This window comes from Anoplopoma fimbria, chromosome 2, assembly GCF_027596085.1.
Source record: "Anoplopoma fimbria isolate UVic2021 breed Golden Eagle Sablefish chromosome 2, Afim_UVic_2022, whole genome shotgun sequence".
In the NCBI taxonomy this organism is placed as follows: domain Eukaryota; kingdom Metazoa; phylum Chordata; class Actinopteri; order Perciformes; family Anoplopomatidae; genus Anoplopoma; species Anoplopoma fimbria.
Window position 1 is genome coordinate 19,661,604 of NC_072450.1, and position 72,089 is coordinate 19,733,692.

The 72,089-nt window shown below is 38.6% G+C and overlaps 3 protein-coding genes across 4 annotated transcripts; 2 read left to right on the forward strand and 1 right to left on the reverse strand.

Annotated features, from left to right (window-relative positions):
* The first annotated feature begins 3,624 nt into the window (after positions 1-3,624).
* On the forward strand, positions 3,625-47,294 carry pde3b (phosphodiesterase 3B). Of its 2 annotated transcripts, none has more exons than XM_054614237.1 (16): positions 3,625-4,534; positions 34,437-34,487; positions 35,160-35,408; positions 35,934-36,106; positions 37,052-37,152; positions 37,248-37,479; positions 37,582-37,673; positions 38,278-38,435; positions 38,694-38,828; positions 39,228-39,339; positions 39,543-39,656; positions 40,761-40,960; positions 42,592-42,795; positions 43,023-43,184; positions 43,795-44,053; positions 44,151-47,294. In XM_054614237.1, the coding sequence occupies exons 1-16, from the start codon at positions 3,647-3,649 to the stop codon at positions 44,375-44,377; spliced, it is 3,357 nt and encodes a 1,118-aa protein (XP_054470212.1). In that variant the 5' UTR covers positions 3,625-3,646; the 3' UTR covers positions 44,378-47,294. The 2 variants fall into 2 exon arrangements, with proteins under 2 accessions (XP_054470212.1, XP_054470220.1); XM_054614245.1 differs by having other exon boundaries at positions 35,952-36,106.
* A 1,030-nt stretch (positions 47,295-48,324) lies between these two features.
* On the reverse strand, positions 48,325-52,333 carry LOC129103562 (vitamin D 25-hydroxylase). Its single transcript, XM_054614088.1, has 5 exons — positions 51,961-52,333; positions 51,220-51,361; positions 50,470-51,102; positions 49,987-50,316; positions 48,325-49,365 (listed from the first exon to the last, which is right to left on the reverse strand). Exons 1-5 carry the CDS (start codon positions 52,195-52,197, stop codon positions 49,187-49,189), a joined length of 1,521 nt encoding a protein of 506 aa, XP_054470063.1. The 5' UTR covers positions 52,198-52,333; the 3' UTR covers positions 48,325-49,186.
* Positions 52,334-59,268: 6,935 nt separating this feature from the next.
* Positions 59,269-62,750, forward strand: calca (calcitonin/calcitonin-related polypeptide, alpha). The gene is made up of 5 exons (XM_054618926.1): positions 59,269-59,322; positions 59,755-59,846; positions 60,121-60,252; positions 61,574-61,755; positions 62,248-62,750. The coding sequence occupies exons 2-4, from the start codon at positions 59,761-59,763 to the stop codon at positions 61,734-61,736; spliced, it is 381 nt and encodes a 126-aa protein (XP_054474901.1). The 5' UTR covers positions 59,269-59,322; positions 59,755-59,760; the 3' UTR covers positions 61,737-61,755; positions 62,248-62,750.
* The last annotated feature ends 9,339 nt before the right edge of the window (positions 62,751-72,089 follow it).

Consider the following 72,089-nt stretch of genomic DNA (forward strand, 5'->3'; position numbering starts at 1 on the left):
AGTTATCTATCGTTTTTATTATTGCTATCAACAAATTCCAGTAAAAGACCAAAACCAGCTATTAATTTCTCTCATTAATAAGTAATGTACTGGCAAAAAAACCTTTACTGGTCCTGTTCATCACAATGAAATAAAATGTTTTGTATTGTATGTGAAATCGTTTTTTGAGGACCATGGAGTTTTATGGCACAGAGGAATAACATACATCAGGCTGGTGCTACACAAACAAAACTCATTAGTAGGTTAAATTAATTGTTGGTTTTGGTTTATGGGAATGTTGAAAGTAAATTTAACAGTATTGTATGGCTGCAAAACACCAAAATAGACTACAATAATTCTTAAACTGATTAACATGCAAGTGTTTACATAGGCACACATATTTAAATGGCAGTTTTCATGATAAGGAGGGTTTATGGTTCAAGTCAAGAGCAAAGTACTTGTTTACATTACACTACAGGACCTTGTCAGACAAAGAGCAGTGGCAACACACATACTCTGTATGCTTACTACAAAAACTATTGTTTACAGATTCTCATTTAACTTGGTTAAATCCTGTTCTGTGGTTTCTCTTATGCTAGGAAGATCATATTCTACCAGATCATTCAGATTACAGGAAGGAATACAATGAATAATCAAAGGAAGAAATATATAAAAGGACACTGGTGACCAATTCCATAGAATATTAACACATTATAAAGTTACCATGGTTGTGTGCAGAATACAAGCATTGAATTGAGACTAACCTGAGCTCTCCAAACGGCATCGTCAAACTGCTTACGGAGCAAAAGGAGAGGCAAAAGACACACATAGGCCATAAGTGTATTCAGTGTTAGAAGGAAGCATTGTTCAACCCACTGACAACAAACTCATCCAAAAGTAAACACTGACTGGGAGTAACGCTCAAGGATAATGTCATCAGATCGTCACTTTCAAAAAACGTCTGATGACACCTCTTTATAAACAGTCTATGTGTCACACATTTAGTGACATGGGCTCCTAGAATCTTTATTTGATAAATTACATCAAAGCTAACTTTCTGTGAATGCAAGTAGGCCATCTGGAAAACCTAAAATGTGCAATCCACATGGTGCAGTCACGGTGTCTTTTATGAACGGAGACAAATTGGCCCAAGCTACGCAAGGTGAAAACTTTTTATTTGCTTGAGATTGATAAATTATCAGTATAAATTGTTGTGTGTGTGGATGTCTGTGTTTGTGTTTTTTCTTCTTCTGTGGGATGGATGCAGTACTTGTCAGTTCCTCATGGTGGTTGAGGGTTCTTTCTCTTTTCTTTCGTTGTAGTTTGTTATTTTCTTGTACTTTATTCTTCTGTCCACTATTTGTTACTGCATGCATTTGCCCCTTTAATAAAATGTGCTATTGATAAACTGCCTTTTTCTTTCCATATACCTTTTTTCACAGCAAATATTTTTGACACAGATGTAACTAATTACATTAAAGACTGCCCTGTTCTGTTTAATGGCCCGAAGCAATGGTATGCAGTCAGCGTTGATATCATGTCCTGTTGTGACATTATAAACCTTCTGCTGTGAAAAATGGCTACAAGCAGCTTGTGGCAGCTATAAGATCAGTCAGTCTGTAACCACCACACAGTTTGTCTTCTGCTGTTGTGCCTTGTGTAAGGACAATGAATATTGACTTTATTTTGAACAATATGTTGAACGATATATTCATTTAACGTGATCTATCTGAGCAGTACTCAACACTTAACCCCGTTTACATTGTTATTCCGATCAGTGCAATCGACATTCGTCCTACTGAGCGAACCAGGCGGAGCAAACGATCCCAGAGCGACTCGATGCAGCGTGGCGACACTGAGCAAAAACACCAATTATCTTTATCATGTTAAACTACTCCTTTACTCATACTATTTAAGCAGACAATGTCCAAGCCAATTCTAATAATATAAACGAAAGCTTAAGTCCCGAAAAACATTTAAAATGGTAACAAACTAACATTCGGCTAAATACACTCACTTATTTGATCAAGTGATATTCACATTTTGTAGGGATTAAATCGGGTCTAAAAACCTTTTTTAAAATCAATCATAAAGTATTTTACATAAGGAACATCTGAAAAAGTTAAACTAGGATACGACGATGAAACTATTGAAATGTGTTTAAGGTGTTTTCTTTATTCTTTAAATGGGAACATTTGCAACCCCTGAGTATGTTGATTATGTTATATTGATGATGTTATATTGATTATGTTATATTAAAGATGTTATATTGATTATGTTATATTGATTATGTTATATTAAAGATGTATTGATTATGTTATATTGATTATGTTATATTAAAGATGTTATATTGATTGTTATATTAAATATGTTATATTGATTATGTTATATTAAAGATGTTATATTGATTTATATTGATTGTGTTGTATTAAAGATGTTATATTGATTGTTATATTAAATATGTTATATTGATTATGTTATATTGATTATGTTATATTAAAGATGTTATATTGATTATGTTATATTGATTGTTATATTAAATATGTTATATTGATTATGTTATATTAAATATGCTATATTGATTTATATTGATTATGTTATATTAAATATGTTATATTGAGTTATATTGATTATGTTATATTAAATATGTTATATTGATTATGTTATATTAAATATGTTATATTGATTATGTTATATTGATTATGTTATATTAAATATGTTATATTGATTATATTAAATATGTTATATTGATTATGTTATATTGATTATGTTATATTAAAGATGTTATATTGATTATGTTATATTAAATATGTTATATTGATTATGTTATATTGATTATGTTATATTAAATATGTTATATTGATTATATTAAATATGTTATATTGATTGTTATATTGATTATGTTATATTATGTTATATTAAAGATGTTATATTGATTTATATTGATTATGTTATATTAAAGATGTTATATTAAAGATGTTATATTGATTTATATTGATTATGTTATATTAAATATGTTATATTGATTATGTTGTATTAAATATGTTATATTGATTATGTCATATTAAATATGTTATATTGATTTATATTGATTATGTTATATTGATTTATATTGATTATGTTATATTGATTTATATTGATTATGTTATATTGATTATGTTATATTGATTATGTTATATTGATTATGTTATATTAAATATGTTATATTGATTATGTTATATTGATTTATATTGATTATGTTATATTGATTATGTTATATTGATTATGTTATATTGATTATGTTATATTAAATATGTTATATTGATTTATATTGATTATGTTATATTGATTATGTTATATTGATTTATATTGATTATGTTATATTGATTTATATTGATTATGTTATATTACAGATGCAGCCCAGGATGGGTTGAACGCCCCACATTGCAGCGCCCCGGTCGGACTGAGTTGTGGCCTCTAGGTGGCGACAGAGAGCCCCCATTTCTGTAAAAACAACATCTCACCTTCTTTCTTTAGTCCAAGTGCTGGAGCACGTTTGAGTGACCATGGAGTGCATTTGCTGTCATGTAGTTCAGCGTTAATACGGCGTGAATATCGGAAGAGGGGGACTTTTTTTTTTTTTTTTTTTTTGTTGCAAAGCGTGGATCCGAGGAGCCACAGTCGAGCCATGGCTGCACGGGAGGAAGGAGAGGTTTTGCACAGTAAAATAAGGCACCACGACGGAGCTGGAAGTGTAAACAGCTCAGAGGGCTTCAGGAACGGCTATGTGAAGAGCTGCGTCACCCCTCTCAAACAGGACCATCACAGGGGCTTTCTGGTTAACGTGTGCAGGTTTTGCAACGAAGACATTCTTAATTCAAAAGTGTTAAAGGTCTCTGCCCTCTACGTCGGCGCGTTTGTAGCCTTCGCGGTGTCTTTCCTCCTTTCTAGGAGCTTGCAAAGTGACTCGCTTTGGGATTTGCGGACTTTTCTGTCGGGCTTCTCCCAGTCCATCAGTCCCTTATTCAGCATAGGATGTGCTTTCTTCTTTCTCACCTTTTACCTGCGGAGGAAAAAGAAGGAGAGCGGTAAATGTTGGCTGGTGTCGCTGCCGGCGTCGTGTTACCTCGGGGATTTTTTGGTTTTGCGCTTCTTGCAATGGGGAGAGGACCAGCACCAGATGCAAATGGTGGGCAGGTTGTTATTCGTGTTGGGATGCGTGGGTCTGCTCACCCTCATCCCCACGCTGAAGCTCAAACACAGCGTCCTCATTCTGGTGTTCGCCAGCGTTGTGTGGCTGGTTTCTTTCACAAGTTTGAGCGGTCTGCCCGCGCTGCTCCGGCCGCTCTTCGCCTGCTTTGCGGGGGTTTCGGGCTCCCTGTTGGGGCTCTGCTTCGACCGCTACTACCCGACGAGGGAAGCGCCGAGTGGGGTTTCCTCCGCGGAGGAAAAGGTCCCGGTGATCAGACCGAGGAGACGGTCCAGCTGTGTTTCACTGGGGGAGACGTCGACCAGCTATTATGGTAGTTGTAAAATGCCCCGCAGACCTTCGCTGCCCTGTATATCCAGAGAACAGGTATGTATCTCTCTCTCTCCCCCCCCTCCCCTGCAGGACCACGGCTGTTGTTATTGTTCAAACCCCCCCCCCCCCCAAAAAGAAAAACAGGCCCACTGATTGTCCACAACATGTGCATCAGAGGAAGAAAAACACACAATCTCATGTCAGAAAAATAAATCAACTACTGACCTGCAGAAAACAAAATCAACCAAATAATTAGATATGCATAAGTGACTTTGTGTTAAAAGAGAATGTGTTGTACTATTCCAGGTAGCAGGCAAATTAACATTGTGTTTTGCAGTGTTATTAAGTGCTCTAAATGCTGATCAGCCAATTATTAAAAAGTGTCTTTTACAGCCTATGAATACGTGTAATTGATATAAGTATCCATAGGCTTGTCAAGTATGGATACTTGTGTTAATTATATATGTTATAATTAACACTCAGTAGCCTATTGTGTGCAATCTTCTTGTCTACATCACTTCATAGCATCCATTATTTTAAGCCCATCTTTATTTTTGTGGGGAATAATCTTTATTTCAAAAGTTTATATACCAGATAATCAATGAAATGTGAGTGTCCACCCTCCATCATGCTGAAAGAATAAACAACACAGGCAGCAGCATAGCAAGTGATGTGGCCTACAGTCCCATCTGACTGTAGCAGTCAACAAAACAAAATGATGGCTGAACACGCAGGGATTGTTCAGGGTCTACGGTCCACGTTCAGCGTGTGTTTCTTCTTCTTCTGTTTGTTTGCTCGTGTACACAAGCTGTATAAAGTCTGTTTACATCCAGTGCTAACAGGTCCACAGCAAAGTGGTGCTCCTTTCTACTTTGCATTAGTTCTGTAAACCAATACACCTATATCAAGTGATGTCCATTCTAAATGAAGACTATCATGTTGCATCCAATATGTTGTGGACGCAAAAGCCGATGCAAGTCGCTGACTTAATTTGTATGGAAATAAATGCCAACGTTATTGTCAGCATTTTTTAAAAACAGAGTATTTAAAAACAAAACATGCGCTTGTTTAGTGGATGCCAAGCCATGAGCTCACACACATTGTTCTTGTGTCCTTCACGCATTTTTAGAAATGATAAGAGAACTAAAAATGTATATCCATCAGTTTGTCTCAGTTGTTCTATTTCCAGCAGTTGTTTTTCCTCCTTATTGTGTTTAAGTCTATTAGCAGATTAGTCGTCACATTGTGTCAGGCCTTTAACAGTGCATGAACACTGAAACAGAAAAAACAGGTCGGATCATTCAAGACAAACACAATTTCACCTTTTGCTTTTATCTTTTGAAACATTGGCCTTTGTTTACATCTTTACACCTTCTTTTACTGAAAATTAGCAAGATGTAAACAGTGCTATATATGGAGGCTGTAATATCTTTTTTAAAGTAATTTTAAGTAAGGAACTAAGGAAACGTGTATTAGTTAAAATCCTAATAAAAGTATTCCAATTACACATTTATATTTGACTCAATGACGATCGTTGTACTCATTTCTTGAGTAAGACTGAATTGTCTAGCCTTTATGTACAACAGTTAGTTTTTTCTAGTTTCTTTAGATATGAACAGCATGTGGTGCACTTTAAATGATAACCTTATCATTTTCAGTCAAAACATTTAAAGTTGAAACAGGACATTGTTTTTGTTTTTCAACAAACAAACCATGTATTTATTTAGTCGGAAATGCTTTTTTAATTGCTACTTTAATTGTTTGGTTCAGTTACCTTCTTGTGCTCCTCAAAATAACATAAACGTACCCTGTAGACGGAAATGTGGAAAATGTGTGAAGGCAAAAACAAGAACTTGTACAAAAGTAGTGGTTAAGAGGTTATTTATTGTGATACTATATAATCAATTGAATATCTTACACGCATCACATTAAATATTGAGGATTGCAAGCATATGTCATGGCCTGCGTCGTCATCATGTTGTCCTTAATAACGGATTTGTCAGCCTCTCTGCCAGTAAACCCTTAAGTCAAAGTTGTGAATGTTTTGGTGAGTGTGTCCGTCCATCTGTAGGTTTTAGCCTTATGATGCAGCGTACTGGCAACCTGTCTGAGGTGTTGTGCCCACTGCATGCTGGGATAGATCTTGCTTAATGGGATAGTATGACGGCCTACAACATTAGCGGTGTCGCCCATTATGTAGGTAAGAGCAATTGTTGACGCTCTTGGATTTAAAAAAAAGGGAAATGTTTATAATTGTAGCTACTGATGGCACCAAGCTTTTCCTTTCCTGGGTTTGATAATCTGGTAATCAGTGAAGCAGTAAGTGAAGAAGTACCGTAAACTGAGCATAAGAAATGATCTTTTGTTATATAAATTCTCTATTGATGAGACCGCTTCTGCGTCAGAGGCCGGCACAATTAATAAAAAATATAATTGGTTTTCTTCTGTCTTTCAGTTGCATCTTCAGTTTATGTACAGCATCTTCATCATCATCTTGGAAAAATGGTTGTATAGAGTTTTCGGCATCATGTAGATGAAAGTGAAGATGTTTTGGTCCAGAGACACAAACGTGAGAACTAACTCTTGAAACTTAGTAAACTAGATATTAAGAAAATGTATCTTTTTAAAAAAGTCTAAACAATCATTGTCACAATTTTCAGATCATCGACAGCCTTTTGATGATTTATCATCTTACACCATGGCTATTGTTTACTGTCAGGTGCTTCTTAAAATCGCAAAGCAGGACACCCCAAACAAACATACTGTGAACAGTTTAACCAGCATATAGACAATCATGTGGATTATATGTATGGTGAAAAAGTCCTTACCAGGAGTAAAACCCACAACCAAAGAACTTTCAGAAATACATAATGGTATAAACACGAATTTACTTCATCATGGCCCCATCATGAATATTCGGGACAGAGTCGTGCCATCAGACCCCTGTGGTTGTGTCAGTCCATCTTGTCATCTCTCATGCACACAAGGGATTTAAAGAGCTGCAGCAGAATATTATGAAGCCGTAATACCTGAGTGACACTTGCTTCTAAAAATACATGTCAGAATAGTTTATGGCCCCTGTCCCATTTTTTTATTTTTTTATAATCCCTAAATCCGATTTGAACTCTGGGAGTTCAAATTGAGGGCACAGGTGGGAATATTTTTTTAAACATTCAGGGTTTCTGATGTTTTGTCCCGACATTTCCTTTACCCATCAGAATTGTTCGTAGAAAGCTTGAAAGTTATTATGTGGTATTACAACACCAAAGGTGAATTCACAGTTGTTAATTGTGTATGGCTCCAAAGCGCAATGTTTAGACAAAGCCAAAAAGTTACACACAGCATATGGATCAACATCTCTTTTAGGTTTCGACAAAGGCTGCTGCTTTTGTTCTTTTTAAAGGTACACTGTGGAGTTTTTGGCCACTAGTAGAGCTGTGGAGCACGCTTTGATGAGCAGGTTTTCGTATTGTTTCTTCATGCATGCCAAAAATATTGATTTGTTATGAAAATAAGGCTTATCAGCTCCTACGTTAACTGATAATAGGACATCCATGTTGCTTGGCCTGCGTGTCATCATAGAAATGATGTTTATATCTCTAGACATGTCTATGAAATGAAAATTGAAAATGAAATTTTGCAAATGGTTGGGAAATGCATCCAAGTGTCTCTAAACAGGACGGATCAACTTCAATGTTCACTTTAGAAGTTTGTAGGTTGATACAAAGGCTAATATGAATGAATGAGTGGGGAACAAATTGTGACAGTTCTTTGTAAAACTAAACTTTTCCTTAAAACTAATACACAGAAAAACATACAGAGTTTAATAGGTAATGGACATGCACATGTACTGACAAGCACATATTTGATCTACCAATTTTTTTTTTTCTCCAGCCTATCAAAGCTTCCATAGCCAGTTTGTTTTTATTTTACCACAAGCTTTTCAAGAGTTACTTTTGAAAAGGCTGACCTGCAAATGATTGTTACACTAACAGACTGTAGCTTTATTGATCACCTAAATTCGGCTGTCTGTTGGCACACCAGATACTATCCTGTTTACAGTTTCAATGTATTGATATCTATCACTCTCTTGTCATTCTTTAAATATTTTTTAACACCAAGATGATGTAAGTATGTCATTATTAGCTCTGCAGATACCAATCAGGCAATATTTCTTACTATTTGAAAGTTTTAGTTGTCCCTATTAGTATTTTTAAATTCCTGTAATTGTTTTTAAATAATGCAAGCTATAGAATTATTTTGAACTGTAGCTTGGTCCAACAGTGGGTCATACAGTTATATTTTCTTTGATGCCGGCCCCGTGGCTTTAAAGCTTCTTTTGACAGCATCAACTTTGATAATTAACTTTGTCGTTTGCACATTCTAAGTATAATCGCACTATTACACATGAACTACAAGACAAGAAGTTCACACAAAAATAAGAATAAGTGTTTAGGATTTACAGATGTATTCATTTTAATGTCATGTTGCAGCCACATTATGAGTCAAAAGATTGCTCTATTTTCTTAAAGGTCAACCTCCCAGTTTTTCTTTGCCCGTACGCAGTGGTGTGTTAGAGTTCGGTGACAGTCTCTGTAGCTGAGCACATCCTTTGATTGGAGGTGCGGTTCTTAAATGTGTCAGACTGAGTAGAAAGGAAAACCCTTCATAGTTCCTGCCATCTTAGAGTTTTCAATATTATACCATTATAGAGTTGAGTGTTTAGATTGCTCATTTAGAAATTATGAAACAGGACATAGGTTTCTGTCTCTAAAAGGTGTAAACATGATTTATACATGAAAACAGAAACTTGTCACATTTGGTCTTTTCGGAGCTTCAATTAATGTTCATTTTTGCTCTGATAATTTCAAGTCTCGATTATGTTTTTTGGCACAGTAACTCTAAACCTCTTGCACAACCAAAGCTTTATGGATTGGCTGCAAGGGCCAGAGGTCAGGCACACTGAGTCCTAGATTTATTGCATTAACAGTGTCCCTCTATTGTGTTAAATTCTTCTTCAATAGGCGACCCAAATAAGTCAGTCAATTGTGTAAATTGCGTCATGCACTTTGAGACTCTCCAGTAGTCGCACGGGTTACAAATTAAGACCCACAATTTGAGAAAAACCTAAGAAATTATCTGCTGCATATTTGGGTTTGGGTCCTAAAAATAATTTCATTTCAAATCCAAAATCTAAAGCAAGGATTATTTTGTCCAACCTGAATGATGCAAAGAAAAACAAACTGAAAAATGATATCAGCATGTGTCTCTGAGACCCAGTTAGTATTTTGAGATGAAGTAGATGAAGTGGAGATAATATTTTTTTTTAAGTAGGATTATTGTATGTGGGCTTTCATGGCAGAAATCTAAAAGCTCTTTTTCATGAGTGAGACCTTAGAGGCAGTCCTGGCAGCGCAATGTACAATTCATGGAGAAGGCCCTCTTTTTTTTTTTGTGTGGTCACTTACCACTCCACGGGGGCAGGCAGGGGTAAATAATACACTTAACTAACCCCCCATCCAGACGAGAACAGAGACGCAGGCTGCAGAGAGAAAAGGTTGGAAGGGAGAGCAGTGAAAACGCAGAGCAGCTCTCAGCTGTCACGTTCGCTTGCTGTAAAGCCATGTGGAATGATATAACATTGACGTCACAACCCAGTGACGTACCGCAGGGTGATTGCAAAGAAGAAAAAAAAAATGCCAAGTCTTATTAATCGCCCTGTAGAATATAGTGTCTGCCTCCAGCAGTGATGAGAAAGGGAGAAATTGACGGTGTGCAATAGAAAGAGTCTTTAGGAGGAAAAAGTTGCCACCGAATAAAACCCACTCTGCTTATTCATCCAGAAATCAGACAAAGCTAAAGGCTTTTTATGTATGTCAGAATATTGCTTTTTCCTATTTTATAATTTGACATTTTTGGCTGAATGTATACAACAATTTAAGGCTGTCACTATCGGCACATTAGTGTGAGCGTATTTAACTAGTTATGCAATGTTCACATCTATTGAATAAATCCTTTATCAGTATAAAAGAAGCACAGACCGGGACATTTTGGTACAATTTAATTGTAGATTTCTAGTTTAAAATCTAATAGATTTGTGATTTAGAAAAATAATAATGAGGTTATTTTTTTTTGTCACTGGTCTAATGAGATAAAATTCTGGCCAAATGTTATTGTAGCCAATGTTCTGTTCGTACTGTTTGCATCCTCGGCCTCTCTATAAGTGTTGTCTGTGGAGATGAAAGCCTCGGTGCTCCTTTCCTTTTGGTTTACTGTTATCAAAACTAAGGTGTCTGCACAATTTGTGTTAAATTCAAGATGAGTTGCATGTCCTGAAGCAAGCGTTTTGTTTTGTTTGCTGTACACTGTAAATCCTCCACATGCTGGTTATAGCATATATAAATAGGTCCATCTTGCTTTAAACATTTAAAGGTATAAAGGATAATCCAATGTAACCTTGTTGGGCCTGCTGGGCCACCTACATGCTGGTTATGCTTTATAAACAGCACAAACTAATTTTGCATTATTTTGCATATTATCTTTGCACTTTAAAAAAAAATAAAAAAGTAAGATCAAACTTAACCTCAATTTTAGTTTGTTCTTTTTATACATTTTATATAACTTCAGTTGAAATAGCTTTTAAGGAGCATGCTGATGGGCAAAAGTGCATTGTCTTAAAATATAGGCCATTGAATGTTATCTGCAGTTAAAGGTTATGAGTGTTTTTATTTTATTTTAGGGAAACTTAATCGTAGATATTATCAATGTTGTAAACAATCTTTCTCAGTCCATGTGAAAGTAAAAACAGCATTAAATTATGAAGCCCTGTGTGGCTTCCATAGTTTAATTTATAATAGAGGATATTTATAAATATGGGAACATATTTAGTGAAAGTGTTGTTGATGTGTTATGGGCTGATTTATATAATATAAAGCTCTCTGATGAAATGAGAAGCTGAGCTGTTGTTGAGCTTAAGGAGAGTGACGTGTGAAGTTAACCTCCGTGTTCAGGAGCTTGTGTTACAGTCGCAATATCAAGGCCGAGATGTCCTAATTCATTGCTTAGCAACTCCTCTCTGATGCCACTTTGATAGTAGGTTAACATTTTATGAATGCAAAATCATTTTTCTATTTATGAATGTTGCCTATATGTAATGGAGTATTTTTTGTTTGAAAAAATATATAATTTCATTAAATTTGGTTTGTTCTTATTGGATCCTGGTGGGCTGCTGTGACAGCTTCTGTGAATTATATTGGCCTACTTTCGTAAACGTCACAACTAGTTTGCATAGCTGCGTTTAATTTTCTCACCGGCAGCAGCAGGACCGGTACAAAGGGTTAAGCTGAGCGAGGTGCTGTGTGTTTGGCTGACTGCAGAGTGAAACAGGATGCAGCGGCTGCATTGTCAGCCTGCTGGTGTGAGTGCAAACAGATGAGGAAATGCTGGAGCGGGTACTCCAAATCTAGCGTTACCCTGGAAACGGTTTGCGTCATGATCACCAGCAATTAGCTTGCCGCTCTTTAGTTTTCATGATAGGTCTACCAGAGCTTAGCCTTAATGACTCCGGTGTCTGAAGAGTCACCGTGAAAAAAAAAAAGGGCTCGCAAAATATTCACAGACGGTTTTTATTTTCTTTCTGTATCATTATTATTTTAGGACATAGTTAGGGTTATGGCTTGTTTGATGCTGTGTTGTGAAATGCGTATAAAGAGCTGTGCAGCTCTCCCCCTCTTTCTTATCTTTCTCTAATGAGCCTTGATGTGATGTCCTGACCTCGTCTATCTGCTTGTATTATTATGCACAAAGCTCATTCGTGGTGGAGTTTTTGTGTTGTTTGGGCTCAGAATGTTGGACTAAAGAGGGGGATGCCAAGACATCAACTAAGTTTTGGCTAATTTGACAATATTTTCCCCCTGCAACTATTGTATCAGCCTCCCATAAGCTGCTTGTTTCCACTTCATGAAAAAATGTGAAAATTTAAAATGTATATATTATATAACTAATGAGAAAAATGTTCCTCACACTGCTGGCTTTTGCACAATCAAGCTGTGTTCGCATCAAATATTTTTTTTATTACACCACAAGGTTCCCAACAATGCAAATATTTCAGGTGACTGAGCTTTTAAGTTCAGGATGAGGTTGTTGAACCTTCCATGTGTTGACTGTTGGTTCAGTTCGTGACAGGGTGAGAGTGGAGGGGGAGGGAGCTCGGCCAGGTTTTGGTTGAGGGGTTGGTGTGGTTAAGTTAGACTTCTATGTCATAGATGGTGTGAACGCATATGTAAATTGTTGCTGTGGGAATTTAAGCATGAGGGCAGGGATGTAGTTTATTTACGTTTAAATGAAGTGAGTGCATACCAAAGGTTTTACTGACTGTTAATAGTCCCCAGATGACTTTATTGATACAACATCATCTTTTCCTTCAATTTTCTTAAAGCTTTATATGAAAATTTGAAGGCATGGTTAGACTATAGTGATTCAAGCTTTTTGTGGCACTGAGAATACTACAATTATAATTTTTGCTTTGCATTCTCATTTAAACATTACACAGCAATCCCACCAAAATGTGTACACTCACTTTGTCCCTCTACTTTCCTCACCCTCGTTTTTATTCTCTCTATCTCCGTCTCTCTTTTTCTTTCGGTCTTTCTCTGTGCGCCTCTTTTGAAAACGGTGTCAGCACTGCTGCTTTTACACCAAAAGGCTGTTGCTAAGTGACGGTTGACGTCAGCCACAGCTACAGAGGAGGGCTTGTGTGTGTTTAGCAGCTGAGGGCAGATCCCACTGAAAAGGGCAAAACTGAGAAGCACTATTAGTCACTGCAATGAAAAACCCGAACTTCAACCAACAGGACCGCCATTTCCAATAACTGCAAAATTTATTCGGAGTGACTTATGGTAAAAGTAAATCTTTCAAAGTGGAATGATGAGGTTTAAAGCAACAAAAAAAAAAAAAAATTTGAGAAACTGCTCTCGACCAATCCCCACCCCTTTTTCTTCACTTTTTCTTTAGTCTGTCGCTGTCTCCTTTTCTTTCTCCCTTTAACCCCCGTCCGCCCCTCCCCCAACATACAAGCACACACACACACACACACACACACACACACACACACACACACACACACACACACACACACACACACACACACACACAGGCTCAAATGCCAGACACCCCTCCTCCCCTTCCCCTCACATAATGTAAGTAAGATTTTGTAGATAGATTTTGTGTCTGACGAAAGTCTCTGCCTCAGTGTGATATCTCCCCCATCCGGCCAAGGTTGCTCTTGACTCGATCTGCTCGCCATTGTTCCCGGGGACCTGACCCCCCCCCTCTTCCCTTCTCTCTCTCCTGTGACAGCACATGAAATTTGACCCGTTCAAGTGGACCAAACAAAAAGCTTATCTGCATTTCAGGTTAAAATAATAGTGCGCTTTTTCCGTTCACAACTCATAAAGCATTGTTTTTAGTTATCGCTCAGCAAGAATTTAGCACATTTCTGTTGCAGTTTGATACTTGTTTTTTCTGCATCTAAGCTACAATATAGAACCAAAATAACAAGTTTATGCTCGCTTGACACGCACGAGACAGTATCTTTTTATTGTGAGAAAGGTTAGAGAATAATGAAGCGTAATCTACCACATATACAGTAGAAGACGGTCATGTCCGTTTTTTTTTTTTTATATATGGCTGATGCAGGCTGCTGCTGGCAGAGATATGTGTTTGCAGCAGTCATATGGAGCTCACTGATGGCAGAAGGAGTGAGTGGAGGGCACAGGGTTTTAATCGCACCCCCCCCTCTGCAGCTGATGCACACTGTGCCTCTCTGATACTGTCAGAGTTTGGGCCCGCCCCAAAACCGTTTGCTCCCTGGGAAGGCCCTGTCATGAGGTGCTCATAAGAAGTTTTGAAGAGTGATATTAAGTGATCAAGGTCTGATGGGCGAGGGGTTTGATTGGCCGAAGAGATTTTATTGGCCGAAGAGATTTCCCTTCAAGCAGAAGACCAGTTTCCTCCACTCTAGTGTAACTGTTAAAATGTTTCTTTGTCAAGACATTTAATCCCCTGCAGCTTCAGTGGCACACCTGGCACTCTGTAATGATGCAAGCCAAATATTTATTTCTATATTCAATGAAGAGATACCGTATTCATGTATTTATACCCTATAAAAGGTTAAAACTGTTGTCTCTTGCTTATACTGATACATCTGCAATGCATTGGATTGATTGCTGCAGTGCGACCTTATTTGGGCCCTAAATGATCCTTACCTGTATCAAAGGATTGACTGGATCGACACATGACCTCATGCCACATATAAACAGCTGGCAGCTGAGTATGGCACCAGAGATACGGGGCATTAGGCACCAGGTGCTCTGCTGCAGTCACAAGTAGTTGGCTGGGGGGGTCGGCATGGATTAAAGATGCAGTAAGTGCGTCATAAGGTGAACTCTACCCGCCATATGATCACATAGAAAGTTTTGTGTTACTTTTAATAAGTGATTGAAAAACAGGTTGGTTGGTTGGTAGTACAATTAGCAAAAGCAGGCTTAAGCAAATTGAGGAGAACAAACAATGCAAAATGCAGTTGACATTTTCTAGGCTAGCTAGTTGGTTAACAATTGTTTTATTTGATCCTTTCTTTATGTCTTTTTCTTTTCACAAAACAAGTCTGAAAGTGCTACATTTTCATCATAATAATGATTTCTGATATTTATTTCACCCATATTTTGGAACAGATACTTAGTTTTATTACACAAGTATTTGAGCTGAAAAAAGACTGCAACATAGACCTAGAAATACTTATACAATTTAACACAAATGTCTAGATAAAACACATCCAGGGGACAGAGACCAGTTAATCTCAGTATGCTCATAATCATTTACATTTTATCTGTTAATAAGTGCTTGATCACATGCACCAATATTGGCAAGATTGGCAATGCTGAAAATAAAAACAAAACATTGCAGCCCTACCTAAGGCAAAAAGTATCATAGAGGTTCTCTGTTAAGCTATGTATACAGCGAATGTAATTTATCATGTTTTGGACACATTAATAGGCTGTCCATGGAGATAATGCTGTGAAGTTAACTGTGTGCATGTCATGGAACAACAGAGGAGCCAGAGAAACAAGCTTAAGGTCACATTCAGGCAACGCAACTCTACAAAACAAACAGTGCTGAAATGTTTACTGGGTGTCAAGTCTGTATATTGTATCATGACACTTGAGCTAACTGATTTTTGCACCCAGTATTCAGTGAGTCAGACGCTTCATGACAATAAACTTTACTGATGTAGATTCTTTCATTTCAGGAATTATGCAGATTGTTATTTAACAAGGTGGATTAATAATTATAGGCACATGACTTGCAAGAATAACAGAAAACAGCGTCAATGAAGAAAAAGGTAAACCCTGCACACTTACTCCATGCAAATAAGGTTTGAAGCTTAGTTCTGTGTGGCTGTGTAGCAACAAGGCTGTAAAGCGTACAAAAGTTTGGCGCGTATCTCCTCCTACAGCGTTGCCAACACATGCGTCAAAATACATCAAATCGTGCGGCCTGATCGGGAATCGTGTGCTATGACTTTTCTCAGAGATTCGCCTAGCGGTTTCCATGGAAACCACAAAAAACGGAGAGACATTTCCCCATAGAGATGAATGCATTTTGGGAGTGAAAAGAGTTCAAAAACACCAATAACATCAATATGTTGTCCATTGGAATCATTGTTTTACGATTAGGGGAAGGAGTTTGACAGCTAGTTTTGTGCTAAATCAATGTCTACTCTCTTAATTAGTCTGCTTCTCCACCCAGGTGCTCCAATCACCATGGCAACCAGTGACACACATGCACAGAAGCATGTGGGCATGCATGCAGTGTGTTTGTGTGCGTGTGAACTATGAACTATGAATCTCAAATACAGAGATGCGTTCGGCAGAGTCTTTTCTCTCTGTTGATATTATTTATGCGATTGGACTTACTTTTTTTTTTTCAAATGAACCTCAAAGGTACCTCAAACGAACCCCAAACGAACCCTAAATGAACCTCATACAGCTGTCTCAGAACTGTTAATACATGCAACGTCTTCGGGCAGTAGCAGCCGCACAGTAAAATTTCTTACGAAATTTTCTAGTTTATACTTGTCGTTGTGAAGAAATTGATGATATCACAGCGATGCGTCAAAGAACCGCTAGTAGTCGCTTGGTTGTGCACCTCTGAATTTTCTAACTTGATGGGCACGGTGCACACAATCACCGGAGCGTCACAAATAGTTCACTGATAAAAGCACTATTTACCTGTTTAAGGATAATACAAAGAAGGCCAATTCGTTTCTAGATGCTTTAGAAACAAAAATCTCCATTTGAGTGTATGTTTTGCCAGCCAAATCAAATTGTTACAGGCTTTTCAACTTTCATTTCTTTATAATACATTTAATACTTGACTTATTTCTTTAGACGGCTTGTACAAAGTCAATAAAATAGTCCATGAATATGAGATATGAGTTTCCGGTTTATTACAATTCCTCCTCTGAATTTTGGAGGTTGGGTTATGGCTTTTTGGTGGTTACACTTTTTGTCTTCTTGCTACTTCACCGTACCTTTTGTTTGTACGTCCTCTGGCGTTTCAGAGAATCATGCAACGAACATCGCATTGAGAATAAACACCTCTGTGCATCCTCGAGGCTTGCGTGCCATCTACGGAGGCTACGGCAGTGTCAAGCACTAGTATAAACAAAGCTTAATAGGTGTCAATCCCACTTGGATCTTTGTCAGGTCAGAATGCCTGAAAAATGGAAACCACACCCATATTTTTAAATCATGCACACCAATAAGCTAACAAGCTCTGTCTTGACAGGTGTGGTTCATCCAAAGTGCACCGGATGATTTATTATCCAAAAATGCAATAGACAATTAACAATACAATAAAGTACATCTAGAAAAGTACATAAAGAAAAAAGAAAAATTGATAAATGCAAACTACTTTAATCCAATCAAATTTACATCCTTTTATTCTTCAACTTGACAATCACTGTTTTCAAACTACAGAAGTTTGGCCCCTTTTAAACTTTAGATACTTTATTTACAAACAGGAGTGCTCTTTTTCAGAATTGACAGTGTTTTGATACCTAGAAATGTAAAGTCCAACAAAGGAGTGTATACAACACAAATCTTGTTAAACCGGGTACATGTAGGCCTCACCTTTGCTCTCGTTAACTCTGTTTAGTAAACCTACCTCAGGTTTGTTTGTCTGACTCTGACTCATCTGACAGTCGGCCAGTGTTCCAGTATTTATGCCATGTGGCATCTGTCTCAGGTGATGCAGGCAGAGCTTGCGGAGCTCTGAGTTTTTACTTACAGATGTAAAATGCTGATCTCTGGTGGTTCCAGCATCATGTTCTGACCCGCACACTCTGTCAGCACTGGCTGCTGAGTCTGCTCGTTCTGGAGATGGGACATTCAGGGGAGAGAAACTCAAGACCCCAGTCTACTTGAAAGGAGCCGGCTTAAGCTGTGAACTGCAGGATTCATTTGTGAGGAATTTTAGATTTAACACTTAAAAAAACTGCCCTTACACATTAGTCAACTTTATTACATTTTCTATTCTGCCTTCATTTGTTACATTCGTCTTTAACAGCCATTTAGGATACATTTTGGGTGGATTTATGTTTGTTGAATGCATCAGTAACGAAAGATTAGTATACATAAATAAATTAGTATATCCTGTGCTCAGTTGTTGAATTGCAGTCATGTGACTGTTGCATCCTGTGATGAAGGTCACCCCCAAAAAGCCTCTCTGGAATGCCTTTGTGCTAATTAGCAGAAATATCTATTGAATTCAAATATTGTTTATGCAATCTTTCTTAAAAGCAGGAAGAAAGGTATGTTTCTTTCTCTGACTATTTTCAAGAATCTGATTTTAGAAAGAATGTTGAATGGATTTACAGCATCAATTTAAAAAATTCCCTTCTTTGGCCAGTACTTCTTGAACTCGACTGCTCGTCCTCACTTTGCACTCTTTCACTCTTTCCCAACAGCAGCTTCTCCATGATCGTCTCTTAGAGCATACTGGCCTCATAACAGTCTCTCTTCATTATGTGTGCACTAAACACCAGGGACTCTACAGTGTGAAACACCCCACCCCTGAACCAAGCCAGGGTGGATAATTCTAATGAAACCTCAACTTATTGCTTTTGCTGTTGCAAGTTGCAACAAAATGCATTTTGGGCCTCTTACAGTGTATGATTTATGATTTAGTCCCTGATGTGTTAAAGTGTTGCAAACACTATCAGCATGGCGTTGCTGTATGCCCACACATTGTCTTAAAAAGCGTTCAATTGTCTGGCCATACCAAGGGAAGTGGATTGTTGCAAACTTGTGGTTGATTGCCTCACACTGAAGAAGGCCAGTCTTTTACATTTTAGCTGTCAAAAATATTCAGAAAAATCCAGAAATGTGTTAAACGTTTATATTAAAGGATTAAACAGAGAAAATCCAACAAACTTTTCTTTCCAATACCCATACTACCATATGATTTAGTATATCAGAAAAAGATTTAGCATGTCCCAGAACATAGTATGTTAATTAAAGTATGCCAAAAATACAAGGATGTCAGTATGCAAACCAGCATACTTTTCTGGCTATTCTGACCCACAATCCTCTGCGCAGCTGATATATGAGCAAGTGGGTCAAAGGTCTAGGTGCAATGTTATGAGGAAGTAGTATGTTCCAATTGAATGCCTACTGCGTGCAACAGTAGGTACTTTTTAAGGGCAGCTGTAATATGTACTGAAAGTAAAAAGAAAAAGTATGCATTTTGAAAAGCAGACTCAGTGTTTTCCTCAACACAGACCCTAAAGCTGCATTCTTTGATTTCTGGCCATTAGAGGGCAAAATAAATGAAAAAATAGCTTACATACACACATCTTTGACCTACTAATTTTGTCTTTATATATAGCCTAGGTGTTAGCAAACAGTTGCATACTTACACATTTAGCAGACCCAAAATTTACTTATCACTTTTATCTCTGGTTTGGTCTCCTCCAACAAAAATTGGTGCATATTTAGGTCACTACATGTTTCACTTTCTTCACCAGCGAGTCACTAACTTTGTCTGCTGTTAGGCACGTAGCTTTTTGACTGAAAACAGCTTCCTGCTGTTGCTAGAGATGGGAGTTGATGAGAGTGGGGAACTACGGACTTTAACATACAGTAAATACTCGGCTCTTAAACCAAAATATTGACCTTAAAGACGCTAAAAGGCTTCATAGAGCTAAAGAGCATAGTAATAATTCTCTCTGGACTTCTGTGTGTGTGTATGAGCATAATGATTTACAGACACTTCTTTTATGATCTTATATCACTCAGCAAAGTTTCTATAGACACACCTTGTAAAAATAATATCCAGCTACAGTCGCCTGACAAAAAACCTTTGTAGCTGTGAGGCATTTTGAAAAGGACATGAAGGAGCCCCCGTATGATGCTGACCTTTACCTCTATGATCCAACCCAGACCTTCACACCACCATCAGGAGGGCAGGAAAGGACAGGCTGCAACATGCCCTTCGTTTCTATGGAGCAAACAAACTATGAATTTCCCTAGAAGAGTGCATTGAATTTGGTTAAATTACCCTCATACTGTATAACCATAGGTAATTTGAGTGCAATCTCAAATAACTTTAACAAAATGGAGACAGATGTTGAGGCGCTCAAGAGCGGCCGAGTTCGATATTGATTTTGACCTTTAACTTGACAAGTGTACAACTGTAAGCTTCTTAAGCTTTTTTTCCCCACTCAGCTTTAAAGGCAGCTTTGTGAATTTGATATGTAAAAAGTAGAATTAAGAAGCTGAATTGAGCCAACGTTGGCCACTTGGTTGTAAATGATTTACTTAACACATAATTTCTGTTGTGGCGTCTCTTCTCACTGCTCTTTGTGTCCGTCTCCCTCTCTCTACTTTCCTGTTAACTCCTCCTCCCACTGCTCAGGCTCTGATGGATGGCGTTTGTGTTCACATGCTTGTTATTGGCCAGAGCTCCAGGGCTCAGGCGTTAGGTTGTGTTTATGAGAGGAGCCTGCACTGATTCCATGATAAAACCAGATGTTCCCTTACAAGGCGTCGAGCCTCCCTCATCTAGCTCTCATGTCCATATCAGGTATAACCTTCCTGTTGTACTCAGGTCTCCCAGCCTCCAAACCTTAGCGTGGTCTTGGGCTCCACAGTGGTCAAAAAAGGTTGCCTGTGAAGGACATACGTGACATGTTTGCACTTTGATAAAGAGAAACAGTCTGAGCTAGAATATACTGAGAATATGGATTATTTGTTTAACAACAATTACAGCAAATTACTAATAAAAAAATTCAAACTATTACATTGATATTAAAAAATGAAAGTGTAGCTTTTTCTCACATTTGAGAACTTGTGGCCTCAGAGTGTGCTGCTTTTTGCTTGATAAATGACTTAACCACTCAATCAATTTTCAAAATTGTTGTCCATTAATTTTCTGTTAATCCAGTAATCGCTTCAGCGCAGAATTCTACAAAATGAACAGCCTGTCCAAAATGTTCTTAGCTGTCTTTTTAAATGAAAGCTCGGTATAAAAAAAACATTTGGTGCAGCTGCCATAACCAGTTAACATACATAATGTTAAATGCCGTTCAATTACTGCAGATCTGATCCATGTTAACATACTTAAGGCCTATCAGATGCTAAAACACCAGACAGGAGGTTATTATATTAAGAGAGAAAAATGTACAACTAAGTTATCACAGTGGCATCATTTAATCTCAGAATTGAATATAGTGACGTACACGCTTAAACTCCGCTGTTCACATTGCAAAGTAATCTACCTGGAATGTGCACTTGTACATATTTGATTTGCCAGTGTAACGTGTAGCTTTATGACATATTGCATTGTTGTAAAAGCTGAGTAATGTTCAACATTTTTACCGGACTACGTTTTGTTTCTCTCCCAGAGCTCAGAGCGATCTCATTGAAATAAGTGAGGAGGCTGTAGTTTTTGAAACAGCGTTGTTGTCGGTTTAAACACAGCATTAAAGTTCAAGAACTCTGGGATTAAAAACACAGGAGATCCCCCTGTGCCTGCCAGGACTCAAACTTATTGAGTAGGACTGTAAACAAAAGTAGGTAAAATGCATGGAACAAAAGCCATGCAACCAAAAATGTATACAACACCTCCATGTGTGCAGGATGTCTTGGGCAGTAAAAGCCGTCTGGTCCAGTGCTGCCACGGCACAGATTCAATCAAAGAGATTGGCACTGAGATCACCTCTGTCCTCTCGTATATCTTTGATAATATCAATTCCAAACAGCTTGTCATAAACTAAATGATGTGCTGATATCTTTAGCAGGAAATATGGGTGTAAGTAACGGGAAACAAAACAGAGAGACTAATCCGGTGTGGTTAAATATTGTACCTTAATAAACAGTTGCTTAAATGTTTTTTGATGACATATGAGGCCCTCGTTAGGCTCCGATTGTACTCTCTGTGCGTCATAAGGTCAACGGTCCTTTTAATAATTACTTGTGTTAACACTGGGTGAACCTGGGATTTTTATGAACCTGCAGATCAGCAAATCAATGTCAGCAGAAAGGACTTTGTGAAGTACTGTTCAGAGTATTTACACTTGGGCTCTCTGCCACCACTCTCCAAAGGTCATACATGCCTATATTCTTGCCAATCTCTTGTGATAGCGATGAATTGCTGCGTTCCAGGTCAACAGAAAATCTAAGCTCTGATAAAATGTAACCTGCATAAATAGCCTGCAGTGCACACTGCCTGCAACTATTTATAGGGGCATGATTTACTGAATGGTTTCCAGTTAATGTGGGGCCAAAGCCATGCATGGATTAAATCCCTTTATGTGGAATATTTTTTGTTGTCTAATAATTGTCATCCTAAGAGCTTCTCATTTGACTTGATTTGAGGCCAGTCTGTTTGCCGTCACCGACTTGAATAAACTGGTGTAATTTATTGCTTGAATCACTTTTAACAAGCTGAACTCTGTTTATGAATACATATTTTAAATACTTGTTTGCAGTGTGCACAATGCCTTGTCTGAAAAACAGTTGAGACCTATACCTGCAATATATCTGACCCGCTGAGTAGCTGTGAATGTAAGGGACACAGTTTCAAAGTCAAGGCCAAGACAAAACTTTAGTAAATGCGGCCTATCAGTTTATTATTTATTATCAAGATTAGATTTTTTTTAAACATCTGTCATCTCTGATTTACTAGATAACACACAGTGGCATTAGATTATAAAAGAAAAGATGCATGTTGTCAGTCAGATTCAAATACAATTTCATCTTTTTTTCTTTTTATGGTTTTCTAGGTTTTTAAACACTGCAAGTGATGTGCAGGCTGTATTCTGCAAACATTGGTAACTGCCGTCTGAGTTTGGGTGTTGAGTACAATCAAAAAGTTACCGTCCGTTTGTGCATCAAACATACCATTGTGGGGAAAAACTTCATCATTGACGTACTAGGGGTTGACCTTACTCAGATTGTGGCATTGGTATTGACTCACTTTGTCTGTGTGAGTCAATGATGACAGTTAAACTGAGTTCTGTGTCTCTTCTTAAACTACAAATTTGTTGTCACATCCCGACACTAAATTAACCTCTTTATATTCAGTTCTCCTTAATCTCAATTGTAAAATAGCGGCTAGTCACTTTGCTTTTTTGTTGATTTGTTGGCTGGGTCGTATCATCAACAATCAGTTTCACAATAACTAACATTTCATTTCATAACAATAAACTAAAAAGGGGAAAAACACACTATTATTTATATTATATTGCTGTATAATTCCATTAATGGCATTTTGTACAATCCTCATCTATTTTTCTTTAAAACAAATATAGGGAGTAAAATATGATGTATGGAAATAAACAGAATGACGTATAATGATCATTTTCTGAAGATTTCACATTTTTACACTCAATAACAACATTGAATCTTTAGAAATAATAACATTTGGATAATTTACCAAATGCAATATACATATTTTCTCGCATTGTACATTTTTCATTATAATTCAAAACAAATCTTTATGTTACAAAAACGGCACATCTTAAATTCCATTTTCAGTAAAAGGCAAAGCTAAAGTTAAATTATTTAACTAAAATAATAAATCTATTGTTACATTTTAAAATAGATTACATCTTACTTTAATATATTTTCACTTGTTTGCATTTGACATTTTCTATGCCATATTTTTGGCTTCTCCTCAACATGAAGCATGGCACCAAGCAGCTGCTGCCCCATTTCCTTGGCAAAGGCTCCATCATGACCTCTTTGGTTTTCCGCCCACTGCTGTACGTGTATGCGGCTCTGCGCTCTCTGCTGTAATTGTTTTGAGGACTTGTGGCTGATTCCATTTGTGTTTTCATTTTTAACGTCATAGTTTATAGGTTGTGTCAAGCATTGCAAATCTTAATTCTGGGATCAACAAAGCTGGCAGTGCACTGTGACTTGTATGTGATTGGGTCCGAGAACCTCTTTTTTTATCAATCTTATATCCAAATAAACATTATAAGCTTTGACAAAATGGTTTGACGTTGCTGAACAGCACCCACTGTTCTGTTTTTTCCAAATATATATCACTGTTTTTCCAGAACAGTGATATATATTTGCACAAGTAGGGAAGAGTCATTCTTCTCCTGACTGAGCATCTGTAAACTCATTGGTAATAAGAGCGCTTTGCTGACAAACACCCAGGTCCGTCCTGAAAGAGTCCTTTAAGTCATCATCTGCACTGATAACCATCTTGCAGCACATGACGTCTTAAACTTTGACGTCTTAAACTTTCCTTTATAACAGCTACCACAGGAGGTGCTGACAATCCTATTGCTCAATCTTGTTGCTTGTTCCACATGATGATTTTTAAAAGCATTTTTTGCAATACAATGCACAGCAAGTGAACACAATAGGTTAAGTAGCATGAATGGATGAGAATAAATGGCTCATTTCTTGTGCGTCACACTGACTAAATATGCGGGGAAATGCAGATATTCTCTAGCTATGATGCCAGAGCAACACTTTCCTGAGTATTCACAGTAGATGCACTCTCTGACTTGGTTGGGTGTAAAATACAAATCGACGAAAAACCATGTAACGTGATATTTGCTGTTCTGATGTAAAATGAAAACAGCTGGAATGGCCAACTAATATATCTCTTACTGATCCAGTCATCTATCTCTGTTCTTGTCCTTCTTGCATCTCTTTCTGGTGGATCCGAAAGTGATCCAAGGTCAAATGAGAGACGCAGTAAATCTGACAATGTGGAAGGTCTGCTGGGACCCTTAAATATCTCCTGAGGCTTTCTCTTGAAACGAGGACACACCTGCAGCCTCAGAGCGGCCTGAGGGATGTCTAGTCCTGCCTTCCCTTCCTGAGCCTCAAAGTGTTTTTCTCCATAGCCTCAACTCATCCTACACCCGTGCTTTTGTTTCTGCAACTCCAGCACAGTGGTTGGAGCCTTTTAGGCCACTGTGACTTTTTTCATCCTTATTGGCCCTCCACCATGATGGACACCAATCATGGGGACCATACTGTATGTCTGATAAAACCACATCAGCTCCATGTCCCTTCGCCTTCAGTCCAGTCACGTTGTCTTGACGAGATGACAATATTGGAAAAGAGCGCCATCTAACTTGGTTCAGCAAAAAGCATTTTACCTGCTACTTCCCAAATGGCTCATGGTGCACGGATGCAATTCTTCCACTCACTTTCTCTGTCAGCCTCGTTCTGGTCCATCTGCTTTTTTTATGGGGACACAGCTGGCTGACATTCACAACAGCCAGGAAGCAGACTGCAACTGCTATCTGCCCCCCTTCACAGGAATTAGTTTGTGTTTGTCTATAGGCCGTGGATAAAACCTCACTCCAGTTCTCTCAAAATATCTCATTATACTGCTTTGCCTCGCCTGTCATTTTTTAGAGGCAAATTGGATCACATCACATTGACAATATAGTCCAAAATTGAGGAAGTTAGTTACTTATTGTAACCCTAGCTTTTATGGGTAAAGGCGTAGCCCTCTGAGAGCTGTCGCTATTGATTATGTTTTAATAATCTTGACTTTCCCAACTACTGAGAAACTACTATCTGCATTTACACAGCACAGAAAACCCTTTACATCAAAAATTTAAACAGTTCATTCAATTATTTTTTGAATGCACTAGCCCAAACTGGTTTCTTCCACTGTCAGGCTGCACAACCAGCTCTGCTCCCAGCAGACCACATGACACATGTGCAATTCAATACACTGTGCAATTATAGCTTTAATAGTTTTTTCTGTCTGTAAATATAATATTTCAGTTATTGTTGATTTTCTACTGTTTTGTATTGCTTATTTATAATACTTGTTTTTTATTTCATTTTTATTTTTATCTTGTCTTTCTTTTACTATGTCTCTTGTGTGCACTTTACCCTATGCTGCTGGAAGCCTGCAAATTTCCCCGCTGCGGGACTAATAAAGGATTATCTTATCTTATCTTACCTTATCTTCAGGCCTGTGGTTGCATCTGTAACTCAACATGGCAAGTGGAATTAATTAACAACAAACATAATAATAATAATAATAATAATAATAATAATAACTTTATTTATATAGCACCTTTTAAAAACAAGGTTTACAAAGTGCTTTGACAGACCAGCCAGCAAGACAGTGCATAAGAAACAAAATGAAATAACAAGTGACAATCAAATAAACAAAATAAATAAAATAAATAAAATAAATAAAATAAATAAAATAAATAAAATAAATAAAAAAATAAATAAAATCAAGTGATAATGGTAAAATATAGTAAACAAATATAAGATAAAATACATAGACCAAATGAAAATGAACCAATAAAACGACGACATCACATAAAAGCCAATCTATAAAAATGTGTTTTAAGAAGTGATTTAAAACAGATTACTGATTCTGCAAGCCTTATCTCCTCCGGTAGGTCATTCCAAAGCCGAGGGGCCCTTATGGCAAAAGCTTGGTTTTCAGTTTTGACTTTGGAACAACCAGAAGGGCCCCACCTGAGGATCTAAGGCTGCGAGCTGGCTCATACGGGGTCAACATGTCTCCTATGTATGTCGGGGCCAGACCCAGACATGCTTTAAAAGTGATCAGCAAAATCTTAAAAACAATTCTAAAACGAACAGGGAGCCAGTGAAGAGAAGCCAGGATTGGGGTGATGTGATGTCGTCTGTTACAACCAGTAAGAAGCCTAGCTGCGGAGTTCTGAACCAGTTGGAGGCGAGAGAGTGACTTGTGGTTAATGCCAGAGAGGAGGGAGTTACGGTAGTCCAGTCTTGAAAACACAAATGCATGTATGATTTTTTTCCAGGTCTGGGGGAGTGAGGATAGGTTTTATTTTGGAAATGGTTCTGATTTGGAGGAAACAGGACTGGACTACTTTTGTGATGTGGGGTCTGAAAGTGAAGTCGGAATCAAATAGAATTCCTAAGTTCCTTGCCGTGGATTTTGTATTTAAAGACAGAGGACCAAGTGCATTTACAATTGGAGTGATGGGGTTTGGGGGACTAAATAAAATGATCTCAGATTTCGAATTATTTAGTTGAAGAAAGTTTTGAGCCATCCAACAGTTGATATCCTTAAGACAGTCCATAATAGCAGCTAGGCTTCTTAGGTCGTCGGGTTTCAGTGGAAGGTATATCTGTGTGTCGTCTGCGTAGCAATGAAAAGAGACATTATGACGTTTGATGATTTGACCTATGTATATGGAAAATAAAATTGGACCTAAAATAGAACCTTGCGGAACACCACAGGTAATGTTAGAAGTAGAAGATGAGTAATTACCTATGGTGACTGAGTGGGTTCTGTCAGTGAGGTAAGAATAAAACCAACTAAGTGCAGAGTCCTTGATGCCAACCCAGTTCTTAAGACGGTTGATTAAAAAGGCATGGTCTACCGTGTCAAAGGCTGCACTTAGGTCCAAAAGGATTAAAATCGAGCTCTCCCCCCTGTCAGCTGCTAAAAGGAGGTCATTGGACACCTTGAGGAGGGCCGTTTCTGTACTGTGTAAAGCTCTAAAACCTGACTGAAACATGGCTGTCAGTAATGACACTACCTTGAGCAAAATAGCATTACTCTCATATTTCCTCACACTTCTTTTTGTTTTGTTCAACTCTCTATTCTGATGGGAGCCTCTAAAATGTTAGCTTAACAAAAAAATACCTGGATCCCAAACATTTTGTTAGGTTACACCAGAGTTCCCTCTGTGCTGCGGCTGTGTTCCATTTATTCAGTGTTGCTACTTTTTTATCCTCCTGTAGAACATGGTAACATGGTAACCTAATGCCATGCAGACACTGATCTTTACCTGGCTAATAACCTGAACTACATCATGCTTTAGATCAGCTTCTATTATAGAATCACACAGCATCTCCCTCAGACTCACTGTACATTTGTAGGTGATCATTTCGTAGTGACTTGCCCAAAAAACTCGTTGGCTATTAGTGTTTGTTAACACATAGAGCAGAGGATCTAGACAAGCCAGGCAGATGAGTCCCTGAAATACCCTAAATGCAGGGTGACGTGACGTTTATTCCAAAGCCTATTTCATGCTCTTCATTAGCCTGGGTGTCCCCACATTGAGCTAGCACACTCTGGCTTCTATAAATACCCATAAAGCTTTGCACTGTGAACATTTTAAAGAATGCTACTGTGGGGTGAAATGGACATATTATGTGCTTTGCAATGTACTTTCTGTTGCTCCAAGGCCAAGGATTGAGAGACGAAATTGAAAAATTTAGAAGGCGGCTTCTTACTCTAATTAAAGCCAATTAAGTGTTTTTTTTTTATTTTTGGAAGTGCATTTAGATAATAATGGAAACTATTGAAATAGCGATGTCTATTTTTTTTAAGCTCTTCTTTGCTGTTCACTTCTGTCTGTTGTGACATTAAATTTCACAGAAGTCATTTTACAACCAGAGTAACGAAAAACGTCAAATTGGACAGTTCACGGCAAAAAATACAAAAACATCTTACGTGTAGTGATATTTATCAGTTTAGACTGTTTTGGTGTGAGTTGCCTAATTTTGAATTTATCAAATATAATGGGACTATATGCCACTCGGCATGTGGTGCTCAAAGCGCCATGAAAACTGAACAGCAATGTTTCTTTCTCACAACAAGGTATGTGGATTATCTTGAGTAAAAAAGTCATGATTTCTGAAGGATGCCATTTGGTCCCAATATATTCGAGAAAAGGCAGACATCTCTACGGCCGATATCTCCAAAGCTAGGCGACTCGCAACATAACTTTGATGAAAATTTAGATTGAAAAATAGCACTACAGGTAAGAGGAAAATATTTATGATCTGGTGAACTATCCCTTTGTTCATACCTCAGAGGATTAGAATTGGGAAACTTTTTCTAGGAACACATTTCATTGTTAGTGTTTAAATTCACTGGATGTGTGCCAAGCTTACAAAGAAAAAGAACTTGTCATACCTAAGTACTTAACAAATTCTGTAAATGACCCCAATGGACGCTGGCTTTTGCAGGGCAGACGCTGAACAACACCAGTCCAGTGAAGTGGTAGATGAGTGTGAAAGAGAGGGATGACATTTTGCACGAGCTCCTTTCCCTAGTCAAAGAATTTTCCATGGTCCTGCCAGGTTGCCCTGACAACACTGGTGACAGCCACAGGCGGACTAGCCATCTGGAGTACCAAGAGTTTTCCCGTTGGCCATGTTGACCTGTGGGCTGGTGGCGAGCCAAGCAGCACAGATGCAGAAAGATTTTTACGAGTCTTTGGTCCTGTAGATGGTTTGGCTGGTTAGACTGGGAGGAAGTACTTTATTTCTTCAAACCTTTCACTGGCAACTGCTTAGTTACTTCATACTTATGTCATCTACCAACTAACTCTGATCCAGGACATTCTTTTAAGCATCCAGCAAAGAGGGACAGATAGTGTTCTGCATTAATTGTGACTTTGAAAAGCAACTGACCAAAACAAAAAAAGTGGAACAAAAGGGTAAAAATACGATTTTCTTAGACAGTGATTGATTTTTTTTTTAACACATACGGCAATTAATGATATATCAATTTGAAAATATTTCAACATGACCTAATGCAATGCTGCTATTGTGCTATCAGCTTTAAAGTATTTCTCTGATATATTTAATATGAAAAATAAGTTACCAAAGATCTGTCCATATGGCTGCAAGATTTGAACAAATAAAAACATTACCAATTATTAAAAATGCATATATTACAAACCCTTCAGTTGTTACATTTCTTATGTTTCATACATTCAAGATTAATGTTTTATTGCTTTTTAAATCCTACAAAAATTAAATTAATTAAATTAAATGTTATCTTGAAAAATCTAATTAATTGTAGCTGTGTAGAAATAAATGCTAGCAGTGTCAACATGGCTTCTTAATTGACTTCAAAAAGTTGAGCCGCATAGAAAAATCTTTAGGGGTGTTTGTAATGAGAGTTTGTCCTATTTGCTCGTGCCAAAAAAGTGGCATTCGGCCTTATTTTATGAAGGTTAACAATTCCTTGTTGTTTAGATTGAGCTCTACTGCTGGATGTCAACGATTAGCATGTTGGACAACGCTTGTGTTTGTAAGCCAACAAACACTCCATTAAATAGTGTTCATGCTTCCTGCCCTTGTTCAAATGTTCATATTTTGCATAGTGTTTCTGTCAAAGCCTTATTTCCACTTTAAATATATCTTAACCACTTCCATATCATTAAAGTTTGAACCATTTATTTTAACTTCCTCATCTTTGGTATGGGGTTAATTTAAGTTCATTGTTGCACTTGTTCTCTTTCTTCTTGACCATTTTGTGATTATCATTATCTGTGAGGAAGATTAAGGGGATTATGAAGAAAATAGTCCTTATATATCATTGTTACTAAACATGATTATATATTTATAGTGCTAATTTTATCACCATCAATAAATTCAGAAATGTGCAACCCAGGAAGGAAGTTTATAGAAAATATTTGTTGAACCCTGTTTAACTGAGGCTGTTAAATTTTATGTTATGTTAATATTCAACACGCCAGCAACTTTGCAGATAAGAGAATGTTGCATCTCTAGTATATTTTATGCTAAACCTATAATGTATTTTCTAATCTGGGTCAGTTTTATTGGTGTAGGGAACATCTTTGCAGCGAGTCGTTCTGGTTCAAAAGTTCACAGACTGTTTCTTTAATCCCTGTCTGCTCTTTCCTTCAGTCGCCTTAACTTCTGGCCCACCGTCAGTTTACCTGCCAGAGCTTTGGCACTGTGCTGTACAGGCCCAGCCTCATCATGGCAGTTCAAGCTATGTCTGACCAACAGACACACACACACACACACACACACACACACACACACACACACACACACACACACACACACACACACACACACACACACACACACACACACACACACACACTCTCTCTCTCTGCAGTCCTCTCATCTGGTTAACTCTCTTTCTTGAACAGGCTTAAGAGAATCAAACCAGGCGTTGCTCTCTTTCTCTCTCTCTCTCTCTCTCTCTCTCTCTCTCTCTCTATCGTCTTTTCTTCTTGTGCGTGTCTCGTCAGCTAGAGCCCAGTCCTCATTAGCGACGTGTGCACATGCAGAGGGCTGCTGACAATGTGTGTGTCGCCGCAGACTGACGTCAGCAGTGCCCTGCTTTGCTCCATACAAATGCCTGCCTGCCTCATTGATACCTTTTCCTGCCCCCCCCCCCCAACCCCCCCTCCCTCCCCCCCTTATTAGCGTGTTTTTATCAGTTCTAGCACCTCTCACACCACAGAGCCCAGCTAATATGACACGCAGGTGTAAAAACTGGCCGTCGAATAGCTTGCACAGGTTTATAGAGTCCTGTTCGGTAATATTTACGACTTGTGTTAAATAACTGTGTGTGTGTGTGTGTAGTGTTATTTTGCTGTGTATATTTTCTCTGTGCGTTTCAGTGCATGTTTGATTGTGCATGATCTGTTTTCTCTTTGTGCGTCTTAGGGATGATATGTTGGATCCGATATCGATGACAATTGGGCTAATATATTCATTTCAGTTCTATGTTTATACTATGAATTTTATAGTGGAATCTCTGTTTAAGCTTTGACCAATTTGTGTCTGCATTAAAAATGAACTCTAATTCCTGTTAGTTAGAAGATTTTTATCAAGTTGCTGGTGCACGATTTATTATTTTAATAATAAATTACAATTATAAGTACATTTCTATCAGTGTATTTATTTGTTACATTTTCATCACACACCTGATACCCAAAGCCCAGGTATCGGTGTTGCTCCCTGTTTTCTTTGTATATTCATGCAGGTGTGCATTAATATCCTTTTTTTACTTGCAACATAAAACATCTTCATGCTCGCAAAACTTTCACCTGGTTTCTAACCCTGAAGCTAGTGCTGGAAGAAGTCCTTTAGTAAAAGTGGCAAAAAAAAAAGAAATGCAGCATAACTTGACCTATGTTGGAGCAAAATGTACTATTGTTATTGATAATAATCATCATAATAACTGATTATTACTCAAAAACATTAACATTTTAATGCATTGTAATGGTAGTTTTATCCACGTTATATACTGTTGAGTAGTTCCGCATTATATTTTATATGGTCTTACGATTTGTTTGTATAGACAAGTACAAATTATAATATATCCCTTTTAAATTGAGATAGTTGAAAAGTGGTAGTAAAAGTAGTACAAAATGGAAATACTCCGAGTGCTTGTACCTCATTGCCCTGGATGTCTACAATGTTTGTTTCACATTTGCAGCCAAATATTATAAAGCTTTTTCGTGTCAGCACGTGTGCAGATGTCTGAAGTGCCAGCTGTTGTGTGTCTCCGTCTCCGCGTCTGCCCACATGCCATGTTTTCATAACATCACCAAAGAAAATATCTCCCGTTCATTGAAAGATTTTAATCTCATCACTTGCAGAAGGTCCTCACTGTAAATAAGTTGTTGCCTGGTACACGTTGTGATGGTGGTGGTGGTGGAGCCGCCATTCAGCCAGCTTTTCCTGTTTTTGTGCTGCGTGTGAGGAGGAGAAGACACTCATGTTTATGTGCATTGTGCACAAAATATGCAAAGGCGCACTGATAAGGTGCGATGTTGACAGATTGTACACAAACTACACTATATTGTGTGACACACTAAAGACTTGAGTGTGTCACAGTGTATTGCGTGCAAGATCGAGAGGGACAGTAGAAAATGGAACAAAACATCTTTATGTTGAGTTAAATGAAGGCCAAGGGTACATTGAATTTAATTGTCTTTCTTTTTTTATCTCCGTCTATAGCTCTCTGTCTTTAACTCTCCGCCCTCTTCCTTAATGGCATCCTCTCCTCGAGCATTTACCCATCTCCCTCTCCATTTCAGCCCTTCTGCGTCTCTCCGTAAACAAGCAGAAGGCCAACAACTCTGTCCTCCGGCCGTCTCCCGCCATCCCGTTGCCATGGTGTATGGAGCATTGTTTGCTGGCCTCTATGTCAGGTTGCCATGGCAGTGCTTATTTGCCATATTAAATGTTTGGCAGCATTGTACAGATGCTGATGACAAACACCCAACATCCCACTTTGATCAATGAAACAGTTTACTGATTGGAGGAGATGGGATGGAGCCACTGATCTGTTTATCAAACGTAGTTATAACTTACATGCGTTGTGCGTGACACATGCAGAACAGTAAAACATGTCTGGATAAATATTATTTATACTCTGGCTTTGAAGACGAGCATATGTTGTTATTGTAAGCACACAATGCAGAATCGCAGTAAAAGAGTGCAGCTGACATTTTACCTCTAAAAATTAAATCCTTTCAACAAAATTAATTTGTTTTACTCAATATCTTATTGAAGTTCTTGGCATTGCTGAATGAATGTGACTGAATGATAAATCCAGTGTAAAACATTATAATGTTAATGATTTGCTCTGATTATTCCTGAAAATATGATGATGTTTAAAATAATTCTATGTGCGGGTGTGTGTTTACATGTATGGTTGGTTGAGGTTGTTTGGGTTTTTGTGAAGCTAAATAGTCTGCGTCTCTCCCCCTTGTGGTGTGGGGTGAGACTGCATGCTTGCTCTGAAAAAAAGAAATGTATACTGCCTGGATTTTACAAAGCAAACTGCCATATTTATACCCATTTAAACACAAAAGTAGACATGAAATCTTGTGTCTTTTTGTCGCCGCATGAAGCGAGCGATTCATCACAAACGGAAGACGTTATGTTTTCAATTGCTATGCTGTCAAAAGTTAGAGATTGCAGTGCTTTCACTTAAATGTGCATAGCTGACAATAAAATAAATGCACATATTAGGAGAATCAAATAATGTGCAAAAGTATAATTGGACTGTGTAACAAACCGAATTAGTACTAACATAACTAATAATTTCTGCATTTAAACTTGAGCCAAAAGATTAGATTATTTCAGGCCCTGCAACTTAGTGTTACACAACCTGCTGCAGGTTTGACTGTACACGGCTGTAACGTGCATGTGTGAGAGCTCTCCTGTTTGGTTACCAACAGATAGCGTGGAAAGGCTGCCAATTGACGTAGTTGGAGCCAGATAACATCTCATAGCTTCATTGTAGACGCACTGTGGTGGTTTTAGTGGTTTTCTTTTCTTCTTTTGCTTTCGGTGAAAGGGCCTCGATGTGCTGTGGCTGAGGCCTTGTGCATCAGCATACCTGTAGTAGAAAGTGCGTCGTGTGGCGCAGGAAATCCTTAATGTAAACTGTTACCACACTGTGTATTTGGATAACAGGCAGAATAGACTAACAGAAGCTGTGGCTCTGACCTGCCAGTGCCCTCCCTGAAAAGTCATAAGATAGTGTGCTGAAAAGTGGAGCAGAGGTCAAAGCCTGTCTTCTGTCTATGTCAATACCTTTCATATTCTCTGTTGTGCACAAACATAATATGCAGTTTGTGTGTCTCTCTTGTGTCTTTCAGATGATCTTGTGGGACTGGGATCTGAAGCACTGGTACAAACCACAGTATCAGGTCAGTACTGTGTTCATTTCAGGTGTTTTAACTCGAAGGTACCTGTGCATGGCTCATCCAAGTAACCCACAGATATACAGGTCTATTCAAAGAGAGAAGCTGTCTACAAGTCACCTTTAAGACACTCGGTTCTTTCGCTGGCATTGTTTGGAAGGGCAAAATACACATTGTGCAAAAGCTGGCATACAATGACCTTGGAATTGTTCTGATGCCACATTTTTATCTTACTCAGACATTCCTTGTCTTGTTTAAACTATTTGCATAATCTGTCAAAGAATTTAGCTCCCATGGTCCAAAAATTATTATTTGTTCCTGTCAGGCTGAGCCAAGCCAGCCGGGACATTTTCCCACATGAAACTTGCCCTGAATAAGGCAAGGATTACACCCGTTTGTGCTTCGGTGCTCTTACAGTTTATGAGATCTCAATCTAGATATTAGAATAGCACTCCACTTTTCATATGGGCTCTAGACACAGTGTATTTGTATTACTGTTGTTGCTCCGACCGCTACACTGCTAGCCCAACCATCATTTAAGTTAGTGGCAGGAATCAGTAGATTGTCACGCTGTCTGTTGTCAATATTAGGTGAACTCCAGCAGGAGGCTACACAAGCAATGAGCCAAATTGCTGCCCTGTTCCCCTAATCAGTGTGATGTATGTGTGCATATGGCAGGGTGCAGTGAGTGGCAACGGCGTGGATCTTTCAGTCATCAACGAGGCCAGGAACCTGGTGTCGGACCTGCTGATGGATTCCTCACTGTCGCCGCCCACCATCTCGGCCCTGCGCAGCATCTCCAGCCTCATGGGGACATTTTCAGGCTCATGCCGCCCCAGAGTCAACCCCTTCACCCCCTTCCCGGGTTTCTACCCCTGCGATGAGGTGGAGGACTCTGTAGAGAGGAGTGACAGGAAGACCTTTAAGGTGGGTAAAAGCTCTACCACTGCATCAACCCAGTATGGATACATTAATAGATGAGTAATGGGCCATTCCAGTAAAAAAAAAGTCCAGGTTCTGAAGGAGTACTAGTGTCCAAATTTAGGAAACTAGCTCAGACACTAAAAGTTCCTCCAAGAAACAGCAGCATCTACTGTGAGAAAGGGTTTTACAGCTGTGAAGAGTTATCATTGATAGTCCCAAGGAAGATAACTGAATTAGACCATTCACATACTTGATTAGCCAGATATTGTATTATGTTGCTAGGTGACGTTGCATTGCGTTTTGGCAAAAATGTAGTCAGTTTAAACATATTGACCATATGACCCTGTGTTTGTATGTTTTTTTTTTTTTTTACTTTGCCCGCTTTATTGTTTTTTAAAGTTGTGCTATTGTCAGTCTGAATGTGGCTTAAATTCAGAAATGCGTCTAGCTTTTTGATTTAATAATGTTGTTTATGTCACATGACCAGCATCTTCAGTTTGTGTAAAAAGCATTTTTCCTATACTGGAGACTTCCTTTCCCCATCAGGGTTTGAGCAGCAGAAACAGCCTCCCCACCCCTCAGCCCAGGCGGAGCTCCACCTCCTCCTCCTCGTGCTCTGGGCTCCCTCCTCTTGACTCCGCCTCCTTACGCTGGGAACGCAACAATGGCAAGAGACCCCACCCTGAACTCAACTTGACCAGGTACCAACAAAAAACACACAGAGAAACACACACTGTCTACTAATATGCTCTCACATGTCACCTGGGCTATACTTTACCCTGAACCTGTCCAGTTTACGAGCAGTTTAATTGGCTGTTGTTGCAATATGACTTTAATCCAGCTGTGATCTTCCTCAGTATGCTCAGCAGCACCTGTGCACAGTGAAATCAAGGGTCATTTTTAATATATGGTCAGTCTGAAAAAATGTTAATGCGTAGGTCTCAATGAGTCCTAAATAAACAAGAATTCATCTTCATTACAAAAAATTGAAACAGAAAACCAGGTCAACTGTGTATTATAAATCTGTATTGAGGACCAGGTGAGAAATGTAGATCACATTAGAGTTTAAGTAGAGAAGCCAAATGTGACAGTTAGATGCCTGTGCCTATGCTGAGGTGCTACTTTTATTGCCACAGCAGAACATTGGTTGTATTTCATATATTTAATATATTTCCTACAATAAATTATCACAAAAAGCAAAGTCATTCTAACCTTTTGAAAACATGCCACTCTGTTATAGTTGCACTTGTCACTGTCCCATGTTCTTTCATTGTGTTTCTGCCGATATCAAAATGTACCTGTGTACCTTTTGGTTTCAGCTTGCCCAGAGAAACCAAAAGCAGAAGGCACTGTTAACACATTGAGAGAAATTCCGACTCCTTTACTGACTGTAAACAAATCCATCACACAGTGCTCAATTTACTCAAACAATAAACTTGCTGTGGACATTAAGGTGTAGTCACTACAGGTCTCCACAGGATGGCAGGAGAGACTAGCTATGTTGTTGGCCGATGATCTTCTTTGAGTTTAAGATAATCAAAAGAAAACACCATACAGTCGGACATTGAGTATTCCAAATGTCATTCTTTATCTTTATTAAAAGTATGCTTAGAGTCAAAGCTGAATATGTGTATTTTGTTCTCCAGCTCAAGCCTGTCTAATGGGCCCAATCCAAACCTGCTCACCATTCCCAAGCAGAGGTCTTCCTCTGTCACCCTCACCTACCATGCTGGATCAAGGAGAGCAGGTGAGACTTAACCACAAAACTTCTCCGAGATGCTACACGTGGAATGATTGTTCTTGTTTCGACTGAAACTCACGCTTCTCCTTCGTCCTCTCCAGGCGCATCTCCCAGCCTCAGCCCAGTCACCTCACCGAGCCACAGTCTTCTTGCAGGAGGCACAGGTTCCTTGTCGTCCCTCGTCACTCGATCGCCCGTGGAGTTCCCAGACACGGCCGACTTCCTGACGAAGCCGAGTGTCAATCTGAACCTGCACAAGCCCTTGGGATTCACCCTCAGCTCACCTGATTTCCAGCAGGCCCTCCGTAGCTCCACCTTCCCTCTGTGCACCAGGTGAGACCTGCACTTCTGAAGTGGCATGTCATTGAGTATTTTATGTTGTTTTGTGGTTATAACTGCAATTGGTCATGTCTGTGATAATCGTGTCCCTTCTAGCTGTGGTCGGCAGATGCTCAAGGGATGTTCCAGCGGTGAAACAGGGGAATCCTATCAACCATTTACCAGTGAGGCTCAACGCAGGCGCTCAGGTACAAACAATAACATGTCATGCATGTTATCTAGTGTAATGGTGTGGTGGCAGACAGTCTTGCTGGCGATTAAAATAGAAACACTTCTGTAAGCAGTTTAGGGGGTTACGCTGCCCTCTGCTGGACTCCAAACATTATGCAAGTTGATGCACACAAAGACAGACGGCGGTGCACACATGAAACAATGTATATTTTTATGTTGAAACATTATGTTTAATCGCTAGACAAACACAATGGTAATCTACAATCACTATTGACCATGTTAACCTCAATATCTGCTATACCTTCTGGTAACCAGTATAAGGTTTCAATTTCTTTTTTTTCTATTCAGTTTACAACAGTGACCTGTAAGTGTCAAGTTATTTTAAATAATAAGTAAAACACATCATATTTATTAAAAGCCCATTTAAATACTTCAATATATGGCAAATCAATATCAAAAATAAATTAAAACTATTCCATTCTGTGACTACAATGTATTCATTTGAAATTAAATTCAAAATTCATGAACGTAACAAAATAAAAATAGAATGGTGTGTGTGTGTGTGTGTGTGTCCGTCCGTCCGTCCGTATACTGATTGCTTCCTGTGCTCTGTGGTTTCAGCAGGTGAAGGGTTGGATTTCACAGGGGAGCCTCTCATCAGGGAGGAGAGCGTGGAGGTGGAGGGGTCTGGGGATGGGAGGCCAGACGTTGCAGGGAACCAGGGGCAGGCGGAGAAGGAGAAGAGCTCCAGCACAGACCAGCAGACTCAGGAATCAGAGGTGGGCTTCAACCGAGGGCTCCGAGTTACGATATGATTGTTTACTGCAGAACAGCTGGAGGAACAATTACTCCATGTTATTTCTACTATTCCATCAGCCATAAATTCATTTCAGAAAGCTCATACATTTATCTGCACTTTATTAAAATGATTAAGCATATGGGGTTCAGTTTTTTTTGTTTTTACATGTTCAGATCATTATTTATCAATGGAAACAATACTTGTTCTAATTACTACCATATTTTCTGATCGTCTCCAGGGTAAGCAGGAGTTCAGAGTAGATCCTATGCTGGAGGACCATGAGGCTCTCATGGAGAGGATGAACACCTGGAACTTCCAGATCTTTGACCTGGTGGACAGAACAGGAGGGAAGAGCGGAAGGATCCTCAGCTATGTTAGTACAACACGCACAAACCAGTCGTCTCCTGTCACTGTAGCAGTTTGTCTTTTAATTTGTCTGTCTGTCCACAAGAAAAGCAAACAGTTATTTTAAATTGTATATAATCATCATAGCAGCCTTGAGGGCCTGCTAGCAGGAATTTTAGCATTTAGTCTGACTTTAATGTAAATATGCAACTTATAAATTATTACAGATTTCATTAAGATGGAATGATGCCCTTTTATTTGCTGGAAATGACATGTCTGCACAGTTAATGAACTTCTTGTCCTTACATAATTATGTGCACTAAGTCATTTTAATGTTCAATGTATTTTAATGTTTAACTGAACAGGGGTGAGGGAGCTGGTTGTGTTCTGATTGGTGTTTCAGTAAAGCTGGCTTGTGTTTCTCCAGGTGACATACACCCTGTTCCAGGATACGTGTCTGTTTGAAATTTTTAAGATCCCTGTGAGGGAGTTCATGACATACTTCTGTGCCCTGGAAAGTGGCTACAGGGACATTCCCTGTGAGTATTACACTGTGTAGATTTCAAGAAATTGAAAGACTTTTTTTTTTTTTTTTTTAATCCGAGGTTGCTCATTTGTAATATTTGATGCAGTTGCTATTGTGCGGCCAAGCTAAGATGCCGTTTAAGTTATCCATAAATGATCTAACATTTCAAGTGAGTTCTGATGTACTGTACATTAATTTAAACCATCATGGTTACAGATCATAACAGGGTCCATGCTACTGATGTGCTCCATGCTGTCTGGTACCTGACCACTCGACCAATCCCAGGGTTCCAGCAGATTCACAGTGAGCATGTGACAGGAAGTGACACAGGTGGGCTCAAACACGCACTGCTCATAGATTGCTGTCAGTTTGTTTGTGGAACACAGATTACGATCGGGACACTTGTCTGCACAGCAGTCATCTCAGGCTAAACGCATGTTTGCATTATGTAACATCTCCATGTTAAACTGATGTTAGCCAGTTGTCGCACATTTAGAGACTGAGGGGTTTTCATCATTCAGCCTGCACACAGTAACTTTTCTGAATGGATCGCATTAAGAAATGTTTTTTAAGAAATAAACATACATTTTTTTGACATTGCAAGTAGCTTACCCTGACTATTAAAACCTTTTAAATGTGGCTGGCATGGAAAATATAGTCTTTGATTGGTTAAAGACATTTTAGTGTACCAATCCTACTGAACATCTCGTGGAAGAAGTCAGATTATTGGTTGGTAAATGTGCATTAGTTATATGCAAAGTAAACAGAACAGAATAAAACATATTACCCAAAACCAGATTAGCCTATACAGCACACATGTAGGTGTGCCACCGTTTTGATGTCTCAGGTTGAACCATTTTCAGTCTTACAAAGAAACTTCTGATTAGGTCACTAAATAAAAAGATAAGGTGTCTTTTTAAGAGCACACTCTTCATCTTTTCCTGCTGATGGCGCCTGTTTTGAAGTGTGTACACTACTACTCTATTAAGATATTTTGGAACAATTGTAATTTGGCCACCCTCTGATGTTAGAAATACAGGAAATCAGACTGAGGCTTTTAGAAGTTCCTTATTTTATGGGATGTGGCCTTTAATCTGCAGATAGTTTGGTTTAAAATACAGAAATTCCAGGCTCGTCTTTGCTGATGATATTTTAGATGTCCAACACTGACTTCCAGAACAGCTGTCATATGATAAGAAGGGGATGAGAAAATGGCAATGTTATGAGAAATTGAGTAGAGCAGTGAATAAATGAGAATATGTACTTTTTGGCCATAATCCCTCTCCTTTTTTGCATTAGATCCAATTTCTGCTTAAATTATAGAGATAAATCAAAAGCCACAATTCAAACATGATATTACAATGTAGACCTATACCTTATTTTTCATCACTGCGACGTTCATTGACATCCATCATGTTTGTTGTCATGTTCCAGATTCAGATAGTGGGATCTCTCCAGGCAGGATATCCTACGCCTCCTCCAAAAGCTCCTCCATTTCAGATGACAACTACGGCTGCCTGGCCTGGAACATACCTGCCCTGGAGCTCATGGCCCTTTATGTAGCAGCTGCAATGCACGATTATGACCACCCCGGTCGCACAAATGCCTTTCTAGTAGCCACTAATGCATCTCAGGTATCCTGCAGCATTTTTTTTGGTACTTGAAAGTGTGGTAGAATAAATTGACAAACTCAATTGAAGCTCACTGGGACACATAAACACACTTGTTTGTACAGTAACAAAGGATCAGATGTTCAAAATACAGGTTTATGCAAAATGACATTTAACCACAACTGTTGTATATGTACAAATGTGTATACACAAGTAACTGAAGGCGTTAGATTGTTGGTTGTCACCTTAGTCCCCCTTTTTAAACTTTAAACTTCCTGGCTATCCTTTTGAGCACCAGATCACTGTGCTTCCTTTAAACTTTTCTATTACACCCGTACATTACATACATGTGCACTATTATTGCAGTTGTCCAAGCTTTACAAAGAAATACACAATATTTTCCGTGGATATTAATGAAATGACAAACATTTTGGAACTTACATTTGCTGCAGTATCAGCATTTGTCTGTATGATGTTAACCACTCCACAGTGAGGGACACTGCTTGCAACAGGTCTGCAACTTGCCCTCTAACAGGAAGGCAAATATCACCACTGAAATCTTGTCCTTGAGACGAGTCCTGTGTTCAAACACTAAATCACATATCTGTCTCTCTGCAGTAGTGACAAAGTCTGTCTGAGTGTCTGCTGGTGGATGCTGCACATCTGTCTGACCACAGAAAAACTGCACCTCAACACAAAAAGTCATGAATGATCAACCCACACTAAGCCACACAAAATGGACTGCCAGCATATCCTATTAAATTACAATTAAATCATCATCATTTTTGTTTTTTTACATAACTCTGGATCACCTTGACTGCTTACGCCGTATTTGGGGAACTAAAACAATTCACTTAAAATGGTGTTTTGTTCTCATGTATTATGAGTATTCTCATGTTTCCAGTTTTACAGTTAATCTTTAATTTCACAGACAACATTTTCCTTATATGCATTATTATATAATGCATAACCTTACTAGATGACGTAAGGTTATGCATTATATAATAAAAAAGTTTGCGATGCAAAATTTCAGCTCGATTTACTCAAATATACATATCATTATTTAATGTCCCAATATTAACACAAAGTTAAATAAACTGTACAAACTGTGTCTCAATAGGAGATCATATACAAGATTAACTCCACACCACACAGCCAGTTGATCCCCATTGTGCGCCGTCACCGTGGTCAGTCATGTTAATGTGGGGTGAAAAGGTTAACTGCATGCCCCTGTTTAAATATTGTATTTTCTCAACATGACCACTGATAGCACTCACACTGTCTGGGTTTTGTCGAAGTCCCATGAAAGCGGGTTAAAAAAAGGCAGAGGGAACCCTGAACCTATTGATTGCTAATGAGCCTATGTGGTATCAAATGTCCTCATATCTCCTTCTAACCTTCCTCTTACCTCGGCTATATCTGCGTTTATGGCAGTTACATTTCTACTTTCATAACCAGACACCCTCAGCATCTGTTTATCTCATTTACTGAGTGCTTGCTATTTTTAAAGCCATAACAAATTGTGTAACACATGTGCAGACGTATTATGTAAGCAAATGTATTACTGATGTTTTAGAGGATATTGAAGGAATCTTCTTGGCCTGCTATCATACCCCTCTCTCACCACTTGGCTTTTTCCCTCTTGTGTGGTGCAGGCGGTGCTGTACAATGACAGGTCGGTGCTGGAGAACCACCACGCTGCGTCTGCCTGGAGCCTCTACCTGTCCCGTCCCGAGTTCAACTTTCTGGTCAACCTGGATCATGTGGAGTTCAAGCGATTTCGCTTCCTCGTCATCGAAGCTATACTGGCCACAGACCTCAAGAAGCACTTTGACTTCCTGGCTGAGTTCAATGGCAAGGTCTGAGATGAAGAAATCTTAACATATTACTGAGTTATATCAGCAGAATAGATCATTATCTATTTATTGATGCTTTAATACCTGGCAAAATAATGATTGAAACATTAGGATGGTACGTTAACGTTTAGCTACTAGTGACTAGTTAGTATGCAGCATAATGGATGTAGGAAAAATCGGTTGACCATTTGTAATAAGACATCCATGTTTGTTTGTTTGTTTTTTTACAGGTGAATGATGTGAACAGTCCAGGAATTGATTGGACCAATGAGAACGACAGGTTGCTGGTGTGCCAAGTGTGTATCAAGCTGGCAGACATCAATGGGCCGGCCAAAGTTCGTGACCTGCACCTCAAGTGGACAGAAGGCATCGTCAATGAATTTTATGAGCAGGTATAGTCTGCATGCTATGTGTATACAGTAAACACGACCATTTCACTCATTCATCTTTATCTTAAGCATTTTTACTGAAGTAGGGAGTACCTCGCACAAGATTCTCTCCTTCTTCATGCTCCTGTGCCAGCGACATCTCTGGCACTATATTTTTGGGTTGTTTGTCAATCTGTCCAGTCCGTTCTTGTGAACATAATATGTCAGTAACAGCTAAAGTAATCCCCTTCCATACACATTTAAACATCTAAACAGTAAATTAAGAAAAAGGAAAAGGGACAAAAACAAAAGGGAGAAATTAATTAGATTGGTGAAATCTATTAAACCCTGTAGTTAATCCCAGAGATGCAAATGAAAAGATAAAAATAAATGACAATTATTAATTTAAGGGTGACCTTTCAGATTGGCTTAGTTCAGTTTGTATTGTACTGCATGGGAAATGTGGCTTTTTTGCATAATAAAACAACAATAAAACAAAACAAATATTTGTTAGAAAATATAACAATAAAAGCGTTCTTCCCCTTGCTGTGATTGTAGTTTGTATCAAGGCTCATCATTAAAGATCTGTGTCCCTGAGACGTTTTTAACCATAATCATTGTTTCTAATCTGCAGGGCGATGAGGAGGCTAGGTTGGGATTACCCATCAGCCCCTTTATGGACCGCTCCTCCCCGCAGCTGGCAAAGCTACAGGAGTCCTTCATCACCCACATTGTTGGACCACTTTGTAACTCCTACGATGCTGCTGGCCTGCTTCCTGGCCACTGGATTCATGAAGAGGGATCAGATGAAGACCCTGAGGAGGGGCAGGTGGACACAGACACAGATGAAGATGAGGACGAGGATGATGATCTAGAGGACGATTTGGCACCAAGTAAGACACCAACAGCGCATCAGTACAGTCAGGGTCACCATGCAAAAACAGATATCAGTAAACAAATCTTGATTTCACTGTGTTGTCTTCGTTGCAGAAAGGAGGAAGAGCCGTCGCAGGTTGTTCTGCAGCATCATGCAGCACCTGACGGAGAACCACAAGGTGTGGAAGAAGACCATAGAGGAGGAGGAGAAGAGCAAAGAGCTCGGCAAGCAGCAGCAGCCAGACGGCCTCCTCCCCAGCCTGCCAGCCAGCCTGCCCACCTCCCCGTCAGATGACATCCAGGTCATCCAGGAGGAGGAGGAGGGAGAGGAGCGTCAGTAGCAGAAGGACGAAGGAAAGAACAGAGACGCGTGAAGAAGAAGAAGAGAAGAGGCAGTACAAGGACATGAGTCCCTCAACCACCTGCCTTTCACTAAAACACAAAGAGACGTGAGAAACACACACACACACAGACAGTTGACAAATGCACATAAAACACACGTTGCTCCCTCTCTCTCTCTCTCTCCATCTCTCTCTGACACGAACACACACACACACATATTGAAAGATTCACTGTGCAGACACTCAGATGCTTAAGCAGTCACATTGTTTTTCGGAGAAACAAAAAGGCCTTACTACTGTGAGCGGGTCCTTGCTGCAACGGTGGGAGCCCAACTCCTATGCACTTTCACCCCATGGAGAGTCGAGTGCATCTAAAAAAAAAAAAAAAGCACCAGAACTGAGGAGGAAAGGTGCAGAAGAAGAAGAAGAAGAAGAGTGTGGACGGGGTCCAGCATTGACTTTCCCTCCATGGTGACCTGGCTGTGATGCTGCCTTGAATACAAAGCGCTTACACCTCCCTTAGGTACAAAACAATTCCTGTCTATTTAAAAATGAAAGTTGAAGGAAGAGAGGAAAAACAATGAAGCAAGCAACATCATGAAGCGATTGATACCCTTTACCAAAGCGAACAGTTCAAACACGGAACGACAAGAGACTGAGACTGTTTCAGCCTCAATGTCAGGTATATTTTTGAATTATATATATATACATATATATATCAAATGTGCCTGCCTGAACCTTTACTGAGTCCATATTGGCCCAGAGCCTAGGCTTGTGTAGTTCTCTCTCCTTGCTGGCGACACAAAACACTGTATAAGACTCAGTCACAGAGACATTACTGAAATGTTGACTGATTAATAGCATTATATCTGCATCATTTTTGATGCTTTTACTCATGTGTACCACCCGTCTATTTTTTTTTTGGAAGGGGGGGATTCTTTAACTCTCCTTGCTTCATTTTGTTTTGAATGTGTGAATATTTTTGGCGGGAATGTGATAGAGAGAATGAGTAGGGAGAAAGAGAGCACATTTTTAATTATAAGTATGTAATTTGTGTGTATGTTTGTGTGTCCTTTCAGTAATGGTTGATTTCTAATCAGTGAAATGTCCTCTGGTGTTTTAACATTGAGATCAGGAGTGCTGTTTCAATGAATGGATTCTTCATTTTCCTATTTTGATTCTAAATATATTTTTTAAAAAGGTTACTCAGGATTCACGCAAAGTTGAATAATTATTTTGCAAGAATTTATGTCATTATTATGAAATACACTTTAAAAAGTAAGAAAATTAAAATCTGGGTGACTGAAGTAGTTTGTAATCTCTCAATGAACAATTTAACTACAAACAAATTCAAGCAATTGAAATCCTCTGTGACAGAGGAGCATACAGTATGTGCTGTCTCTCAGCCATCCGTGCACTGTTTGCATAACCTTTTTACAACCTCACTGGAGAAAAGCTTATCTCGATTCTTAGCAGACTGAGAACGTCTCTCCTGCAGAAACACAGTTTTGGAGTTCTATAACAGTTTATAAGGTCATTTCTTTTTTCTTCTTTTTTTTTATTCAATGTTCAATCTCATCAGTTTTTAAGCAAACAGTACATATTTATTCATCTGTGTTTCAGTCAGCAGGCAAACACGGATGTTTATATAAATAGAAAGCTCACCCAACTCTCATTTTCCGCATTATTTCTTTGTTTTTGCCAAACCCATAACTCGGCCAGTGTGTATAGAAGGGATCCAGGGTTCATTTCTCTTTAGTTTTTGTTTATATATATATATAAATATATATAAACTAGTAGTTCTCTATTTTTGCCTCAAGAACTCTTGGCATTCCACTAAAATGAAATGTTTTATGAAAGGGAAGGCAGAATCTGTGCCTAGCTCCTTTATCACCTTATAAAATCATAATCTCTGGAGACAATGTTAAGTAAGCAGTGTAAATCAACACATTACTATTTAAAGACAAAACAATAGATACAGGTGTGCACATTTTAATACCAAACAAGTGTTTAGCCGCTGTACAAAAGAGTATGTGCATATAAAAATATATATTTTTTAAATAATCAAATGAATGCATCCGTTTTCTACACGCAGCTGACATGTTGTACATTGAAATCCTGTACTTACCGTTGTGTTTCCAGAGTTTTTATCTACTTCTATTTACAGGTGTGGAACTGTGGGGTTTGGTGTTATGATTTTTTTTTCTCTTGGTTTCAGCCTCTCGCTGTTCTGTCTCATAACCACTCTTGTATTCTTCGTTATCTCTCTCTATCACTGTTGTCTCAGTCGACCCAACTCGTGCCAAACTTTACCTACATACAGTAGTTTGTGGGCTGTGATAGGCTGATTGGCTAAATCTCTCTGGGCTCCAGTACTGTTCGTGCAAGAGAAACATCTTGAGTGAAATATTTCACCAGGCTCAAAGTGGCAGTGATGGTGGCAAGAGTCAGAGTTAGACTCAGGTCAGAGCCATATGCATTCTGACAACTCTGTCCTCAGTTTTATTTTCACATGGACCCATACGGGATCATAAATCCTCGGTAGCTCCCGACCCGACATACTCCGGCTCATTAAGTTGTAAAGGTTTGTTGGCTTCTCACTGTGCAGTCTTTCAAACCACAGTGTCCTCTGATGATTGTGCCATAAATACATCTATGAATGGTTGTTACCCTTATGTAGCATCAATATACGTACGTTTGTCTAATGTAACCATTCACCCTTATCTACATTGTGGGGGCAACTGATTTTTGTTGTTATTTATAGCTGTCATAAAACACCATCCCTAAAGTATCAGACGTTCTCATTGATTTTTATTGGTGTGAGTGTGTGTCTGTATGAACTTGCAATATACTATAATAACACTGCCTTTTTTTGTGTCCATTCCAGCCCAAATAAACAGAGGAGTATATCCTTAAAGACCCCAAACACACGTTTGTCTTCACGTATAAGCCTCATTAGACCTCCTCTCAGGTCGGTGGGTGTGTACAAACTGCTTGATTGACATCTCCCTCACTCATGGTCAGGTTGCACTTGATTTGGTGGAACAATGTAGGCCCTTGTTATTTATAGAAGGGCATGATACCCTTGCATAGCTCCAACCAACTTCAACCTGAGCAGAGGACTAATCAGCCACATTAACAGAAATCACCTGTGTAGGTGTGCAGAGCCTTGCATGTGATAGGATAGAGGTTGCTAGAGATCACAAACCCTACAGACAATATTCACCTGACTCTGCAGTTCCCCATTGCAATAGCACACAGTGTCTTTCAGCTTATGGTTTTGGTTTTATGTCCGCGCAACTTTACTGTTTTGGTTTGCTAACACTACACCTTTGAATGTCTTTTTGGAAGAAACAGGATCCTGTTTTTGACAAAAAACGTTCTGGAAACCAACTGTACACTACCTCCCTCAGCACCAAACGGCACACGGGAACAGCCAGCAACTATTGGGTGAACACAGTGGAGCGTTTAGTAGCTAAAGAACCAAATATTTTCCCTCGGGGAGTTGGTGGAGAGGAAAATTGAGCTAAAAAGAGAGAGTATCAAACTTGCATTCACCAGGTTACATGAAATATGACTCCAAATTTGCTAATGTTTCTTTGTCTGGTCGATTTTGTGGATAAGCCACAGAAGAAAAAGCAAATAATGTATTGAGTTTGAAGTGCATTTTTTCTACTGGTAGCAGAGCAGTGCAAATAATGTGAAAGGTAAACTTAGGACATGGGTGATACAGCTGCTTTTCACCTTCATGAACAATTTATGACAATTGTACGGGTCACTGAATCATTAGGCTGTATCCTATTGAAATTATTCTGCAAGTATTCAATGAGATGATCTGGGGTCTTAACGTGGATAACACATAAGTAATATATATGAGATCTTTGTACATTTCAGTGCTGGGTATAAGCAATTTAGTAGCAGCTAAAAGATGACATGGCAAGTTTTAAATATCTTAAGAAAGACTTTATGAATACACACAAAAAACTCACCACCAGTATTGCAAAAAAAAGGACAAACAAACGTTAACCTCAAACATAAATGCAGTACTCTGTTAGTACTGATAAGCACCATTTAGCAGAAACCAGTGTTGCATAGTCAGTTTCTAGAAATCCACCAGGGTTGCATTTGCCTTCCAAGAGAAACATTTTCCAGAGAGCACAATCCCCAGAGGAAGGGTCAGAGTCAGGCCAGGAAATGGCCCACGTCCAGCTCCAACACACACTGTGTTCAGAACTTTCTTGGAAAGTCACATTTCGCCCCACACGTACAAATCAGTGATGTCATTTGTCTGACCTGGAGCTGTCCTGAGGAAGCAGGGCTATGATCCATCATAGATGTACTTACTATCAATCATTGACATACACCTAACCCATCGCTACCGCACCAAGGTTCATAGACATTTCATTTTCTGGGTTCAGAGCACTTCTGAGCTACAGAGAACTAAATCAATAGCACACAAGTATTCCCAGAATGTCTTTCAGCAACGAGCTTTTGTCGTCCCCCTTTCTGCTTGAAAGTAATGTGCAAACATGCATATTGCTCAGTAAAATAATTCAATAGTAATTGAATAAACTGGATGAAATGTCCATACATAAAGAGCTACTTTTATCGCTAAAAGTCCTTTGGAAAAAACTGTGATGCACAGGAACTGGACGCTACAGTCCAGAGCGATACAGTTTTAAGCACCTGTATCGTGTGGTTGCATTGCTGTGCAAAATAGTTAAATTCTGGCTTGAACATTTGAACAAGCTGTAATAAATTCCTGTTTGCCTAATTGTGATAAGGAGTGTCTCCAGAGCTGGGACTTTTCTACTGCCTGCGGACAGCACAGATGGAGTAAGGTTTGGGCTGTAGGGTCATGCCCAGTTTGGGAGTGACGGTGGGAACGCTTCCTGGAGGGAACTGAAGATGAAACCTCTGCAGCAAAGTGGTGAAGAAGAGGAACATCTCCATCCTGGCCAGCTGTTCGCCCAGGCAGCACCGCCTCCCTGAAAAAAAAAAAAGTTATTTAATTTAGACTCTCTCATCTGTTGTCAGAAATACAAGAAAGCCATTGTTAAACACAAACTCTACAGATGAGGTGAAAACGTGTTTATCTCGTGTTTTGGCTGCTTTTCTACTCTATGGGAAGAACTTGAACAAAGTGAAAATCATGAATGTATGCTCCAGCTGAAGCAAACACATTTATTATTCAATTATTACAGATATTTATTTTGAATTAAAGGATTTTATGGGTGCTTATCAGCCGATAAACTGTGATCATAACGGACTAAACAGAAAATGTCTAAAAAGAGACATAAGAGACAATATTTTGGATGTATATTTTTTGGCCTTGGTGGGTATGGATTTTATTAAGATGTGATGCTGGTTTGTATACATGAGGTTTTAAGATTCTTTCATTTAAAAGGGGGAAGTAGATAGAAAAAAATAAGCTTTAGACAGAATTCAGTGTTTATAAAACTAATTCCCGTCTTGGCAGCATCTTATTTGAGGTCACCACTGACCTGTGACGTACTGTGACTACCTATCAGTTTCACTAATCAAAGAACCTAAAGCCACAATCATTTTTATCAAGTGTATTGGAATCTAAGAGAAACAGAGAGACTAACCCAAGGAGAATGGCAGGAAGGCCTCACGCCTCACAAAGTTGCCATTGCTGTCCAGAAACCTCTGTGGTGAGAAAGCACCTGGATCGTTCCAGTACTTCTCGTCAAAGTGCACTGAGTAGAGGTTTGTGATCACCATGGTGCCTTTGGGAATTGTGTACCCGTTGACTTTTGCATCCTGGGTGGTGGCACGGAAAATACCAAGGGGGACAATGTTGCAGAAGCGAAGGATCTCGTGCAGAACAGCCTCCACATAGGGCATCTTCTGTTTGTCCTCCAAAGTGGGTGCCCTCCCATTGGCCAGCACACTGTCGATCTCCCTGTGCACCCTCTCTTTGAAGGGGAAAAACAGATGGCATCAGGCATTCATTCATGCGGAACATTACATAAGCATTATATTAAGAACAGCCTACAAACAGCTGTTCATAAAAATCTCTTTGGGTCAAATGTTCCCATGTTGGGAGGATGCCTTTTACTACAACTGACCTTGTATGTTGGGGTAGAGAGCCATGTACAGCATGGCCCAGCGCAGGGTGTTAGTCGTGGTCTCTGTGCCAGCAATAATCAGCTCACCCACTGAATAGATGAGGTTCTCATAGGAAAAAGAGGAGTTGGGTTTTCCTGCGCTCTGATCCAACTCATCCAAATAGGAATCAACGAAGTGGCGGGGTGCATGTGGCACCCTGCCCTGTGAAAAAACCCCTATAATCTCAAGCAAGAAGTCATACACCTCAGCAGCATTGCGGAACAGCTTCTGGTGTTTCCCAAATGGAAGATACTCAATCCAAGGGAAGGCATTGTAGAGGAGGGCCCAGCCGCTCACTGCTAGCTCCACATTCTCACTGAATATCTCGATCATGTGCTGGAAGTTGCGGTCGTCGTACGTGAAGCGCTGTCCAAAAATGATCAGGTTGGTTATGTTGGACACGGCGTTGGTTACCAGGTGCTTTGGGTTGAAGGGCTTTCCCTTGTGTTCGTCAATGGCATCGACAAAGAACATGCACTCCTCTGAGATCTTCCTCTCAAACTGTTTCTGGCCGCTGCCGAAGTAGCGGAACGAGTTGCAGGCCAGTTTACGGTGTTCAATCCAGCCTTTGCCATATTTACAGTTGAGAAGCCCTTTGGAAGGTGGAGAAAAGAAGTAAAGCAGGTGAGTACATGTCATGCCGACTGCAATTACTCAGACACTTATGCATGAGAAATAGCATGCATTGCAATCTTATGAACTCATCTTACCACCCATTTTGGTCATTTTCTTGAATAAAGGCAGCGATGGGCGATCGGCAAACACCTCGCTTTGATGGTAGAGACATTCCTTGACACAGTCATATCCAGTTAATACCACGGTCAGGATGCCTCCCAGGTCAAGACTGAAAATCTGAAAGGTACACATTGCAAAATGAGGCACTGTACCTTTGTTCTTTGCACACATTTCTGAGAAAATGAAGGCGTGTGTCAAGATATGTGAGATTAATACCACAATTGTAGCTACGTTGCAACATTTTACTTGTGTCCACTCTTTGGCATTATTCATGAGCCAGAAACCTGAGGATGAGTTCAACTTTCCTGCATAAGACAGTGAGTGAATGAGACAGAATCTGACCCCTATCTAAGGTTATCTCTCCATTTACAAGATATCCAACTCTGCTCCTTAATTAGGTCTAACTTTATAAAGCCACACTTGCCATCAAAATAAACTCTGTCCTTTTATGTGTTTTTTTTGGGAGGAGGTTCTCATTTTTTTTTGGCAGCCCCTGAGTTTGACGTTTATTCTCCTCCAAATGCTGCAGACAAAATGTTGGGGCGAGTTTCTTTTCTTCTTTTCATGACTAGTTCTAATGCATGCATTTGTGTGTGTGTGTGTGTGTGTGTGCATGCAAGTCTGGTCCTCTGGCATAAGGTCATGCACTGCACAGTTTGCAGAGTTATAAAAGCACCGCAGACATAAAAAAAAAAAAACTGAGTTCGAGTCGTTACCTGTCCATGAACTTCGCTCTGCTTCTTGAGGAAGACGTGCGGCTCGGTGGCCAGAGACATAATGTTCCCTATCACAGGGATGGGAGATGGACCAGGAGGAAAGCCCGGGGGTCTTCTCTGCTTGACGAGCTGGCGAACCAGCAGAAAAGCGAGGAGGGCGACAGCCAAACAGCCGACACCGAGCAGAGCCTGTGCGCAGGACACCGGCACCAGAGATTGCGATTCAATTGAAACCATCTTCTTCCCCCCCCAAAAAAAAAACCAAAACCTCTCTTTCACTGCTAGACTAGCTCTGCTGAATCCGGCTTCTCCTCAGAGGAACTGAAGCACATATGTATCATCTTGCACATTTTCTATCCCCCGCCTCTAAAGCTAAGATTGGCCAGAAAAGTCAGAGTCAACTGTTGGTGAACTTTGTTCTGCTCTTGTTCAATAACCCGGATCATTTTGGTGATGATGTGTTGGGTTTTTTTTGCGCTGCTTTTAATGAACCTACAGAGGGGGCAACACACCATAAAAGCCACACTGTACCTCATCCAACCCATTAGCCTAAAGTAAAAAAATATATAAAAAAATAAATACAGCTGAGACAAGAAAGTGTAAGTGTGATTTGACTATAAAGTATGAACCTGTAGTAGGGGAGACTGGGGGGGATTAAACTGGTGGGCACAGAGCCACCCATTGTTTCAAGGAAATCACAGACACAAGAGCAAACACAGTCTGGAGGCAGCTTTCCCAGTAGGGGAGGGTCTCCCTTCTGGCTCCCAAAAAGAACAAAGATCAACAGTAATAGAACAGATTGAAACTAATATAGTTTATGTTAGAGGACTCCAGTGTGATGTTTGAGTGTTTAAGCAAAGGAAAATAACTCATGCAATGACATTTTTAAAGATGATGTTTAGTCAAAATACACATCATAAATATATTAATATATTTATATATAATATTATTTTTTGCCAAAATCCAATGAAAAAAAAACCCCATTGGGTTTTTGCCAAAGGAACCAGTGTAATGTTAACTTCTTGGGTTGGCCTACAAATGACATCATCCATGCAATCTTTGATTCCGACTCGACCAGAATGAACAGTCGAATGAACTTTCTCGCTAGATTTAGTGACTTTTGGAGCTACTGCTGCTAGTTATTTTTTATTGGAAAAGAGCTTCCAATGCTGCGCTGTGTTTTTCGTGTAGACCTTGATAAAGTTTGAGGTAGACAAGAATTTCTAGGAAGTGGAGTTAAGCATTAAGTCAATGGCCAAATAAACTTTGACTTAATTCAGAGGGCAAATAAGCTCTGAATGAATAAGATAGAGCACAGATTGAAATGTATAGAAATAAAGGGAAAAGAAACAAGGTAATGACTTCTTGGAAGATCTATGGGACAGCTAATTATAGCGTATATTAACGAGCTAACATTCAGTAACTTGTAAATAATATTTTCCCTCCCTCAAATGAAATTAATCTGTTCCATCAAGTTATGGTCAAAGTTACTATTGCTTGAACAAACAAACACGCATAAGCAAACCACCCACTATGCTCCTGGGAGGAGAGGCAAGAGAGGCAGGTCCAGAGGATTGTCACAATATACTAGATATCATAGTAGATATCACCAACTTGCTGTATTGGCTTACAGTATAAAGGTGATGTAGCTTTTCAAAATGTGATTGTGTGATTATTTATTTTTTTAAACATTTAACAGAAAAGTTTTTTGTGATTCTTAATCAATTGCTTTGACAATATAGAGGAACAGTATGACATTAGTAATACATGCACATGTAAGGAACTATTGACAACTTATTCAACGCAGCGGCAGGAAAAAATAATACATAATATCACCACAATAATACAACTTTTATTTTCTGCAGGATTCTCAATGCATTTAATTCATTTTTGTTTTGGTATGTTCACCTAATTTCTTTTATTGTTTAAACATTCTATTATTACAGTTCCAACTCTTAAAAATAAATGGTCCTGTTGCCAATCCTGCCCAGTTTAGTATGAACAAAACATTTATGATGTCAATTATTGCATCAAAGTGCTGGTTTGCACATTTTAAAAGCATTTTAATTCCTCAGTATTTTAACTACTTCAATAGTGGGTTTGATGAACTACAGTGTGAGTGTGTGTTTAACACTGTGCTGCCCCCTAATTTCTATTATTTCTTGACAATAGTTTTAATTCATATATGAATGGGCCTTTTTTGAATAATGCTCAGCTTCAATTCATACAAGCTATCTTTTAAAACACATTTTTTGAACTTGTACTCACAGAAACCATAATTGTTTCTTTAGATGGCAATCTTCGAAAGTGATGCTTAAAATGAAATAAGAAAGCCTCTTTTTTTTTGTCAAAATGGAATTCATTGAGGTAAATGAAGAGTAAGCACGGTTTTTGTGTAACCCTGTTTTGTTTTTAGCCAAATAAACTTTGCCCCAGTAAACTGCTGCAGTTTCCCTCACCCAAACACGGTGGTTAAAGGTTAGGTCATTCACTACTCTTAGAGGTTAAAGGTTAAGGCAGGCACCACATTCCAAACGATGTCTTAGTAGTGTGAGATTTTTCAAACTTGTTGTCTAAAAACTGAACTAGAGCAGGATTGTGCGTAGATGTTCTAAAAACAGGTAACAATTTCTAATACTCACATAAAACTGTAGGAGAGTGGCGACTTATTCTAGCCAATAAGTTGGAATCTTTTCCAATATATTTAACATAATCCCTTTTATTCACTATACAGGTATTTATTATTACACTTAGTGTTTTACCTTCAGGTTTTTGCTATATGGTCCGTAGATGGTAGTCGAGAATAGATAGCGGCTGCAAGGGTTAATCTAACAAACTATCGTCTCATTAATGGGGTTTTAAACTATAAACAGTTTGCACTTTTGTGGAACCATGCTCTCCATGCTGCTGTGTGATCAGTTCATCTTGACTGGCTCCTCATTAGACATGAAGTTGTTTATCCAGCCGTTCCTTCCTGCTGAGGCAGCTGGTAAGCTTTTTTCTTCTTCTATGGCCTCTACAGACCTCTCCCAATCATTCAGATTTGTTAGGGCTACCTAATGAGGACATTCTTGCAAATTACTTCTTTGCTTCCTGCCAGCTCCAGAGACTCAAAAGCTATTCTGGAAGCGTTAAACACATCTGTCAAATGTAATCAAATAAACATGTTCTCACTGTTGCATTATCTTGTTAACTGTTGTATTAATCAAAACACCAGCGACTCGACAACGTGTATCCAGGTGGCCAACGTCGACCACATTTTGGCATGGATTCAGAAAAAAACAAAACAGAACCAGGGTTATTTAAAAAATATTTCACATAATGACGACTGCTACTCGTCAGTGTCAAGAATATTCAGGCGTAATATGAGGAGCAACAAAGCAGGAAACGTTGAATCTGGAGGGGGAAAAAGTGGAGGGAAAACAGGAAGACATAAATGTTGTCAGGTAATGTCAGTTGTGGCACAAATTGTGTGTAATCTTGGATTTTTTTTTTTTAACAACAAAAAACAATTTCTATCTACCGTATTTTGTCACATAATCAATGTAATATGAATTAATATGTACCTTGTTCAAAATTCTTAAAGGAAAACATCAACAACATTTTACCAAGTTCCATTCAGAAAAATAACCCTGACGATGTCACCAGGGCTTGACACTTTTTGTCAGAAATCCTAAAACTACAAAGTTAGGAGTTTTGACAGACCCGACATGAATCGGCCAAGGAGGAGCTGTAGCGAGGGAAACTCACCTTTTGCCATATTGTTATATCATCTAACCCTCTCCTGGGATAATTGTATTCCTGTCCTGATAAATATACAGGATTTAATGTTACTGTATGTGTGGTAGAACAGCATCAGTCGCTACATCGTAAGGCCATTTGAAGATTGTTCTTCCTGTTTAGTTGAGCTCTGGGGCATTGTGTGGCATGTTCGTTTGGGTGGGTCCCTTGTCTACTGTGGTTCTACAGTAAATGATTTACTATCCGGATTACTGGAATTATGAAGTGCATGGGAAAAAAAATCGAATTACTGCCCTTCCGTGGAAATACTAATGCTGTCAAGAACCTCTGTTTCCAACAACATAATGACAGTGGCAGGAAGATCAAGAGGTTCTTGTAATCCCTCTGCAACCACTGGCCAGGTGTTCAAATGTTAGTTTAGGTTTGGTCAGCTTTCTAACGGAGAGCAGCAGATGTAAGTCCCTTGGCTAATGGGTACTTCATCTCATGTTTGTAGTTCCATGAGCAAGGAATAATGATAATTTAATGTTCTTTGTGAAAGTGCAGAAACCGGTCTGTAAACTGTTTTCAGGCACTTCACTTCCATTAAAGGTTTTCCACGCAGTTGCTGTTTGTCTCATCATTGCCCAGTGTTCACAATTCTACTGTATTGTTTTAAAACTTTGTGGTCAGACCAAAGATACTTTTCAACAACATGGACAATAACGTTTTTCATTAACTTGTTAATTTTGTTCTTTCTCCATTCTGACAGTTCTAGTGAAGGCTCAGAGGTCATCCAGCCAACAACGCAACAATTGCTTTATTTTCACACTCAAAACAGTTAAAAGCTTGCTCCTTTAGGACTTGACCAAATAACTTATCCCCAAAGTGCCGTCCAACCTTTTGTGTCTATAAACCACTACCTTTGTCAGGATTTTGGATCTTAAGTCCTGATATCAAGAAAAAGATGTGATTCTCATTTACAACCTGGCAATTGATTTCATCTCCAAAAGGTGACAGTATTGCAAGTGGAGTCACATTGACATTTCCATCAGTTTTTTTTGGGGGGGGGGATATGTTATGCTTAGGTGAGTTGAGTGGTGATGCTAAGGTATCCTGCAGATCAGGTAGCACAGTGCTATTTTGGTGCTCATTTCTGTGTGAAAGTGTCTCTGTCTATTTAGACTGCTCCCTTCTCAACACACTTTTCTAGTTTTTACAAAAAATAAACCCTTTTCTCTTATAGAGATTATCTGGGTTTCCCTAACTCTCTTATAGAGGACCAGTCTACATTCTTGGACAAGGAGCATTTTTTCAATTTCCAGCTGAACTAGTATTTGCCTTTAATGTCAAGAGTTATTCATCGATGGCCTGTGTTCAGCTTGACTTCTTAGATTCAACACTAGCCTGGAGGAGAAAGGCAAAATGAATAGGTCTGATGTACACTTTACCTCACAATGATCCATTAATATGCTCACATTTCTCCAATCCTTATCTGCCAACTTTAATATTTAATATATAGCCTAACTGTGGGATCATTCCAGCTGGTTGTCAGTTCTTGCTGCCTGATCGAAAAACGCAAGATGTTGATACGAGTGAGCTTTGAAGGAAATTCTCGTTGGGACTTTTCTCTTGGAGGAGCCACGTTCACACACTGACTCAGCTGAGACTGATGAGCACTGCACTGAGCATAACACTGCCCTCTCTGTCATGAATGCTCTCCTGTGTTGCAATTAATTTTCCAGGCCAATTTGTGCCAATCATTAGGGAATGTGAACAGAATGAGATAATTGCATTCTTGACAATACACTTTTCCCCTTGGAATTTTTATTTCTCTGCCTCAACTCGTGTCACTGATCAGAGCAGGCCATGGTGAACCAAGTCCTGGGAGAAGCTCGAGTGCAAAACAATGTGGAGGGTATTTACTTTTACACACAAGGCGGCTCTTGTCTTGGAGGAAGACATCCTTCTTATATGAGTTAGAGAGAAGGTATCCGTGACTTTTAGCTTTTGTATTTATAATGTTTGATCCCTGACATCCAAAATCGGCATACTATGCTCATGATGCTTTACATTTCTGCTGTACTGGGTTGACATTGCATGAGAAACTGGAGATGAACTTAAAGTTAACTAAATATAGGCACTCTTCTTTGCAAGGTAACCAAATGAGACAATAATCATTGTGTGTGTGTTTATTGTTGGATTCTCTTTCTCTAAAGTCTTCAGACCTCCATGAGCAATTTGTGACATCATGTGGAGCTGTTTGAGATTAATTTAGTGCTTCTGGTATAGAGCCTGCAGGTCTGCTCAATAGTACTAAAAGGCTCATCGGCACTAATGAGCTTCCTTGTGACGCAAAAACTGGGAGGCAGGGTGCTTTATGATACATCATCCAATATTGTTACATAAGGGGAATTACAAGATGGCCAGAGACCAGCAGCACAGTAATTAGCTCGGAAAAAACGGATGGACACTACTGATTCTGTTCAGTATGTTCATGGACACGACTGAATTCTGTTCAGTCGTGTCCATCCGTTTAGTTTATCCATGGATGCTATTCCCATTCAAGAAAGGCATTATGTTTTCCAATTGTATATAAATTATGAAAATGCAAAGGATTGAAACTGTTCCAGGTTAAGTCAGAAATAGAAGTTGACATGGGAAGTTAAAATATACTTTGTACTTTTGTGCTTCAGAAATTGATACAATAGGATGCGATAGGATGAAACACAAATTTGTGAAGCGTTTCCACATCTTTTCCCCGGGCTCTTCTTAGCAGCCCACTGCTCCTGAGGGATGGGTAAAATGCAGAGAGTAAATTTCATGTATATATATATGTACAATGACCAATAAAGCTGATTATTATTATTATTACAGATCTAATGACAAAATGGAGTGTCAAATGGGGTAATATAATATTAAAACATGCAAATTGTAAATTGTTTTGCTGTTAGATGGCAAATGGATGAACATATGAGCCATGTGCGTGGCCTTTGACCCTGTTCCCCTTGCCACATTAAAAATGCAACTTAAGTGGTGACTGAGACAAAGGCTGCCCCAAGTTTTATTTTTTTTGTTCAAGGCATTGCTATCTGGTAATATGTATTAAATATGAATCACTTGTGAACATTCACTGTCTTTGTAAATGTGATGAATCTTGCACCCACTTTGTATGTGGGTAAGCGAAGGTACTGCACACCTTTCGATCCCATGCCTCTCATAACCTTGTTCATCTTAACCACTTAAAGATGAAATGACTCCACAATAAAATCACATTAACATCATTTAGTTTCAATTCTCTGACAATTTTAACTAAAACGGACTATGACGGTGAGGTTTTTCTTTCTCATTAAAATAACTGGCAGCTTTTTGTGAATTAAACACACTGATGACCGTATATGATGCCATTTACGTACAAGCTCTCTTATTGGCTCGCTGTAAGTCATGTAGGACTTCTGATTGGGTAGCAGTTTGAGGTAAAACAATTGACTGGCCAATAGACTACGATCAAGTGCTCACTCACTTAATACAGACACCCATAGGGGACATATATAAACCCCCACACTGTAAGGAGTTCTCAGCAGATTCACAAGTGAGACTATCATTTCATTTCTTTATTACTCAAAGATTTATTATCTCACGGTGAGTATTGATAAAAGACTGCTTTTTTAGTTGATTGTGAAAATTATGCTGTCACTGTTATCAGACTTAGTAGACTGGATAGCCATCTGTACTTATGGATACTGGGTGCTAACAGTAAGGAGATGCATCTTTGCTGGTTTGATGATGTTATAATATCTATGATATGCTGCAGCTAATTCTGCTAATGGACAGACCTGCTGTTATAGTTGCTGGCAAAGCTTCCAGTGTCAGTATATAACCAATAACTCTTCTATCTGCCTCCACAAGTTCAGCGGCTCTAACAGTAAGGGTGTGTAAGAGAGAGAGAATATTCATAGCAGTGAGTGCATGCAGTAGATGTTTACTTGTATAAAATGTTGGCGCCCTGCAAAAATATTAATTTTTTTCCCCCTTACAACAGTACCTTGTTTGTATTGTATGTGTTTTCCACAGGGAATCATGATAATGCTGAAACTCTGGAGTCTCCTTCTTGCCTATGCGCTGATCAGTTGCCAGATGTACGTCTCACAGGCAGCTCCATCCAGGTGAGAGTTATGGCATTACTTCGTAAAGAATCAAATATATTAACCTTGTAAAAAACGTTGTGATTATTTGAATTATATATTTTTTACAGTTTTCCTGGTTTACCATAACTAATAAAACATTTTTGATTTTAAATCTACTTACTTAATTTACTCAAAATCCCAAAGATCATTTTAAAAATGCCTCTAAATTCATGTTGGCTTTTGAAAGGAATGAAACCAATGTTTTGGCAAAACCATAACCAGAGAGATTACTTAATCGAATGTGTATTTTCAGAACTAGTAAGGAGTCAATGTCAGATGTAGTCACACTATCGAGTGATGATGCCGAAAGGTTACTCAGAGCTTTCAAGGAGTTCATGCAGATAACTTCAGATGAGCAAGACCACCAACCAGGTGATGGAAACAGGTATGGCTTTTATTCTTTTTAGGTTTTATCAAAGTGTAGTTAACCCTGATTATAATACAGTTTAATAAAGGCTGTGGTATCTATCCATCTATTTAATCTATCTCAGCAAAATATAACACACTTTTGTTTACAAGCCCAACAGCTCCAGCTTTGGTCTTTATTTTTTTAAATCAAGGTATACAGTGAAATTCATGTAAATCTACTCTTTGTCATAATCCCTCAATGCATGGACTGCAGTTAGTAATTTATCCATCTATTTATTCAGTATTATAGTAAATGACTTGCCTGGAAGACAGTGTCCTTTGTCATACAACTGAAGAGAGCATGATGTCAAAGAACACGAGAGAACATGCATGATAGATATTATAGAAACTGAACATGAATAGCATGACAACTCAACTACAACGAGATATCTTCATATGCCTGTTAAATCTGTTAGCATGCATTTCAAATATTCATTTAACGCATGACATTTTAGAACATCATGCATGTAAATATTCATATTTATTGTGCATGCCACAGTCACTGTAAGCCTGTTTCTGCATGTTTGTCTCTGTCCCTAACAGCTTGGATAGACCCATTTCTAAGCGCTGCACCGGCTTAAGCACTTGTGTGCTGGGCAAACTTTCCCAGGATATTCACAAACTTCAAACCTATCCCCGCACCAACGTGGGAGCAGAGACGCCTGGCAAGAAGCGAAGTCTCTCTGAGCAATATGAAAACTACGGCAACTAATACAATTGAACCTCTCTCTTTTTAGCCCAGTCTATTCTTCTGTCTGTCTGAGTTAACGTTTGCTCGTTCATCCACCTCTGTTTCCATTTACTGCTGATGCATGTGGATCCTATTTGTTTGACTAACTTCATAGAAACAGCCTTGCCTTAATTTTCCACTAGCAGGCATTACATTTCGACAGAGACTTAAAAGCTCCAAAAATGGTGTTACTAAGGTAGTTCTGTACAATACAATTAAATATAGAAACAGTTAAAACCTTTCTAGTTATTGTTCTTTTCGTAGTAACCTGGTTACCCTTTAATAAATTCATCTTTTAAATGGAAGCTGTTTTTATTTCATTTAAGATTGAAAACATAGGTTGTACATTACTCATTGAATAAAACATGAAAGGAGAAAAGGGTAAGCATGACTCTAATGCACACACACATCATTGGTACAATTTCCTGTTTTTGTATTTCCATTGTGTTTAATTTGTTGTGGAGGATGCTAAATAATACTGTTAAACATGTTTCATTCAGATGTCTGACATAACCGTGAGTATCATACTGTGATAAACTGTGTTCACTATCTTTTCCATTCTTGCAAGTAATGCAACAGTACAGAAGCGGGGATGCAACACAGCCACCTGTGTAACCCACCGCTTGGCTGACTACCTGAATCGGACAGGAGGACTGGGACACAGCAACTTTGTTCCCACCAATGTGGGCGCCCTGGCGTTTGGCAGACGGAAGCGGCGCGGCCCTGTGTGAGCACAAGACCAGATACATGGTAGGTTAGCATTCATTGAAGCATATAGTGTAGATAAAGTACAAGAGAGCGATTTGACCAAAATCATTCAACTTTACAGATGTGTGTATGTTATGTAATTACAATTGGAATTGGGAAATTCCTACAATGGGGACCTACATTTGAAATTTCCTGAAATTAGATATAACAATCATTTATGTTATGTTTTTGTTAAGTATGGACATTTACAAGTTACTCTTAATTTGATAATTTATGTACCACATGCTGACCAAACCTGATTTGCATACAGTCAATAAAAAAAATGATTGACTCTCTTATCCTATTTGAGGTTCAGTGTGTATGCATTTTATAAAATAGTGTTTATTGTGAGCCATCCCATATTTTACAACAAAGTAACTTTGATACTCATGTATTTTACTTTCTGTACCTCTCTACTGTCAATCTATGAAATAAAGCTTTTCTTTCTAGAAGTTGAACTTTCTTTTGTTTTCTATCCTGTCTTTGGCTCTTTAGGACCGAGTGCCCCCTTTGAGTGACAAAACTGCATCATCAGCTACCTGCAAACACCTGGAAACCTGAACATATTCAGAAGCCAATATTCACAAACATTGACTGATCTCTTGTTTTCAGAAAGTTGTCAGTAATCATTCTTTGTCCGTGCTTAAAAACAGAGAAATAACTAGCACTAGTGTCATCGTCATCAAGGAAAGAAAACTTAACTGAACTTAACTTAAAGATTTTTCCTTTGCTTAGAGGAATGACAATGTGTTTTCTCTGTCTTTGCTTGTATTCTATTATTCTGACCTGTATCTGCAGAACTGTGAGGCGATCTGTAAGTCTGATATTGAATGTCTGCACTACCTACAAAAAATTCAACCACTATGGCTGTCTTGTGCCTTGATGTAACACCTCATTAGATTTCAAAATAGTGCATAATGCAAGGGTGAAAAATGTACTCATCATTCTAAATATTGTAACAATTGTGAATTGAAAGCAGGAATAAATTGTATTTTAGCTACATTAGGCCTCCATGTCTTACTTTGTTTTTGTTTGATTGGGTGATATAAGCTGTAAACCTTACTTAACTTTCCAGCAGGACTATCTATTCCTTTCAAAAAGGTTCATATAATGTGTTATGAGAAGCGAGAGCATCAAATCATGCAATTAATGATATTTACTTATCATAGAAATAGAGAGGCCACATTGCATTCACTACACATTACTAATTGGACCTTAAAGAATGATTATTTACAACCACGTGTGCGTTGTAAACTGTTATTTGATATTCTTTTGTTGTGAGATAAAATGGAGAGCATGTCACTGACATCTCTACACTTTCTATTTTATCTTTGAATACCTGTCTCATTTTGCCCTCCAGTGGTTACAATAACTTACTGCTTTTTTATTGGCTATGGGGCCTCTCTCAAGAACAAGGAATGTTTTCAACTGCTCCTGCAGCATCACAATAATACATGTTTGTCTTGTAAAGTTTTTATGTTGTTTTAGTAAAAATCCATTCAAAATGTTTCAATGTGCTTTCTGGAGCTACTTCACCTACATGTAGAGAGGCTATTAAGGTTATTATTTTACAATAGTTCCATAGTGAAAGACTCATTAGTCAATACTGCAATATAATTGGGTCTATTAGCAGATTAGTCAACAAAGGTGATACTTGGACACCCTTAAGGTACTATGTGAAACCAAAGTGTTTTTAGTTGCTTAAGATAAACCATACCTTAAACATTTATATTAATATATATTTATGATTTGTGGTGATCTTTCCCTATCTTTTAACCAAACAGAGGTATTAGCTGAACCTTAACCATACTGTCTCTGGGCCTCTTGTCAGGAGCTTAGCTTAGTTTTGATACAATTATCATTATATCACAACAACTTATAACAATTATATTGATATAAGTGTTGTGCTATTATTTTTTAAAGGAAATCTATTGAGAGACTGATTATGGACAAACTCTCCAGACAGTGAGGTGTGTTTTTGGCAAATCCACCAAAGTTAATGCCTGATAAATGCTTTTTGAGACATTTGTAAAAATGTAAAAAAAAACAAAAAACTATCATAGCCATAAAGCAGGCCTGCTTAATGATTTGTAACATGACAAACAGCAGCCCAATTTAAAACATATTTATATTGTTTTACTGTAAATTTCACCCAACCCTATTACCTATGTGCACAAATGTTGTGCTGTAGCTGTTAAATGACAGTAGAATAATACATAATATATTTAGTAGATACCTATTTAGCTTAGAATATGGACAGACCACCCTAGGGATGTATAACTTCTTATATACAGTCTATGATTACAGCATTTTAAAAGCCTGATGAAAATGAAGCTACACTCTACAAGGACAATTAGTTATAAATATAGACTACTCCATTCATTTTAACATGGCACTCTTATAATGTGGTGGGATTCACAACGGACAGTTGAAAAGACACAAAGATGAAAATCCATTGTATTCCTTGCATTCTTCTCCCTTAATGAAAACCTGCTCCCTACATCACTCACAATGCAACTCAGTGCATTCAACAGTACAGATTCGAGTGTTATACTAAGTTAAGATACTAAGATAAGATAAGATAATCCTTAGTTAGACCCACAGCGGCGAAAGTAGCTGCTAATATGGGCTCGAGCAGCTCACGTGCACCTGTCTGAACAGGTGTGTGTGTGTGTGTGTAAACTCCCCTTTAACAGTCAGGCTAGAAGGTATAGAGGCGGCACCGTGAGCGAGAACTAAGCCCTGTCATTACCCAGGCGGGTTGTGGCGAATTAAACAATTAGCAATACAGGTGGTTATGCTTAAAAGCTTATTGTATATAATAATAATAATAATGATAATGATAATAATAATAATAATAATAATAATAATAATACGTTAGACATGACTCAACAAAACAAATGTGTGGTTAAACCGACGTGGTTAGAAAAGAAACATCGGCAGAGAAACACAGCTTCCACGGATAAGGAACAAGGTTTCCAAAGGTGGAAACTATGGATACAAAGTTTGCCAGACCCTTATAGTAAAAATGTTTCTTCATATTGAACTCTCGTATCGAAGCGAATATAAGAAGAACAGCGCGTTCTGCAGTGACAACGAGGTTACAAGGAGACGCCCGAAGAAGACGCACGACCATAGACTGTGTATAGTGAACAGCAAATGACCAGTGCTCTGTTATTCACCTGGCATGAGGGAGGCACCTTTCTACTTAGAGTGAGTAATTGCTTCTTTCACACATTGCATTACTATGCTGTGTACATTAACATACTGAAAAATAACATTTTGATTGTCTTCGTGCTGATGTGTGTGTGGCATTTGTAACATCTTGGCATCATTGTTTATCAACGTTGATAGATCAACATGATGGTTTTGATGTTCAGCTCAAGAGGCCAATGGCTGACTGTGAAGTTTCATCGGCTCATCTTGTTCACTTGGGCCTCCCAGACTGAAAGCTGGTCCTGTTCTCTGCTTTCTTCCTTCAACTGGTATCTACACTGCTTCTTTTCATTCTCGTCTCTTTGTAAATGTTGGGTTAGTGTACAACAGCCACTAATAAAACATTTGCAAGGATGGGATGGTGTCTGAAGTCCCCTTCAAGCCACTGCAACTTTTGTTTCTAATGTCTTACAGTCTAACGTTAGATGTTAACTCAATTTTTCATAAAGATAACATCAGCTTACTCTGTCACAGCTGTTACTGAATTATTTTTCAAACTATGTTTTGTTCAGCATATGAATACTTGGTCACATGTGGCGACTTTGAATCAGTTTCTGGCCATCTTCTAAGTGTATTATCAATGGCCAACAAAATACACACAGAGTTTTGCTCCCTCTTCCTCCTCTTATCCTGCAGAGCTGAGCCTATACTCAAGAACTATCTGTTACAGGCTGAACAGCCCCCCTGAGTACTATTTCTCTAGAGTTCCTGTGTAACAGACCCAGAGCTTCATGGCTGCTAGTCTTCCCTAATTGACACACTTGTGCTACAAGTTGTTTGACCCCTCCCTTCTAGTGTCTCTTTAGGGAGAAAATGCTTTTTTGAATATTTGGAATATCTACACCGAGGGATTATTACTACAAAACACAAATACATGGTGTTGTGTAATATTGCAGCAGTGTACAAAATTGGCATTAGTCATCTCACACCATGCTAAAAGTGTGACTTGTTAGGAGTGGTGGAGAGAAGTTGTGTAAACTCAGAAGTAGCAATGCTAGTTTAATGAGTGGAGTCAACCAACATAGGATTTTACACAAAAAAAAAGTTGAAAGTTTGACCACTTTAACTGTCACATTTGTAGAGATTTTATTTTTAGTTTTGGACAGTCTGTTTACTGCTGGGTTTTTATAGTGTGTGGATTTCGATCTCTGGTAGCTGCTTTACAAAATGTCCTGTGTGTCCAATGGACATAGGATGGCACAGAGTATTTATTAACAGCAACATAGACGCGATTGCCTGAAACCTGGTACAGCTAGTATCATCTAACCGCTGACCTGTGTCAAGCCTGACACATATGTTTTTCTGGTAGATTCTGATCATAGGTATCAATAGGTAGCTTTAATAGCTTCAACCATTTTTGAAGCCTTTTCTTTTTGTTTCCCTTTTTATTTTTTTTTTTAAGTAAACACTACATGTAAGCGTGGGATTTTTTTTTTGTCTACTTGTCTGCTGTGTACTATACTAAATATCTTTTGAAGTATAACCAAGAAATAGACTTAATAATTGACTAAATATGTTTGAAGTTTAACAAAGAAATAGACTAAATAATCATAAACTACAGAAGCAAAAATAAGTCACATTCTCATACTTGATACGTGATGATTGCCAGTGCTTGATAGAAAGTAAATGCTCTAAACTTTCCTTATTCCATTCTTTTTTAAATGCAGTCTATAAGAAGCTGTAAATATTGAAAAACAAACTTGATTGTGTACATGGTGGTTGAAACATGTTCAAAAGAAGGATGAGTTACAAATTTGCAACTCTCTCCCCTGAGTGTTGACAGACAACACATATCTGAGCTGATTAGACAGATGAGAGTGGGTCACTCTTGGATGTGAGTAGCCATGTGCAAACAGAGCTAATGAAGGAGATGAGGGCTGTTGTTAGAGAAAGTTCAGAGCCTCGGAGGAGCTGTTCGAGATGCCAACTTCTTGAGTGTCATGGGACGAGCATCTGTCACTTTCCCCTCATCACCATCTGGATAACAAACTGTGCGTCAGTTAGAGCGACTATATCAAACTTTTCTTGTTGGGCTGCAGGAACACAGACATTTTGTGCTTGCAGACTGGTTCTTTGGGACAAAACTTTTATACACATATTGATACTTTTAGCTTCAGTAACAGGGGAGAAAAGGCAAATATAAATATAGTAATGTACCTCTGGTACCATTTGAAAAAGGCAGATGTAGACGTCCAGCAACAAGTGAATGCTGAGTGAAAGTGTCAGCTGACAATTTATGTCTGTCTGTCCACAAACTGTTGTCCTTCCCCTCCATAGCGCTCTGCTGGCAGCACCATGGCTTCATCGCTACACTTTCACACTGTGAAATCTGATTAAAGCATCCACACTGAAAGGCATCTGTAGAATTCACATTTTAAACCTCCTTCAAATGTGGTTTGGATCCAAAAAGCAATTTCATGTGTTTTTTTCCTTTTTGCTGTCCAGACTTTCTAAAATATATTATCTGGATATGCCAAAATTTGAGCTGGATGTCTGAACAAGGCCTAAGAGTCTGGCTCAAGGGCACCTAAGTAGTGGTTATGAGGAAGTGAAACGCTATGTTGTGATGTAACATCACAATCCCTCTTGCTTTTAGCGTTTTACCCTCCAAACTTGATTACGCTATTACCACTTTAATCACAACCCAATTGAAATGGCTAAACATAGCAATTAAAGGTCTCCATGTAATTTTCTTCTCATGTGTTATCTATTAAGTATTTATAACCGAATGAAAGTAATTTTAAACTTTGGGGCTAATGTATGGCAAAATACATTTAAGTGCAGGAAAACGTACTATCTGCATCTCTTTGGGCTGCAATGCCACCATGCAGCTGAACGTGAAATAGCATGCAAAGCATGTGCTGTGCTGTATATGCTAGAGGAATTATTGATGGTCAAAGAATGAACACAATGCATGGTTATGTCCATATTAGGTTGACTTGATAATTGAAACACAAAATATGAGGAAGGTTGAGATGCCTGCACAGGGTAGGTTAATTATCGAATGCCTGGGCTCAGAGACAGATCTCTTGGAAATACTTTCTCAAATGCTTTGACTCTGCAGTTTCATACAGAACAATATTAATACAATCAAGGTATTTAGTGTTCTGACCTGTGTGCAAAATATTTGATTGGGAATATTAACAAACAATAACATTTTAGATGTCAGGATCCTCTCAAAATATATAAATGTTGTTCTTTCTCACTCTGCATCAGGTGTGTGGGTCTAAATTATATTTTAACTTGCTGCAAGTTACAACCTCAGACTTGGGGCTTCCTAAAGCCTGTTTTAAATTTTCAGTACATAATGTATCAGCGAGTCTTAGGGAAAAGGTATAGACCAATTTGATTTAAACTTTGTTCTCTTAGCCTTTTTGTTGTGGAACACTAGTTCTTATGTCCATGCAGTGCATCAGTGACATGTTGTGCTGAATTAAAGCATTCATTCTTTCACTGAGGCTCTCTATGCTAATGTGGTCTCCACGTTTGCCAAACACACACCAATACGTAATCTCAGTTCCCCCACAATACATTCTGCCGGCTTGAAGAGCCTTTTCAATAATACAGCGCTTTCATATTATATTCATAACGCACTACGGTGAACACTGCAACCAAGTCAGCTGGGTTTAATTTATTGTAATTTCAGGGCCTCATTTGGCGTCCTACATGTCAGTGGTAATGAAACTTTTGTATTTGATCTAGATCCCCTCCATTTGGATTTTCCCAATTTCCAAGATTTCAAGAGGATCTTTGTGCATAGCATTAAATTCAAAGAGAAAAATAGGCCCATCACTCTACGCTCACAGTTATTTTTAGGGCTACTGATTCCCTTTTGTTTTTTCATTCATTAAAATAAATGGGCATAGTTGTTGTTTTAAAAGAAACATTTAACATTGACTATACAATAAGCATAAGAAGCAGCGGCAAACAGACCTAATGAGGAGACCACTTAAGTATTTTGAAGCATAAAATGAGATGGGACCTAACAAAGGACTGGGTTGCATTGTGCTTCATGAATGTATTTCTTTGCAAACAAGGTTGCATCTAATAATTATTTTTAGTCTCCAAAATTAGGGATTGGGTTTTAGTATTTTATCCAATCTGAATCCAGTAACAAAATGGCTTTTTAATCTAAATCCTTTCAAAAATCTAAGTGAACCTGTGCATATAACAAGAATTATAAATAACTATAAAAATCTGTAGGTTGATGAGACAGAAACTGTTTTGAGTTGCTACCTAATTAATGTGAACAACATTTTTACTTAATTCATACTCAAATAATTTTTTGTGCCAAAGATATTCAGGCAGTAAAAATACATATATATGAACAGGAGAAGGTACTTTATGTTGGTTGAATATGTATTTACACATGGAAATAACCTTTGACTCTTGATTTTAGCTCACGTTATTGTCCAAAATCTACAAGCTTGAAATACTGAAGTTCATAATTCAGAACACAAAGTTGAAATGCTTAATTTATCAATATGATATGAATACAATTTTAACTGGGGGAATTTGGACTCCTGAGATTTTAAGCTACTATCACTACTATTATGTTCCTGGCTTTACTACTTTTCCAGCATAAATGTGACTATACTTATATCCAACTGACCATCAGCAAAGTCCAAATCAAAACCCAACAACCTTTCAAAATACATTGCTTGTTATATCAAATAATCCTCTAACATAAAAATGTTAGAGGATGCTCTATAAATGTATAAAAACTAGTTAAAACTTCTATGTAAAATATGTAATGTCTTTTCATATCCTGAAGATGGCAGCAAAGAGCCATACAACTCTGCTACTGAATTAATCAATTTTATATTTATGAAGTATATTTAAAAAACGGTTTTGCTGTTTTTATTTCTTCTGTGCCAGATTTATACATTACATAATTAATGCAAAGGCATTTCATGTCTGGTTGTAAATTCACAGATCAGTTAAAAGCATGGCTGTAACTTAATTAATTTGTGTATGAGATGAGGGTAATTGATGATATCTCAGTATCCGTGATCATATTGAACACTAAATGACAGTATGTTGTCTAATCCAAAATGATCAGGTTTTTCTATAACTCTAGAGCTGGTCTATGTCTGTGAATATATTAATATATCAGTAAAAACGCCAATGCTTTTGTGCAGTCAAGTTGCAGATAGTGTTCATTTATTTTTAGAAAACTTTACATCTAAACCAGAAAAATGTCAAGAAGTCAATTCACTGTCCTTTCAATACTCACTCAACAATATGTGGCAGGGCTATTGAATGTTAAGAATATCAGCACATCTATGAATGCTTTTCATATTTGAGAGCAAGAGACCTTCGCTCTTTTGTGTGAGGCTTTCTTGACGCCCTGATTATCAAACACAAGCCGTCACAGACCTTTGGGTTACTTTTTAAAACCTCCATCATCACTGGTTTAATTTACCGTGTGGAATAGACATTTCTTAAGACAACATTAAACAGACTTTGCAAAGCCTGCGTTGTGCTCCCTCAAAGATTTAGCTGCTTGCACACCCCGTCTCTCTCTCGCTCTCGTTCTCTCTGAAGGCCTCCTTTGTAGGCATAGGAATGCCCAGTGTGTACTCTGAAATGTAAAGCAGGCCTTCTATTCAGATATGCATGATGCTGTTGCTGATCTGCTTAATTGTAAATGACAGAGGGCTTTTTAAAACGCTATGTTTGATAAAGCTGCATAGCTTATATTCAGTGAAGGAGTCACATACAACATGCAGCTCTAATTGTTGGACCTCTCATTAGGGCAGCATCATGGGACCTTGCTGGGTAATTATATCGCTGTAATGCTATGACATTCATCTCGTCTGGTGTGTCTTCTGATCATACAGCTGCATTCATAACCTACAGCACAAATGTCTATATAGCTCACAGTGGATTTGGCTGTATTTTACACTGAATTGAGTTTGAGTGGCCATTGATGGAATAATTTAATAATAATTTGGAATAATTAAGACTAAAGAAACATACAGAAAGAGTTGTCATCTCAAATCGTTTTGACCTGTAAATAAATTAGTATTCTGTTAACAGTTTGATTTATTAACAGGAGCCAGCATTTCTCGTTATTTCAGGTTTTATGTATCAAACTTTTTTTTTTTTTTAAAAATCTGAAATAAAAAAAATCAAAATATGATAGCAATGGACACTTTAAGTGTGCCCGAATTCCCCTTTCCTCATTCCTCTACTTTGGAAAAGGTTTCTGCTAAATTTACTCTATTATACCTTAACAGTTTAACAGACCTCGTTCAGACCTCCAGTTAATCTGTTTTATGCACATAAACACAAAAAAAGCAGCCGGAGCAGGAAGCAGGGGTGAAGGTGAAGCAATATGCAATAGTGTTGTATTTGTGATCCAACAATTTAAATCTTTGCAATTACTGGCTTGTGTCTCTAAGTGGTCCTCTTAGACTAGGCCTACTAAAACATAACGTAATTTTTTAAGCCTGGATGGTTTTACCCACAAATTCTTTACATATAAACCAGTCTTTGCAGTTGAGTTTCAGATATGTAGCTGTGCACTGTAACCTGATGGTCACCCTGCACGGATAATCCTTTATTTCACAACTATTGTACAGTTGGGACACCATCACACATCCCACCTTATGCCCTTATATCACACAGCACACACCACAGATAGATGCTCACATGCTGCTCATATTGTCTCCCAGCCACACTTTTAACTTCAAAGCCCGGCTCACCCTTGTGTCTCAGGAGGAATGGAGGCACCATAGCAGCCAGTCTTTCGCTGCTTTGCCATGGTTAACTATGACCGCAGGCTGGAACACCTCCCCATGCCTCCTGACACCAGAGCAGGGGCGGTGGATGGGGGGTCGGGGGTGGGGGTGGGGGTGGGGGTGGTGGGGGGGGGGGAGTAGGCGTCCTGTAGCTCCACAACACACCGCCTTGTGCCTTGCCATCACATAACCTGTCCCAGTGAAACAGGGGCGCATTATGCACCAAGATACAAGGCTGCACTTGTTGAGAACAGTGTATGTTTAATGATGAAAAGCATATATTCTGTGGGGCAAAGTGTGCTTGACCAGATTTGCTCAGTATGGATTTCTTAATTAGAATAATACCATATTTAATCATTAAGAAAAACCTTAATC

Excerpts from the sequence above, each read along its gene's own strand:
- pde3b (XM_054614237.1), top strand. The coding sequence starts at position 3,647 with ATGGCTGCACGGGAGGAAGGAGAGGTTTTGCACAGTAAAATAAGGCAC. Across the intron at positions 37,153-37,247 it reads TGCTGGATCAAGGAGAGCAG|GCGCATCTCCCAGCCTCAGC; the intron begins GTGAGACTTAAC and ends CGTCCTCTCCAG. Across the intron at positions 44,054-44,150 it reads AGAGGACGATTTGGCACCAA|AAAGGAGGAAGAGCCGTCGC; the intron begins GTAAGACACCAA and ends TCTTCGTTGCAG.
- LOC129103562 (XM_054614088.1), bottom strand. The coding sequence starts at position 52,197 with ATGGTTTCAATTGAATCGCAATCTCTGGTGCCGGTGTCCTGCGCACAG. Across the intron at positions 51,362-51,960 it reads AGAGCGAAGTTCATGGACAG|ATTTTCAGTCTTGACCTGGG; the intron begins GTAACGACTCGA and ends TGTACCTTTCAG. Across the intron at positions 50,317-50,469 it reads TCTCTACCCCAACATACAAG|AGAGGGTGCACAGGGAGATC; the intron begins GTCAGTTGTAGT and ends TCCCCTTCAAAG.
- calca (XM_054618926.1), top strand. The coding sequence starts at position 59,761 with ATGATAATGCTGAAACTCTGGAGTCTCCTTCTTGCCTATGCGCTGATC. Across the intron at positions 59,847-60,120 it reads TCACAGGCAGCTCCATCCAG|AACTAGTAAGGAGTCAATGT; the intron begins GTGAGAGTTATG and ends GTGTATTTTCAG. Across the intron at positions 60,253-61,573 it reads CAACCAGGTGATGGAAACAG|TAATGCAACAGTACAGAAGC; the intron begins GTATGGCTTTTA and ends CATTCTTGCAAG.